Source organism: Sciurus vulgaris, assembly GCF_902686455.1.
Source record: "Sciurus vulgaris genome assembly, chromosome: X".
Classification (NCBI taxonomy): Eukaryota; Metazoa; Chordata; class Mammalia; order Rodentia; family Sciuridae; genus Sciurus; species Sciurus vulgaris.
Window position 1 is genome coordinate 28,660,698 of NC_136471.1, and position 72,089 is coordinate 28,732,786.

A 72,089-nucleotide genomic window follows, 5' to 3' on the forward strand; every position below is an offset into this window, starting at 1 on the left:
TGCCAGTAATCTGGCAGAAGCAGAGCCTAATCTCTGCCAAACAAAATTCCAGTATTTAATGAGAAAATACATTTTTGATGCCTTAGCCAAAAAATGCAAAGCCTTTATATAAGCTAATGGAATTAAAAAGAAATCCCTAGTACCTAGTACCTAGTAACGGAATAAAGATAAACAACACACACAAAGAAAAAATGACTATCAAAATAAAAGTTAACATAACAAATGGATATCTATTATTTTGCATGCAAAGTATTATTTTGGGGTCTGGGGATATAACTCAGTGGTTGAGCACTTGTCTAAAATGTGTGAGTCTCTGGGTTCCATCCCCAGCACTGCCAAAAAGAGTCTATTGAAATAAGAATTTAGATTTTGAAGCAAGGTCAGTTTTAATATATAGTATCTGGATTAATTATATCCTGGTCTTTCTTTGCAAATTTAAATTCTTCTGGGAACTTAAAAGAGAAAAATAACAATCTAAGTTTGATTTCTCTTGGGCTTTTTTTTTGTTTGTTGGCAGTGCTAGGGATTGATCCCAGGGCCTCCTGTATGCTAGATGAGTGTCTACCATTAAGCTACAACCTAGCCCTGATTTCTATTCCAGTCTAGTTTTTAACCAGTATTCTTCCAATATCTATTCATAAGCTTCAAATCAACAAGTACAGGCCCCATGCAAAAGAGTTCTTATGCTGTTGTCATAAATTATGGTACATATAGAATCTTGAAAATTAACTAGAATAAGACTTAAATTTGAAGCAGACGGTATCTATACAAATGCCTGTGTACACAAGTATACAAATGCCTGTGTACACAAGTATTTGTTATAAATAAATCAGTGGTTTGGGGAAAGACAAAAGTAAAGACACTGACTGTCATCTAGCCTCACCTATCAAGATTTTTATTTTGGTCACAGTAGAGACCAATATAGACCTGCAAGTGTGGATTTGTACAATTCTGAAGTTTTAGTGGCCTAAGACCTTCACCCTACCGTCTTTTGTCCTTTTGTGCTACTCATTACTTTAAACTTTTCAGAACTAAAAAGTACAGAACTGTTAATTATTATGAATTAGAGAGGCTGACTCCAATTCTGAAATTGTCTCCTTCCAAATTAAAGGCTCACATTTCACCAAAGCTTTGGCTCTCTCAAGAAGTGCAGATCTGTTCTGTACAATCTCAACTGGTTGCTGTTGCATTAGCACTTATGAGTGAGCCTTCAAATACTTAACTCTTTCACTGAATGACTGGAGGATAGTTTAATGGCAATGAGCAAGATGGGGCTATTCTGAAGTCAGCAGTGAAAAGGTTGAAGAAATATTCATTACAAAGCTCAAAATATATGGTATCCAATAATTTTTTGAAAAGTAGTATCAGAAAGGACTTACATGATTTTTATTTATTTATTTTTAGTGGTGCTGTGATCCAACCCAGGGCCTTGTGTGTGCTAGGCAAGTTGTTGCATTTTTATACCTCCATGTTTTGGTAGCATGAGAAAATACAGGCCTGGGTCAGCAATGAGTTATAGGGAAAAGAAAGAAAGAAGAAGGTAAAATTCATTCCTTGAGAACTTCATCAATTTGATTTGATTTACAAATTGTAGCCATTTAGTTCTTTCTGGATTCAGACCCCATTATCATATTCCAGTGCTTTCGACCATTTTTTTTTTTGGGTCGGGGATCCAACACAGGGACTTTCATAACCTAGGATGGGCAAGTGCTCTACCACTGAGCTACACTCCTACCCAAAATATTTTTATGGTAATATCAGTTTGGGGGATTTCATTTCCCTTAATCTTCAAGTGAGGGGAAGTAAATTTGATTGGGGAGGGGTACTGGAGTTTGAACACAGGGATGCTTTTTATTTATTTTTGTGGCATTGAGGATTAAACCTTGAGCCTCCTGCAGGCTAGGCAAGTGCTCTATTGCTGAGCTACATCTCCAGACCACCCTTTTTATTTTTATTTTATTTTTTTTTATTTTTATGGTCTTGCTAGGTTGCTAAGTGTCTTGCTAAATTGCTGAGGCTGGCCTTGAATTTGTGTTCCTCCTGCCTCAGCCTCCAAGTCACTGGAGTTATAGGCATGCACCACCATGCCCACCTTGAAGTTGATTTTGATGGTTTAAATGTACATTAAAATTCAGCAATAAAAGTGGTGAGTGGTGAGTTAAGTCAGGGTCAATGGTATATACCTGCAATCTCAGCAACTGAGGAGGCTAAGGCAGGAGAATTGTAAGTTCGAGGCCAACCTCAGCACTTAGTGAGGTCCTAAGCAATTTAGCAAGACCCTGTCTCCAAATAAAAAAGAAAAGCTGGGGATGTAGCTCAGTGGTAAAAGTGTCCCTGGGTTCAATGCCCAATATCAAAAAAAAAAAAAAAAAAAACGGGGGGGGTGAGTTAAAATTGACATATTTATGTAAAAAAATTTCCTGTTAGAGATAGGTTAAGAGGTAATTATATGAAAAATGAATGAATACTTTAGCATAATCAGGGGTTGGGGGAGGCCTAGATGAAACAAGGCTAGCAAAATGCTGATAATTGTTGAAGCTGACCAACGAGTACCCTAGGTTCATTATACTTTCTACTTTTGTGTAAGTTTGAACATATCTGTCATAGCTTTAAAAATTCACATCATCTGCTGGGCATGATGGCTTATGCCTGTAATCCCAGTGACTAGGAAGGCTGCAACAGGAGGATCACAAGTTTGAGGTCAGCCTTAGCAATTTAGCAAGACCCTGTCTCAAAAAATAAATGAATAAAAAAGGCTGGGGATGTAGCTCATTGGTAGAACGTCTCTGGGTTCGATCCCCAGTACCCGGAAAAATAAAATTCGCATCTTCAATATTAATTGAAAAATGTGTCCAGCAACAGTGACTGGAGGCTAAGGCAGGAGGATTACAAGTTTGAGATCTGTCTGGGCAACTTAGTGAGACCCTGTCTCAAAAATTAAATGCCTAGGGATGTAATTCAAAGGTAGAGCACTCCTGGGTTCAATACCCAGCATCCCCCCCCCCCCAAAAAAAGAAGAGAATAAAATGTAGTCGATGTGTAAGGAATGATACGGACTGGACTGCACTTGACAAAGTTCTCCTGATTTATCTCAGATACAGTGATAGCACTGTCAAAGATTAGATAACCAGTCCGTACATAGATGAGGCCTGAAATGTAACTTTTTAAAAAAATATTTTTATTAGTTATAAATGGACACAATACCTTTTTTATTTTATTTTTTTTATGTGGTGCTGAGAGTCGAACCCAGTGCCTCACACATGCTAGGCAAGAGCTCTACCACTGAGCCACAATGCCAGCCCAGCAATGTAACTCTTAATTTAGGAACTTTCATGGTGGGCAGGAAGGGGTAGAGGAATAGCCACTTGAAATATGTACTTCTACATTCCTCTCTGCTAAAGAATCCTTTATTCCCTTGCTCTTTATCCTATCAGATTGCTCCCAGTTTCTGAAACTCTCAGGGCAGATGCTTCTTCAAACTCACAAAATTCTTTCTTTGCTCCATGCCTCAAAGGGGTAGTCTTTTGTAGGTTCATTGCTACTCGTGTGTTTGAACTTTGTTTTAGTGACTCTTCTACCTCTTGCAATAACCAGACTAGTCTTTGTAGGGAGAGGGGTGCTAAATATTGCTCTTATTTTTAAAGAGCTTTCTTTTTTGGTGCTGGGTTTGAACCCAGGGCCTCACACATGCCAGGCATACATTCTACCAATAAGCTACACTCCAGCACCCACGTTAGCAATTTTGAGAAGACCATTTTTTTTTTGTACCAGGGATTGAACCCAGTGGCACTTAACCACTGAGCCACATTCCCAGTCCTTTTTATGTTTTATTTTGAGACAGGATCTCACTAAGTTAGTTGCTTAGGCTGGTTTTAAACTCTCGATTCTTCTGCCTCAGAAGTCTACAAAGCTGCTGGGATTATAGGTGTGAGCCACCATGCCTGGCTTATTTTATTTTTTTCTAAGACAGTAAAACAAATGCAAAGTAATATCATTTTAAAGAATAGTACTTTATTGAATAAGTTTTATTCACAGAAAAATAAGCTTTAATCTACAACAAATGCCAGATGATACAGCAAAAAGCAATTTTCTTAGTATTCCATACTGATGGAAAGGTTCCTACTAAGTGAAACAAAAATCCATAAAATTATATTCACAAATATAGTACTCTGTCTCAAAACATTTCACATGATTATTCATAATACTAATACAATGATATAAGAATCAATCATTCTTGAGGTCAAGTATAACAGTAATGAAAAAATGCAGAATCTAACAGAAATTAGATCAAAGCCTTTGTTACATCAAATAAAAAATGCATATGTTACTAAGTATAGACAAAATGGCAAAATATATAGGAATTTTAAATGTTACATTAATGATACATAATAAATGCAGTAAATGCCAAAAATCTGTATGCATACCTGCAAACTTTAGACTTCAAAATACAATCATACCACCCAAACATTAATGTAGTATTGTCTAATTTGAAGACATATATATTTAAGATTGTCCTATGTATCAGTTATAAAGTGTCATTTAATATTTAGTGAAAGTTAGGGCATAGTGGAAAGAATAGTTGAAAAAAATAAACATTTGAGACCTCCTATCCCAGGATAAGTAGCTTACCTTCAAACTACGTCCCAGTCAGGGCTCTGAACTGATTAGCTATGTAACTTTGAACAAATTACCTCTCCTCTGAGCCTCAGTTGCTTCACCTGTGAAAGGAGGGGGACCTCTCTAAAGTAACTTCCAGCTCCAACATTATGACTATTATACTAAGAAAGAAATCCACATTGTATTAAGTACATAATTGTATAAGATTCAAATTGAAACAGATTATTAGGGTGAGAATGAGTCAATTGTTTCTACTAGGAAAACTCAATTGAATTTAATAAGAATATTTTTTTCAAAAAATTTTAAAATAATTTAGATATTTAAAGGGTTTGACCTATTGCATTATTTCAATTTACATCTACATTATGAGGAACAACAAAAAAGGACAAATAACAGTTACTGAGAGAGTTATGTCAGATTTTTTTTTTCTAAGTTTTAGCTCAAATATCTTTTTTTTTTTTTTTTTTTTTTTTTTTTTTGTGGTGCTGGGGATTGAACCCAGGGCCTTGTGCTTATGAGGCAAGCACTCTACCAACTGAGCTATAGCCCCAGCCCCAAGCTCAAATATCTTGTTCAAGGCAAACCTATAGAGGGGTAAAAGGGTGTTAGGACAGGAATTAGTGTAGCATATGCTTTTACAGATATGGTCTTCTTGAACTCTCATGACCTTAGAAGATAGACATTATTCTCATTTCACAGATGAAGAAATGGCTACCTTTAAAAAAAAAGGCCAATTTGACATAAAAGAGCTACATCTGTCAAGAAATTCCTTCTCATTTTCTTATTTCTGTAATGGCAAGGACACAAATTATTCAATTTATCCCACCCTCATTCCACCCCTTTCTCATTTGACATGTGGGTAACCAGAAATAAAACCATAATTTTGGTCTAAAGGGAACAATGCATACACCTAATGCTGGGGTGGTATAGTCTCCATTTGGAGGGTTCAAAATGCACATTTTATCCACTGAAATGAAAACAGAAAAAAACTACTAAAATTTAAATAGCAATGAAAACAACAAAATATCATAATACACATGGCCAAATTGTATTATATACACTCACTGAACTCACCCCACCCAACCTCAGTCCCTACCCAAAGGGAGGGGTAAAAAACAAATCTAGCAGGAAAGGCAATATAAACCATTAAACTGAAATTTATTTTATAAATGTTAAACTGATTTCTAAAAAAAATTAAGCCAAGTTTTTGATCAGCACACTAAATTATCACAAATTAAGATGATTATGTATTACAAAATAACTTCAATTGTCACATGACTAAAATGTAGTAAAATAGGTGGTGATTGCAAAATCCTAGAGTGAATGTTACACAGAAAAGAAACGTCTACATGTAGATACTGAGGAGATGGGGAGGGGGGCGGTGTGGATTTGGATCTGGTTGTATTTTTGACCTTGCAAAGTGACAAATTTTTGTACAATTAGATGGAAAGGATCCAGTGCTTTTTTGTAGTGCAGATACAGACAAACTCTGATAAGTCTCCAAAAATTTGATTAGAAGTTGGAGTGCTGAGTGATTTTAAGAACCTGAAGCAATAGCATTTCTAAACAATTCTTAAAATAAACTTGTTAGCCACCTCAGTTTCATGCATTAAATTTCACAACTCATGGAAATAGAGAGAGGAAAAAAAAAAGAGGTCTTGCTTAACTCTAAACACACAAATTTTAAAAGCAGAGTTTTAATGAACTGAGGCTCCCAGAACAGGAAAAGCCTTATGTTAAAACAATTTAGTCCTTGGCTAACAACTAGATTAAGCTACCTACATGACTTGGAGCTTAAGTGTCCTGGAAAACATGTTTTAAAAACGTTAACACTTTTCTCCCATTGAATGCTTTAAACATACATTTAAATTCAAAGCTTAGACTATACAGATCAAATTCAACTTAATGACTACATCATCAGACCTAAGTAGAAGACAATAGAAAGGAGAATAACTGAAGATTTATATAATAAAACAGAAATAGGGCAATCATTACTTAATTTTTAAAGTTCTTATTTAAAATTGCAATGCTTTAAATGAATATCACTTAACATAGTAGTGAACAGAGGTTTGGAGACTGTACCAATGCTTTCTCTTAGAAAATACAATGAAAAGATAATTTTTAATAGTTTCACTCTCAAACCAATCTCTGCAGTAAATGCCTCACTTGACTCTATAATAGGTCTGTCATGACCATCTTATAACATAATGTTATAAGATGAGTGTTCTATGAAGAATTTTAAAAACTTCCATTTTTTTACCCATACTGACTCTTATTCAAAATATTTAAACAACTATTCTTCTCTTGTCAGTATTTTATAATTTCCAAGAGTTAGGATTTCAAAATAACATTTTTAAAAGAAATATCTACTACTATTACTAGTCAAGAAAACAAAAAATTTAAGTAGAGGAAAGACTTCAACATTTTGTCCTATATACATCTTAATCATCCTAACAGTAAAACTCACATGAAACTTTAAGATACAAGATGATATGGAAACCTCAACATGGAAAGCTGTCACTATAACTACAAGCAGTGTACAAACATGCTTCTACTTTTACCTACATAAGCTGACAGATGTTTAAAATACTGGGTTAACAAAGATCTTTTAGTAAAGTGACTTAGGCAGGCTTAAACTAGCAAGGATTAAGGATGAATCCTTACTAATTAATTGGAAGATCTGAGACATATTTTATATTTCATTTTACAAAATCAGAAATATTTATTTTGAAACAAGATAAGAAGACATGGTCTGCCTGTCAGAAAACTACCACTCAAAATATTTTTCATCCACAAGGCAGGTAAAACATAAAAACATTTAAATTTCACATTGGCACCAAAAAGGTTAACTGTTGTGCCTTCTTGGATTAGAAAAACTAAAGCTGAGTGATAAGTAGTTTTGCAGGCGTTTGAACATGCCTAAGCCTTTAAATCAGTAAAATACTTTCTAAAAATTCTGATTACAAAAGTAATACATACTTATAAAAATTCAAACAGAACAAAATGAAAAAAATAGAAAGTGAAGGGTCCCTAAAAACCCCTTTGGGACCCCACCCCCCCCACCCCTCAAGAAAAAACACATTTAATAGTTTTGGTTCATCTTTCCAAATCTTTTGTTCTATACAGATAGAAAATACGCACACCTTGATTTGGCTCATACTATACATAGTGTTTTGCCATGTGCATTTTATACTTAATATATCTTTGACATCTTTCCATGTCAGTACATGTTGGTTAGATGGTATTCTATCACTAAGTAACCTTTTAGAAATGGCAAAACCACTTTTTAAAAAAATTATTCACACAAATATGTGTTAAAATTTTAAAAGAAAATGGACAGAATCCTAAAACACAAAGACAAACATCTAAAAATAATCTCTATCTTTCCACCAGTGTGGAACAGCTCATTCCTTTTTCACACAAAATAAATTATGTGATTGGGGAGATTAACTCTAATCTCCACATTTATACAGAATGCTCCATTTGTTAAGCCTATCTGAAAAGAATGAAAAATTCAGATGATTAATTCACTTACACTTAGAAACTAAGTCAGTGTACTACAAAAATGCATTGTGATCAGTTTTAATATGATGCTTCTTAGTCTACGGTTTCAATTGAATAACAATAAAAAATTGGATAAATCATACAGCTAATAACCTGAAAGATCCAGAAATTCAAAGTTTAGGTTGCCAACTAAAACACTGCTGTTAACATTTTTTCCTACTTGGTAAGCAAATGCTAATGGAATTCAATGCTGATTACTTAAAGTTCCTTCACATCACACATTCAATCAGGGTAATAAGAAGAACATAACATGCCCACTGCAGAGTTAGATTAAGACATAAAAATCTTTTGCTTGAAAGTAATGACTGTGTAGCACATGGGACATTTGTCAACAGCTTCAGCACATTGTTTACAAGTGACCAGATGTCCACAAGGAATAAAAACTACAGCGATATTTCTATCCATACAGATTTTGCAAAGCTTCTCCTCTTGCAGGCGCCTTAGCTGCTCTTCAGTACTAATCTCTGCACAAAGAGAAAATAAACATACTAGTTTTAGACTTTCTTAGTTGTTTAAATTCAGTGAACATTTATTGAACCCCTACTGTGTTCCAGACACTCAAGTGCTGAGAGATATGAGGCTGACTCACACACGGCATGTGTTCTTAAATAGCTTGCGTGCTAGTGGGAGAGGATGTGAGATGAGGCTATAGAGGTAAGCACAAAGTACAAAGTGATAAGTGCTATAATAAACTTACGTACAAAGTGCTCTGGGACAAGATGAATGAGTTCTGTTCAGGCTAGTTGGGGAAGATTTCATGGGGGGGGGGGAGCAAAGGAATGCCATTTATGCATGGGCAGCAATTTGCCATACACAAAAGAAAGGGTTAGGTAAAAGAAGTAGCATATGAAAAGGTGATAGTAGGGGCTGGGAATATAGCTCAGTTGGTAAAGTGCTTACCTTGTAAGCACAAGACCCTGGATTCCATCCCCACCACCACAAAAAAAAAAAAAAAAAAAAAAAAGGTGATAGCATCCAAGAAATGGACAGATTTGAGGGACACTCTGCAGTGGGAATCTCAGCTACTCCAGAGGTTGAGGCAGGAGGATCTCAAGTTTGAAGCCAGCCTTGGCAGTTTACCAAGACCCTGTCTCAAAATAAAAAGGTGAGGGCATGCATGGCAATCAGTTGTAGAGTATCCCTGGGTTCAACCTCTAGTACGAGAAAAACACAAAAAAAGGCATGAGTTCGGGATTTTCAGGTATTTTTGAGGTATTTACAGTACAAATAGAGAGTCAAAAGATTTTTTTTTTCTGTGATACTGGGGATGGAACCCAGGAGTACTAAACCACTGAGCTGTATTTCCAGCACTTTTTATTTTTTATTTTGAGACAGGGTTTTGCTAAGTTTCTTAAGGCTTTACTAATTTGCTGAGACTAGCATTAAACTTGCAGTCTTCCTGCCTCAGCCTCCAGAGATGCTGGGATTACAGGCATGCACTACCACACCCAGCAGAGAGTCACATCGTGAAATCAGGGCCACAGATAGAGATCTGGGTGCCATCAGCATAACTGAAGTACTTGCTTAATTTAGCTTTTCTCAAAATAGGTTTTGTGAAATGCTAACAAATATGCCACAAAAATGCAATTCGTGGTCATATATAATTATAACAACAGCAGCAGCAGTCAAAAGTAATAAAGCATAAATACTATGTGCTAGGCACTATTCCAAATGGATTACATATTTTAACTATCTTTGTAATCACTGTATACTAATGGTTTCCAAATCTGACCTCAAATGAAAATTACTTGGGATTTTTTTTTTTTTTTTTTTGCAGTGCTAGGGATGCTAGAGAAGCATCCTGCCAGTCCCTGGAGTATTTATAAAAATTTATTTATTTATGGTATTGAGGAATGAACCCAGGGGCACATAACCACTGAACCACACCCATAGCCCATCTTATTTTTTATTATGAGACAGGTACTTACTAAGTTGTTTAGGTTCTTGATAAATTGCTGAGTTGACTTTGAACCCACAATCCTCCTGCCTGAGTCTCCTAAACTACAGGGATTATAGGTGTGCACCACTGCTCCTGGCCCCTAGGGCATTTTTAAATAACAGATTCCTGGGCTCCAATCACTGGGTCTACAATTCTTTGGGTTAGGCAAACTAGCATTTGAGAACCACTGTCATTGAGTACAGTGCAGTACAATATAGTACATTTCCCATCTTGGAAATATACAACACAATTCTCTATTTAAGGGAGCTTCTTTTTCTTGGTATCCCTTCTAACATCCTGGGGAACACTTTTGAAACGTATTTGGAAACCAGTTAGTTTAATTTTATTCGATTAATAATTACTGAACCCTTAATTAGGTTCTAGGCATTAGGGATACAATTAACAAATATACAGACTTCAGATCCCTAAAAGTTCATAGATCAGTCAGGAATACAAGTAAACAGGAAATTACAATTTGCCACGATGACAAAGGTAATTACAGTGTGTTATGAGGAGCACAGGAAGGGTGTGTGTGCATGTGTGTGTGTGCGCATGCGCGCATAAAGGAAAGCCTCCTGGCCAGGAAATTATACTTAAGCTGGGTCCTAAAAGATTAGTAGGAGAAAACTAGCAGAGACAGAAGGTCTTTGAGGTCAGAGGCAGTGGGAGAACAGTGTTCTGGGCAAGGGAAATGGCAGAAGCAAGCTCAAGGGCAGAATGGTACATGGCCTATATGCTCACAGGTAAAGCATAAGCAATGAACTTGAGGAGAAAATAGCATGAGACGAAGCTACAGAATTAGGAATAGCTTCATCATGAAAGCTTTGGCAAACCATGTAAAGGAATTTGAACTTGATCCTGGGAACTGGTGAGGGGTTTTAAACTGGAGAAAGACAGGATCACATTTGAGCTTTAGAGAGATTTCTATCACTAGAGGGTAGAGGAAAGGATTATTTAATATTTTTTTGGTTGGGGGGAGTACTAGGGATTGAACCCAGGATGGATTTACCACTGAGCTACATCCCCAGCCCTTTTTAATTTTATTTTGAGACAGGGTCTTGCTAAGTTACTTAGGGCTTTGCTAAATTGCTGAGGATGGACTTGAATTTGTGATCCTCCTCCTTCAGCCTCCAAAGTCAATGGGATTAAAGGCATGTGCCACCACACCTGGATTAATATCCTTCTTAAAAAGCAACCTTCTGGCCAAGTGTGGTGGCACATGCCTTTAATCCCAGCAGCTCAGGAGGCTGAAGCAGAAGGATAGCAACAACCCCAAACCAGCCTCAGCAACAGCTAGGTACTAAGCAAATCAGTGAGACCCTGTCTCTAAATAAAAAAAAAATAGGGCTGGGGATGTGACTCAGTGGTCAAGTGCCCCTGAGTTCAGTCCCTGGTACCCAGCCAAAAGCAACCTTCTGGGCCTAATCAAAGTTATAGGTTCAGGATGACACAACTCAGTGGTACTGGCATGTGGGAGCCCCCATGTTCAATCCCCAGCACCAAGCCAAAAAGAAAAAATTCTGGGGTTGTGGCTCAGTGGTGGAGTGCTTGCCTCATGCATACTGAAGCACTGGGTTTGATCCTCAACACCACATAAAGATAAATAAAGGTACTGTGTCCATCTACAACTAAAAATATTCAAAAAAAATTTCTGAAGATTGGCTGCACAATGTGAATGTACTTAACACTACAGAACTATACATTTAAAATAGTTAAGATGATAATTTTATAAATAAAAAAATAAATATATTTAAAAATTTAAAAACCTTTAGAAATAAATTTTAAAAGATGACAATTTTTTAAAGTTGCGGTAGAATTCAGGGTATTGTGAACGCTAGGCAAGTGCTCTACACTGCACTACATTCATAGCCCTATGATGGTAAATTTATGTGTATCTTACCACAATTAAAATATAAAAAACCAAAAACCTCTAAAACATCAGACCAGTCTGCATTCCACTCCTGACTATCTGAGTCATCTTTAGCAACAGCTCATCTGGCACTTCAAGTTTCTCACTTAAGTAATGAAAATTGTGACTTCTTTTTCCTTTTTTTCTTTTTGGTATTGGGGTTTGAACCCACAGGTACTCTACCACTGAACTACATCCCCAGCCCTTCTATTTTGATTCAGGGTCTAAGTTTCCCAAGTTGGCTTTGAACAGCTCTCTTCTAGATCAGGAGGTTCCTGGCACATGAGCAAAAAAGTCAGTATCTAGATAACTTCTGATGTTATTTGCTAATATTTTTACTACCTTATTTTATACCTCTTCTAAATGTTATTCATTTTACTATTAGAGTAGATCCATGTGGAAAGATAGCTAAGAAATGAATATGCTTGACTTTGATATTATGTACAGTAATACATGTACAAGGATTTAAACAAGTGGGTTAGCGTACACCCTAAATTAAAGGCATTATCCCACACTATGTAATTTTTTATTTTTATTTATTTATTTATTTTTGGTACTTTTCCACTGAGTCACATCTGCAGCCCTTTTTAATTTTTTTTGTTATTTTGAGACTGGGTCTCATTGAGATACTGAAGCTGGGGGCCTTAAACTTGTGATCCTCCTGCCTAAGCCTCTGAGTTGCTGGAATTACAGGCATATACCACCATGCCTGGCACAATTTTAAAAAAGAGAAAAAAAGAAAGGCACTGACTTGGTACTTGTTTTACATGGTAGTTTACTGGGGTATTATCTGCCACGTAGCCACTGGAAACAAAGTTAGCACTGAATCTCCGATGTCTTAGTAAGAGACAGTAATGTTATACTTTTTATAATAACTTTCATCTGCTTCACTTCAATTAGGCCCACCCCTTTAAAAAACAGAATTAAAAGATTCTTAGTAAAGACTTTCCTCATCAGCCTTTGGGAAGAGAAACAGGTAGCAGCCCCAATATGAGTGGATAGCCTGTATTAATTACCTGCCTCAATTTAATGAGACTAAGGAAAGATGGATCGAGGAATTCCATCTCTGCCCCAAGAGCTGTCATTTGCTTAAGCCCTCATTCCAGCACCATCCTAGATTTTAGACTTATTGATGATAAAAGCTCCACTGACTTCTGCTGGATGGAGAAAATACACTCCCCAATGCATTCTGACCCTCTCTTCCTATTGCAACCCATTAAATGCTTCTGTTGCAGACTATGCCTTCAAATATAAAAACTGATATTTACTTCAGCTTGAGTTGTGTTTAACATGTAGGGGGGGCACTGGGGTTGTGGCTCAGTGGTAGAGTGCTTGCCTCACATATATAAGGCATTGGGTTCAGTCCTCAGTACCACATAAAAATAAATAAAATAAATAAAGGTATTGTGTCCATCTACAACTAAAAATATTTTTAAAGGAAGATGTAGGGGGAAATGACAATCACTTACAGTTCTATTATAGTGGAATGATGACCAAGGAAATAGTTTATTTTATTATCACTGAGATAAGTGCAGCTTGTATAAGTTTGAATATATGCATCTTCAAGGAAAAAGTAGTGGGCTTTCTGTTAAATCTTTTACATCAACTGATATCATTTTATTTACATAATCATCATTAGTAGCAGTATTTGCAGTGCTAAGAGTTGAATGCAGGGGGCACTTTACCACTGAGCGTCATCACTGGTCTTTTTATTGTTTTTCAATAAATTTTATTTTGAGACAAGGCCTTGGACTTTCTGTCTCAGCCTTCCCAATGGCTGGGATTAGCATACCCAACTGTGCCCTGCCATTAATGATATTTAAAACTATATCAGTTAGCTGGGTGTGTTGGTATACACTTGCAAGTTCAAGGTCAGCCTTAGCAATTTAGTAAGACCTTCAGCAATTTAAAGGACTGGGGATGTAGTTCAGTTGTAAAGTGCCCCTGAGGGTTCAATACCCATTACCAAAAATGTGTGTGTGTGTGTGTGTATGTGTATGATAAATGTTCATTTTTTTATTAGTTATTGATGAGCTTTTATTTATTTATTTGTATGCAGTGCTGAGGATTGAACCCAGTGCCTCACACATGCTAGGCAAGTGCTCTACCATGAGCCACAATCCCAGCCCATACTATTTTATAACTCAGCAGTTATCTGAATGTTTCAAGAGCATCTGAAATAACAAAAAGATCAAAAGGTCTTTAATGTGTTAAAAAAAGTCAACTTTCAGGTTTATTAGAACTAAAGGAATTTTAATCTTTTGGAGGAAGATGGTCAAGAACTTCATAAACATGATTATAGGTAAAGTGCCTAAAAGTCCATTCAGTTTGAAACTTTTAATCTTCAGTGTTGCTCGCAAGTACTCTAGTACCCACCACCTTAAGTGAGAACTAATATTTTATCTTTTTCTTAAAAAGTAGGTCGTATGCATTTCTTCTACATTATTTACTATACTTCCTATATATGATTTATAGTATTAGGGTACCATTATAGTATTAGGGTTGCGATGAGTGCGACCAAACTCTCAGTTCTGGCGAGGGGCAAAGGGGGATTGGAAAATAAAGATTCACAGACACAGATCTTAAAGATTAAGCTGGGAACAGATGAAGCTCTGCTCTCTAATGGAGATGCAGATCTAAAGATTTACCCCAGCATTCTTTATGTATATACGTCTCATTATTAGGTTAAAGACTATGCAACCATTATTCTTTGTATTTAAGAAAGTTACAGAAACTAGGACATCCTATGTAGCTTTTCCACAGTTGCAATCCATAGTTGCAAAGTACAATGTTAGGAGCTTTGTGTAGCTCTCAAGAAAGTCCATTGTTTAAAGTTACTGTAAAGTGGGCAGGAACTGGAGAAGCGGAGCTGGTGAAACATTGTGGTTTTCTAGCAGAAGAATCCCTTCCTTCCCGGGTGGACACTATGTGCCTGAGATCAAGATTAGAACTGATAGGGCTCTTGCACAGAGCCTCCTCTTGCAGGGCATTGCTACAGTAGCTAGGCATCCTGTGCCCTTGCACAGAAACATTCCCAGGAACTGGGCATGCCACAGCCATGAGAGCATCAGAGACCCCCGATCTCAGTAACTGCTCTCCCATCCTCAGTTACCACTGTCAACATCGAACCTTATTTAATAACATGACCCCATTCATATTTTCATATCTGAAAAGTTGTAGAAGAGTCTAAAACCAAACTCTTTTAACTACAAAATGTATAGATTCCACACACAATGATGTTAGCCTCTGTTGTTCTTTGTCTAGAATGGAGCATAAATTCAATTTAATGAATAAATCAATGAATCTTATTGAGATTCTGATTAGAACAAATCAATTGTAAAAATATCTTAAGAAAATGGGAATGTTGGGGAGTATGGCTTACTGGTAATAGCACTTTCCTACCATGCCCAAGGTCCTGCGTTCAATCCCCAGCACCATGGAAAAAGGGGTGGGGAAGAGGATAAAACCAACTTGTTTTAGATGATGTAATGAAATTACTGTTAATTTCATTTAAGTGTGATAATAGCATATTATAGTCAGGTGTGGTGGTACACAACTATATTCCCAGAAGCTTGGGAGGCTGAAGCAGGAGGATCCCAAGTTCAAAGCAACTTAGGCCCTAAGAAACTTAGTGAAACCCTATCTCAAAATAAAAAAATAAAAAGGGCTAGGGATGTGCTTCAGTAATTAAGCATCCCTGGGTTCAATCCCTGGTACCAAAAAAAAAAAAAAAAAGTATACTACAAACTGAACATTTGTGTCTTCCAACATGCATATGCTATAGCCCTAAACTTCAATGTAATGGTATCTGAAGATGGGGCTTTTGCAAAGTACAGTCATAAACTGCAGAATGACATATCAGTCAATGAGGGACCACATATCTGGTAGTGTTCCTATAAGATTAAAGTGGAGCTGAAAAAATTCCTATTTTCTAGTGACACCTAAGCCATCCTAATGTGCAAGCACAATATATTACTCATGTGTTTGTGGTAATGTGATATAAACCAACCTCAGTTGCTAGTAATATGAAAGTACAGCACACATAATTAGTCACAATACATAATGCTTGATAACTTTTTTCATTATTTTAGGATGTACTCCTTTTACTTATTAAAAAAATGCTTCATAAAACAATATGCCATGTCAAGCCAGTAGCAGCCTCATATCAAACATCTCATATTTACCAAATCTCTTGATTGCATTAGGAGGCCATGTTGACTGACCTATACCATCCAGGTTTATATAAGTACATGCTTTCATGTTTGCAAAATGAGACTGGCTTTAAATATATTTCTTAGACTATATTCTCATTGTTAAGCAATGCATTACTATAATTAAGTTTAGATGAGTTCATGAAGGTGAGAGCCTCCTGATTGGCTTAGTGTTCTTTTAAGTAGAGGAAGAAAGACTAGAGCATTTATGCACCACTGTGAATCCCTAACTGCCATGTGAGGATACAGAGGGAAGATAGTCATCTTCAGGGCCCTCATGGGGAACTGGTCTCCTTGATTTTGGACTTACTAGCTTCAAGAAATGTGAGAAACAAATGTCTGTTGTTTAAGTCACCCTGTCTGTGATATTCTGTTATAGGAGACTGAGTCAACTAATAGACACAGTACAAGTTATATTTAAAAACCATCCTTATCTGTTGGATATATATTGAAGTATTTATAGATCATGATATATAGGATGTCTGGCATTACTTTGAAGTACTGTGGCAAAAAAGAAAGTCGTGGAAAATATGCAACAAAATCGGCAAAGTGGTGGTAATTATTGAAGCTGACTGTTGGATACAAGAAGGTTCATTACACTGTTATCTTCACTTTTGGTATATTTGAAATTTTTCATAAGAAGAGATTAATTTAGGGAGGCTTTAAGCAACCTAGTGAGACCCTGTCTCAAAATAAAAAAAGGGCTGGGGATATAGCTCAGTGGTAAATTGCCCTTGGGTTAAGTCCACAGTGCCCCGTTCAGTATTTATCCTAAGGGGGATGTGAGAGAAAAAAATGAATGAGCTAGAATCAAATGAGATACTGGTAATAATTTAGTGGTTAGGTTTTTCTTCCTTTTTATACACGGCCATCCATACCTTTCTGCAATGAAGTTTGACTTGATTCATCTTGTGTATTGTCTTTCTGAGCACTCACTAGATCTGCAATCAGAACCTCAAGTGATATATAGTTGCTCCCAGATGTCTGAATTTTTTCCTCCATTATTTTCTTAATGTCCCTGAAACTGAATCCCATTCGTATAGCTTCTTGTACCATAGAATTCTGGAAGATGGTGTCATCTGAAATGAAAATTGGGAGGAAAAATAACATAGAATTAAAATAAATATTATTAAAACAACTCAATAGTAAATTAGTTTAAAAAATTAAACAGCAAGCAAAAACTAAAACAAAACAAACCAATTCCAAACTGGGAAACCAAAGCTGCTTTGGAAGGAAATTTTTTAAAAATATTCAGATACTGAAGGATAACTTTTAGAATCTTAAAATTCATTGTAAGTGCTTTTAGTATGTATTTTGTAGCACTGTGGGTTATTCAAATTTGGGGGCTCTAAAGACAGTGAGGAATCAGGTGCAGTGGCACAAGCCTTTAATCCCAGAGGCTGGGGTGGCTGAGGCAGGAGGACTTTAAGTTCAAAAGCCAGCCTCAGCAATGTAGCAAGGCCCTAAGCAACTCAATAAGACCCTGTCTCTAAATAAAACACAAAAAAGGGCTGGGGAATGTGGCTCAGTGGTTGTGACCCTGGTTTCAATCCCCAGTACCTAAAAACAAAAACAAAAACAAAAAAAAAAACAAACCAAAACAAACAAACAAACAACAACAACAAAAACACCATGATAGGGCTGGGAATACTTGCCTTGCCTAGCATCTGTGAGGCCTTGGGTTCCATCCCCAGCATGACAAAACAAAAATAAAATACTATAATACAACAGTATAAAATAAGGTAAAAATGCTTTTCAAAGCTGAATATTTTTCAAATCAGCTGTACAACTAATGGAAAGTACTTAAAAAGTGGATATTATTGCTGAGTCATAAGGAATTACTTAAAAAACAGTCCTGGGAAATTGGGGGACGTCCCAGTCTGTGACATCAAGTGTCTGTTTCCTAGATGTCAGGGTTAGTTTCTATCTAAGGGGGTTGGATTAGGTAAGACAAGAAAGTAAAAAATTCACTGTTATAATACAGCATATATAGGGAAATGCTTAGGGAGGAAAATTGTACCTGGGCACAGTGGTGCCTGCCTATAATGTCAATCACTGGGGAAACTGAGGCAGAAGGAATTAAAGTTCAAGACCAGCCTTGGCAACTTAGTGAGACACTGCCTCAAAATGCAAAAATAAAAAGAGCTGGGAATGTAGCTCAGTGGAAGAGTGCCCCTGGGTTTGCAATCCCCAGTACTGGGTGGGGGGAGAAGGGGAGAGGGGTAGGAAGGCGGGAGGGAGAGAAAGAGAAAGAGAGAGAAAGAGAGAGAAAGAGAGAGAGAGAGAGAGAGATGAGAGAGAGAGAGAGAGAGAGAGAGAGAGAGAGAGAGAGAGAGAGAGAGGGGGAGAGAGAGAGAGATTAGAAACCAGTGCTTATCTCTGCCAAAGACATGCACACGAATATTCATAACAGCATTATTTATAATAATCCCAAACTGGAAACAATTCAAATGTCCATCATCAGATCATCAGGTGAATAAATTATGGTATATTAAAAAACAATATAGAATAAAAAGGAACAAACTACTGCCAAAAACAACATGGATGAATCTCATAGACAAAGCAAGCGAAATTCATCAAAATGATGAACCAGATAAAAGAGTAAATACTGCATGATTCAATTTATAAGAAGTTCAAAACTAAACTGTGGTAATAGGGAAAATTAATTTATGGTTATGGAAGCCATAATATAACTTGTGGGTGGATACTGAATGGGAAGCAGCCTGAAGGAGCTTTCTGGGGTAGAAGAAAGCTCTAAATCTTGATATACATAATGGTTACATAGTGTATATACGTGTTAAATTTGAGTTGAAAAGAAATGTTTTTGAGGGTACCAGGATTGAACTCAGGGGCACTCAACCACTGAGCCATATTCCCAGCCCTATTTTGCATTTTATTTAGAGACGGGGTCTCACTGAGATGCTTAGTGCCTTTCCTTTGCTGAGGTTGGCTTTGAACTCACAAGCTTCCTGCCTCAGTCTCCTGAGCTGCTGGGATTACAGGCGTGCGCCACTGTGCCTGGCCTGAATTGAAAATTTAAGATTAGTGTACTTTAAAGCACTTTACTGTGTGTATATTATACGTCAATAAATATTTATTTAATTGCCTGTGGTGTTAATAAGGATTGAACCCAGGTCCTTGCACATGCTAGGCAAGTGCTCTACCACAGAGTGACATCCTCAGCCCTTGAATAAAGGTTTTTTATTCATTCAGTGACTCTTTTCATATTTCTGTGAAGCAGAAAACAGGCAATGTTTTTTTTTTAATATATATTTTTTGGTTGTCAATGGACCTTTATTTTATTTATATGCAGTGCTTAGAACTGAACTCAGTGCATCACACATGCTAGGCAAGTGCTTTACAACTGAGCCACAACCCCAGCCCTAGGCAATGGTTTTTTAAATACAACATCCAAAGTATAAGCAACAAGCTGGGCATAGTGGTATATGACTGAATCCTAGACTTTGGAAGCTGAGACAGAAAATTTCAAGTTTGAGGTCAGATTGGCAACTCAAAATATAAAAAAGGGCTGGAGATGGAGCTCAGTGGTATAGTGTCCCTGGGTTCAATATCCAGTATCCCCCCCACTAAATAAGCATAAGCAAGAAAAGAAAAAGTTGGAGTTCATCAAAATTAAACACTTTGTATTTCCAAGAATATCAATAAGAAAGTGAAAAACAACCCACAAGAATGGGAGAAAATTTTCCAAATCATAAATCTGGTAAGGAATATATATATATATATATATATATATATATATATATTATATAAAATATATAATAAGTTCTTACAGTTCAATAATAAAGACAACATAACTAAAAAATGGTTAAAGGAGATTACAAACATTTCTCTAAAGATTTTACAAAGGACTAATAAACACAAGAAAAGAGGTTCAATATCAATGGCAATGGAGGAAGAGCAAAACAAAACCACGGCATACCACATCAACCTGATAGAATGGCTATAAAAAAAGAGGACAGGCAACAACAAGTGTTAGCAAAGATGTGGAGAAACTGCAACTCTTACACACTGCTGGTAGGAATGTTAAACGATGTAGCCACTTTGAAAAACTTTTGGTAGTTCATCATAAGGTTGAACATAGCGCTGGGTGCAGTGGTGCATGTCTGTAATCCCAGCGACTTGGGAGGCTAAGGGAGAAAGATCTCAAGTTCAAAGTCAGCCTCAGCAATTTAGTGAGACCCTTAGCAACTTAGTAAGAACCTTTCTCAAAATAAAAAATTAAGGTATTATCTATACAATGAAATATTGTTCACCATAAAATAGAATGAAGAATGAAGTACTCATATATGTTACAACATGGATGGCACCTGTGGTCATATATTGCATGATCCTATTTATATTAAATTTTCAGAACAAGAAAAATCATGGAGAGACAAGTAGATTAGTGAGTGCCTGTGCCTGGTAGTAGCAGATTGAAGAATGACTGAATCACTGCTGATGGGTGGGTATGGGGTTTCTTCTTTGTGTGATGGTAATGCTGTGCAATTAAATAGAGTGATGGCTGCATAACCTTATGAATATACTAAAAATCACTGAATTACATACTTTCTTTGGTAATACATTACAGCATTTATTTTATTTATTTATTTTTGGTACTGGGGATTGAACCCAGGGATACTTAACCACCAAACACTTTTTTATATTTTATTTACAGACGGTCTCACTGAGATGCTTTAGGGCTTGCTGCTGGGGCTGATTTTTTTTTTTATAAAAATCTTTTTTATTTTTACAGACTGCATTTTGATTCATTGTACACAAATGGGGTACAACTTTTCATTTCTATGGTTGTACACAATGTAGAGTCACACCATTCATGTAATCATAAATATACATAGGGTAATACTGTCTGTTTTGAATTACATACTTTTAATGGTGAAATTTATGATATACATAAATTATATCTCAGCATTAATCCTAACCTAGAACAAAAGGCTTTTTCATCATAAAAGAATAGTAGACACTGTAAGAATGATTAAATGCCAAAAATTCTTAACAAGAAATGTTATTGATTCTTTCTGAATAACAAAAAATGTATGCTATACACTTGGGCTGGGGATATAGCTCAGTGGTAGAGCACTTGCCTAGCATGTGTGAGATCCTGGGTTCCATCTCCAGTATCCCCCAACTTATATACACACATGCTACACTAATTTTTTTGGCAATACTGGGAATTGAACCCAGGACCTCATACATGCTAGGTAATCACTCTACCACTAAGCTACATCTCCAGTACTTATAATTTTTTTATTTTTAAGATAGGGTCTTTCTCAATTGTTCAGGCTGGCCACAAACTTGAAATCCATCTGCCTCAGTCTCCAAGCAGTCACGATTATAGGCATGTATCATTCCCAGCTCATTTCTTAAATTGTATTGTTTATGCCCATTACAAAAACCATACCAAATAATATCAAAGCAGCTCTTCTTCCCAAGTATATTTACAAACATACATAGTGTTCTTCTGTCTTCTAATACTTAAAATACTAAACAGATGATGCTATAAGCATAGAGTGGGGAATTACCAGACATATTCTAAATTGAACTTTCTATTTTTGACACATGCTGCCTAAATTGAAAGTGAGATCTTCAGTGTGATAAAGGATTCAGAAGACCTTGTTTACAGTTCTAGTTCCACAAATAATTTATAATATGCCTGTGGGTAGGTCACTTACCTCTCTATTTCATTTGGTAAGATGGGATAACAATATCTTGTTTGCTTAACATAATACCTTTCTCTACCTACTTTCTATTTGTTTTTCATGGTACTGTGTATCAAACCTAGGGCCTTCTGAAAGCTAGGTGTGCACTCTAACACTGAGCTATATCTCCATTAGTTTCTAGTTGTTAAAGATGTCTACAATGTGTGTGATACAAATTTGTATCACAGGTAATATAAGTAAAACAAACCAAATCTTATCCCTCTGTAAAAAGTTGGGTAAGGTACAATGACAGCATGGGTTAAAAAAGCAGATGGGTTAGGGCTGATGGTGGTGATGGCACACTAGAAAGATACTGGATTCATGATCCTTGCTTTTATACTTCACCCTATGTTTTGTGGTCATAGCAAGAATAGTGATAGGACAACCTATTACTGCTCTTCCTGACCATGGAAAAACTGTCCAATGATTATGATAAATCCACTCTTCTTTTTGTACCAGGGATTGAATCCAGGGGCATTCAACCACTGACCTACATCCCCAGCCCTTTTTATTTTTTATTTTGAGACAGGGTCTCACTAAGTAGCTTAGGAACTTGCTAAGTTGCTGAGGTTGGCTTTGAACTTGTGATTCCCCTGTGTCAACCTCCTGAGCTGCTGAGATTACAGGCATGCACCACCATGCCCAGCTCAAAATCCTTTTTTTAGAAAATTAATTTTTTTAGCAATAACTCTGTTGCCCAGGCTGACCTTGAACCCAGAGTCAAGAAACCCTCTCACTTCATCTCCCAAATAAGTGAGACTATAGGTATGTGCCAAGGTGCCCAGTTTGTACTAATATTCTTAATATAGAAAGATCTGCTTAAATTTATATGCATTTCATTAAATTCTTAAATTTATAGCAATTGCATTTCTAACAAATATATTATGGTATTATGAAAGACTATGCTTAGTTTTTTACCCCATAAATAACAACTATAATAAATTGGCAGTGAAATTAGAAGTATATTCATTTTAGTAAGCATATTTACCAATTCTTTTTGTCAGTGATGGCATTTTTTCTGCAGTTCTTACCTAAAATAGAAATATGAATTGTAAGTAAGAATTATTTATAGTAGTAGGCAATTATCTCAATTTGAAAAGTTATATTAATCAAAAATTTGAAATAAATTGGCTTTATTCCAATTAAAAATATGAATATTCACAAGAGGTACAACTTGATGGAATAGAAGGAATTTAAAACATATCTAATCCAATTCTTTCACTTCACAAACAAGAAACTGAGGCCCAAGGAGATTAAATAACTTCATGGAGATAATATAATTAAGGCTGGAGTCATCCTAACAACTCCAGTCTCTCATTCTAGACCAGGATTTTTTCCATGTATTATAATACATTGGTCGCCCAATTTATTCTATCAATTTAGATACCCTATCTTTTTCTTTTTGATTTGTAGTACTGTGGAATGAGGGCCTCACACATGCAAGACATGTGCTCCGCCACTGAGCTATACCCCAAGTTTTTTGTTTGTTTGTTCTGAGACTGTTGTCACTAAGTAAGCCAGGCTGCTCTTGGACTTATTCTCCTGCCTCAACCTTCTTAGCAACTGGGACAACAGGCATGCACAACCTCACCCAGCCTAGATATACGTTTGAGATTTTAAATACTGTCTGTGAGATGGTTGAAACTACTTATGAATGCAAAGCATATCATACAAAGATAATTTCAGAAGAGTAAGGGACTTCAGGAACTTTAGTATTTTGGTTCTTCCATCCCGTTTTTGTCTACAGTGATACTGAAATCATTTCATCCTAATTCCCTTCTCACAAATTTGCTTCAGGTTAAGAATATGAAGCTCTCCTTGAGTTCTCCCCTTTAAATTTCACTACACATTATTAACTTATGGTACTATACTGTGAATTTTACACAAGGAACAACTGTAAAACAAATTATACACAATTCAAAAATAGATATTATACAACATGGGACTTACCAGAGACTCTTCAAGTGAATGTGTTAAATGGATATTGTTTATGTATTCTTGTCCCTTTTCTTCCAACAGGTATTTACACCTAAACAATATAATGACATTAAACTTTAGTAGCTGATAAATAAGTAAATATAGATTCTCTATCATATTAATTCCATTACCTTGCTTTTTGTTATTTCTAAGGAGCCACAAAATAAAATGTTACCCAATTCCCTAACCCACTGTCATTTTAAGGTTAAAAAATGTTCCTTTTCTTATGTTACTTATGCTAATAGATAAGACTTGGTAGAGTAAAAAGTATCAACCTGAGAACTTCCAACTTTTAAGCATGAATTATTGAATTAGCACCTTGACTTATTTTTTAAAGTTAAAGGTTGTCAATCCTTTTAACAGGCCTTTATTTAGAGGATTAACCAAATGTACATTTAAAATTTTTCATATTCAAGTTTTCCTTTTAAGGTTGTTTAAGGGTAAGTAAGGTGTCTTTTCAAATGATCACCCTGAAGTTTTACGCTGTCACTTTGTAGGCCAGAAACTCACATCACTTATTATACCTGAGTAAACTATTTTAAGGAGGCAAGATGGCAGAGACATTTAGGGGTATGTCATCATCCTAAGATGCCACTTACAGTAAGAAGCATAATTATTTAATGTATCACCTAAAACTGCTAATTAAATTATGACCCCACCAGATGTGTCCTGATTTCAGAGATCTTAAAATGTGAAAAACCATAAGTCTTAGAATTAGTGAAATCCATTAGTATTTCCTAGGGTATATGATGGCTTCTTCAGGACTCTCCTTGGCAACACAAGCTCTCTTGTGGATGTCATGAAAGAGCCTACTATAAAAAAGTATATATTTTCTTTTTTCTTTTGTTTTTTGCAGGGCTGGGGATTGAACCCAGGGCCTCGTGCCTGCGAGGCAAGCACTCTACTAACTGAGCTACATCCCCAGCCCCTATATTTTCTAATTTGGTTTAGAAATGGGACCATCTGAAAGTCACAGATATGATATATATGCAGTGAATGTTTTGGCCACCAAAGGAGGCTTAGGTAATGTTTTTTTTAATCACATGGGTGATCCCATTTTAACAAACATGGTATGGATTTAAAGGCATACACGGCAAAAGCAAAAATAGTTGAGGTAAAAAGTAATTCAAGTCTTCCCATTGCACACTGTCCAATTTGCCTGTTGTTGAATGAACAATTAAACATCTTACCCTGAGGCTGGGGATGTAGCTCAATGGTAGTGCACCTGCCTAGCATACATGAGGCCCTGGATTCCATCCCTGGCATCACATAAAAAAATCATTAAATATCTCACCCTGGATACCACTTAGCATGCTGTTCCCAAGGGTCTTCACTGGGCTTCCAATCAGTTAGCCCTCCTCCACAATGGAAGCACTTTACTTTATCACCTTCACCTAAGAAAACATACAAGTAAAAATACATTTATTTGTGCAATTAGAAGCTTACACACAAATATCTATTCTAACACTCAAAACTTAAGTGTGTCTAATTTACATAAAAATCTCATTACATAAAAATCTCAGCACTTTCATATTTGCATCTAAGTACAGGGAATTGAAAACCCAGAGGTGATTTACCACTGCACTATATACCTAGCCCTTTTTATTTTGAAACAGGGTCCCATTCAGTTGCTGAGGCTGGCCTCAAACTTGCCATCCTCCTGCCTCAGATTCATGAGCCACTGGGATTACAGGCATGCAACTCCATGCCAGGCTGATCTTTATCATTTTAGGAGGAAACACACATGGAACTCAATGAGTTGATCCTCTGAGAGATTTTACAAAAGACAACTAAAAATCAAATTGACCAACTTTTTTTTTTTTTTGGTACCAGGATTGAACCCAGGGGAGTTTCACCACTGAGCCACATCACCAGTCCTTTTTATTATTTTTTATTTTGAGACAGGATCTCGCTAAAGTTGCTTAGGGCCTTCCTAAGTTGCTGAGGCTAGCCTCAAACTTGTGATCCTCTTGCCTCAGGCTCTCATATTCACTGTAATTACAGGTGTGTGCCATATATCCCAGCTAATACTGACCATTTTTTATGTTAAAACTGTAATTGTTAGATTCTTTTTAATGTATGTTACTTAAGTTATTAATATTGTACTTACTTTATCAAATTATAAAACTTTAAAATAAATTATGTTCCCAGTATTAATAACAACAAAGTTCAGCATAATGAAATTACAAGATAAGTTTCTCTAAGGTGGTAGCTGCATGACACTAAATAAACCTTCGGGATTACTATATAAATGAAAAATTTTGAAATAACTTGTATTTTGCATTTTGGCATTATTTAATCCCAAAATGAATGGGTCAGAAATATAATAATCATAAAAAATATTTCTGGAAGCCACTGCACTAATGACACCTCCTGACAAGTCCACATCTAGCTGAAAAATACTCATTTGAAGCAAAATTATAACACAGGGAAGCTTTCAAATATACAGTTGATGTATGGGCCAAACCAAACTCTTGAATGTTAACTCTTTCTACAGGGTTGTCATGAGGCTTAGAGAAAATTCATGTAATATGTATTGAGCACATATAGTAGATGTGCAATAAATGATAGCTAGTGTTACTATTAGACCCATTTTTATATCAGGGATATATATCATTTGCATATTATCACTATCTTAAAAACATTTACATGAACATAAACATGATTCATAACATGGTAGTCTCTCTCTCTCTCTCTCTCTATTTTATTTTTTTGGCAGTACTGGGAATTGAACCCAGGGCCTTATGCATGTTAGGCAAGCACTCTATCACATCCCCAGCCCTCATGTAGACATTTTTTTACATAAATTTAATAGTGACATTACAGATTCAACATACGAGATCAGAGTATAATACTGATATAATCAATCATGCCAGCTTACACCAAAATATTTACCAGTTCAGGGGGTTATAGACATCTCTTAACTTTTAGGAGCCCTGGAACAGTTGGAAAATTATTTATTGGTTATGTTTACCTAAAGCATAAAATCCAGCTCTTGCAAGCTGCTCCTTGTTAACTGAGTATATCCATGTCCCAAAAGTAATGATCCGTGCTTCATACTCTGCCATGGCTGGATTTCTTGGTGAATTTGTTGGATTTGGGAAATTCCTATCAGAACTTACAACATCAGATTCACTTCGAACATTAATGTTCCGGCCCAAAACAAAGAAGCAGTTAGGAAAGTGTCGCCTGTGTTCTGACCAGGCGCGATCACAAGGTTCCCAATTTTTCAGTTTTCCACCACAACAAAAGCACTGCACTTGATCGTCAATACCTGTGTAGTAGAGTCCAGCACTAGCTAACTCTCTAGGGGTTAAGTGGGCATAGTCTGGCCAGTTCTGAAATGACTTTAATCTAGCTTCTTCACTACACATGGCAGGGTTCCTTGGGTATATGGTGTCTGATATATCTACAACCTGTCCAGTTCTCAAAAGATAGTCTGCATGAGTCTCAGGTGGCCTGTCTAAACCAAAATGATTTCTGCTTCTCAAATAGTTTTCAACTCTGTACCGACCATTTTGGACACCAGGATTTGTAGGTTGTGCAGCACTATTTTCAAAATAAAAGCCGTTGATAAATCTGCAATTTGGGGATACTTTCCTGTGTCTTCCAACTGCTGAGTCTCCATATTGCCATCTATCTATTGCCGCATGACAACTAAAGCACCGCACAGTATCTCCTTCACCAGTATAAAGAAAACCTGCTCGTGCCAGTGTTGATGCTGAAACAGGACTACTACTTGGAAAATTAGCAAAAGTTTTTAATCTATTATACTCTTCTACAAATTCTTCATCTTTATTGATGTCTGCAGGTACACAAGTTTTAGATCCTTCAAAACTGTTAAAAGTCATCTTCTCTTGAAAATAGGACTTGTCCACCTTTTCTAAAAAGAGAACATTACATTAGGAAATCCAAAATGTGAAACATAAGCAATATACTTTTGATATTAGGAGCTAACAAATTATTGACTAAAAATAACTACACAATCACTAAGACACTTTCTAATTCTAAATACTAGAATTCTACATTACTACATCATTCAAATAATAAAATCTGGTATTTTTGTTTTCTCTCTCCCTCTCTTTTCTGGTAGTGCTGGAGATTGAACCCAGAGTCTCATACATGCAAATAAGTACTCCACCACTGAGCTACCTCTTTTTTTCCTTTCTCTTCTCTTTCCAGTGTTAGCTATGAAACCCAGGGCCTCACACATGCTATGCAAGTGCTCTATCACGAGCCACATCCCCAGTCCTTTTATTTTTTATTTGAAACACAGTCTTGCTAGATTGCCCAGGTTGGCCTAAAACTTGTGATCCTCCTGCCTCAGTCTCCCAAGTAGCTGAGATTACGGGCATGGGTCACTGCACTCAGCCTGTTTATTCTTTTTGAGGAAAGTAATATTTAAGTAAGAACAAACTATTAAGTGCTTATTTTATATAAATATGGAAACTGTGATACAGAATATAATTATTAAACATCTAAAATTGTTAATTAGGAAAAACATGAAAGAAGCACAAAATATGCAGATTCTTAAAGTCTAGATATAATTGTTCTAATGGATCACTGTATATTCAAGGCATCAATGTTCAGTTTTTACAACTGAAAAGGAAATGAAGGTTCAGAATGTTAATGAATTTATTTCTAATATTTCTATCATTTTTTGCTTAGCAAAAAATAAGTTTTATTCACAACATTGGTTCCATTAATTAAGAGTATCAAATGCTTCTTATTTTTCTGCATAAATAAGCAAGGGTCCATTTTTTTTGAAATTGGATCACTCCATAAAGTTAAAGATATAGATATATGAAATACTGCCCTCTAGAGGGCTCCTCAAGAAAAATCCTAAGAATCCGCAGACCTAATTGCAGGCAGTTTTGCTACCAACTTCCCAGGGCCAATGAACAATCTGTTCAAATAGGGGAGAATTTGGCAGCCTCATTAGAGCTGCTAAATTACAGCTGTGTAATATTTAACCCAGATAAAATACTAAAAAGAGCCAGTTAGGTTATGAGACAGTAGCAAGATAATTTATCCTCCAAACCTGGACACTTTGAAAGTGAAAAATGATGTTACTAATAATTATATAGGAACAAAAGGCATAAATCAGGTTTCCCCTAGGCAAACCAGAGCAAGTAGTCACCCCAGCTATGAGGTAAACCTGGTTCTCCAGAATCTCCCACATGGCCTGATACAGTGCTCAGTTTATGCCTGTCATATGCAAAAGGGTCACAAACAACTTGACAGCACAAAAACAAAACAAAACAAGACAAAACAAAAAACCAACCCAAATAGATATTTATCAAAACAGGATATACAAATAGTCAACAAGCATATGAAAACATGCTTAACATCACTAATCTTCAAAAGAAAAGCGAATCAAAATCACATGAAATATCACCTCATACCTTAAGTTAGGACGACTATTAACTAAAAGAAAAATAAATAAATGCTGGTGAGGATATAGAGAAAGGGGAACTCTGAAACACTGTTGGTGGGACTGTAAACCAGGATAGCCATTATTGAAAACAATATGAAGGTTCCTAAAAAAAAAAAAAAAAAAAAAAAAACAGAAATAGACCTATCATACGGTCTAGCAATCCCACTACTGGTGAAATAAGTATGTTAAAGAGACTTGTAGGTTTATTATAGCAGTGTTCACAGCAGCTACAATATGGAACCAACATAGCTGCCCATTGCTGGATGAATGGATAAAGAAAATGTGATGTGATACAAACACACACATTTCTCACAGGGTACATTTTGAAAGGAGAAATAACTAAATAATTTCTAATGTTTTATAGGGTTAACTATGGTTGATAAAAATTAGTCAAATACTTCGAAATAGCTAGTAGACAGGATTTCCAATGTTTCCTATGCAAAGAAAAATAAATGTCTGACAGGCTAGTTTTCCGGATCTTATCATTACACATTTTATACATGTAGTGAAATACTGCACCATACCCCATAACAATGTCAATTAAAAAATTTAAAATATATTAAAAAGAATGGTTATGACTGTCTGTACTTCATATGTGCATTGATTCTTAGAAATAATTTTCCTTATCTCTTCAATGAACTTCAGATTTTCTTGGCCTTGTCAATTTACAATGGTATTAATCCATATACTCCTCAAGAGCTAGGTTCTATCTGCATATGGTAGATAATGACTTTTCATTAACATTTTCCAGATGTCTGAAAACATTCTAACATTGCTGAATCAGCAATAATAAACTAGATGATAAAAACCAAGATTCAAAGGGACAAAGACTGGTGGGCTGGCTAGTGAGATAAAATTTAATAGGGATAAAGGTAAAATCTTATATTTTACTTTTTATTTTTGAAGAGTGAACCATACATTGTCAATTTATGAATAATATGGGTATTTTATTTGCATGTCATCTTCGCACAGGGGCCACGCAAATTTTCTCTGTATCATTCCAATGTTAATACATGTGCTGCTGAAGTGAGTACTATATTCTGCTTTAATAAAAATCTGTAGCATAACTAAGGAAGATGGAGATTTGATTTGGAACAAAGTCATGTGAAGGCAAACCTCCAGACTAAAAACCTTGGGATTTTAGTTAATTACAAATTCATTATAAGCCAACATTACATGGCTGCTAAAAAAACTTACAACTACTTCAGGCTGCATTAGTGTCCAGATGTGCAACATCCAGGTCCAATTCAGCTACACTGGAATATTATTTCCTGTTCCAAACACATTTTAATGTCCTTAGAGAGCAATCAGTATGATGAAAACGATATCATATGAGGAATAGTTGGAAGAGCTGAGAATGTTTATCCCAAAGGGGGAAAAATTGGTGAGAGAAAGAGTAGAGAGGATAGAATAACTACCTTAAGAGATCTAAAAGGCTGTCATGTGGAAAGGGGATCTGAATTCTGTGTAGCTTGAGGGCAAAATTAAGGTCAATAATTATAACCAGTATGTTTTAACCCAATACAAGGATGAACCTTAAAACAATCAATAACAATATGGACTGGGTTGCCTTGCAGATGATTTCCACCTGAAACTGACAGGGGATTCAGACTAGGAGACTAAACATTTTCAAGTCTGTAATTATCCTGAAGAATAAATGCTCTATATAATCCAAAATATGTGAAAATTACCTTTCCTGAAGGCATAAGTTTTTTTCTCAGGTCAATAAAAATAGAAGTATAAAACCAAAAATATCTCATTGCATAATGGTGGATATTTTGTGAGGTTCAAGTAGTCACCCCATATCAGATAAAGTAGATAAAATTCTATCATTGAATAGGAGCAGAAGAATCTCAAAGCTTTCAAGAGTATATGTCATCTTCTCAGGGGTTATTTCCATGATATTAGTTTAGATTCCACTGTTATGAAAAGCATGTATTTACTCAGAAGCACTCAAATGAACATTCATAAAACCTCCAAAAGCTCATGCTCTGATAATGTACATGTAGTATTTGTTTGAGGGCTTCTAAATAAAGTTCAAAGTGAATGGGAGAAATATAACTGACAAAAGATAGAAACCTGGGGTTGGAGGAAAGCACCAAAAGAAAGGGGGGAGAAAGAGTAAAAAAAAAAAAAGGATCCAAGTGACAAGAAGGTAGGGAAATGATATTGTAGAGAATGAGTATAAAGAGGGGATAGAACTGTGAAAATAGAAGAAAATGGGGTGTGACTATTGGAAGAGGGTGATACTTTGGAGTATAACTAATTAGAACAAATTAAAAAGTAAAATTTAGAAAAAGAAGAAATGGGGAAAAAGACTGGAAGTGAAAAAGTCTGAGTGCAATAAAGTATGCTGAGATAATTTAAGGCTTCTCTGTGAAAGCATATTCAGAGATTTGTACTAGGTAAATGGAAAGGTCGGCAGTCAGGGAGAAAGATGTCAAAGATAGCTTTGCCATGAAGGGGGTAGGCAGCCAGGAATTTTGAGAGAACAGTGGTTGGGAAAAATTGCATTATGGAAGCCAGCAATGGTACAAAAAGGACCGCAAGCAATGGTGCAAGTTATACAAGGGGTTTAGAAGATTTTAAGATGGTGGTATGTTGTGAGGTCTAAAAATATACATGTACATACACACATTTAGCCTAGTCAGCTGTGTGAAGAAAGCTATGGGCAGGTGCCAAGGAGAGAAGGTTGATTACTAATCTAGAAAGAAAGTTGAAAGGTTGTAGGAAGGACAGGCAAAGACAAACACAGAAAACTCACTTACCTGGTACCTGCAGACAATACAAAGTTTCTGTTTCTCCCAACTTTTTTATTATTAAACTTTTCAAACATGTAAAATAAAAATTATTTCAATGGTCAGGTCAATAAAGTATAAATTAGGATATACACCAGACTGCCACTGCATTAAAAAATGTACTTATGGGGCTGGGGCTGGTGTTCAGTGGCAGAGCACTTGCCTAGCGTGTGTGAGGCACTGGGTTTGATCCTCAGCACCACATAGAAATTAATAAATAAAATAAAGGTGTTGGGTCCATCTACAACTAAAAATTGTTTTAATGAGATGCACTTACAGACAAGACCCAGAGGGTGGTATTTAATAAAGTGAAATATGTCAAAATGTCCAGGTAACACCTGGCATGGTGGTGCATGCCTGTAATCTGAGACTTGGGACTAAGGCAGGAGAACTACAATCTTGAGGCCAGCCTCGGCAACTCAGTGAGACTGTGTCTCATAAGAAAAAAGGGCTAGAGGTACAGCTCAGTGGTAGAGCCCTCCTGGTACAAAAATAAAATAAAATTTAAAAAGATGGCAAGATCACAGGTAATCTTTATCTCCAAAATGCCTTTATTAGCATTGTTATTTAAAACCTCTCAAGTTGGCCCACTTGCCTGGGTCAGGTGTTCACCAAATTGTATGGGAGGTGGCAGAGAGCAAAGAAGTAGATGGGACTGCCACCTCCCTAGCTTCTCATCCAAGACCACGCAGTAGGGCATGCACTGGAGAGCTCTAGGACCAGACCCAAGCTGCCTCTGCTGGAGTTCAATCTCATGGGTTGTAGGTGCCTGGGCCGTAACACACATGCAAACTAGCTCACTGTGCCCACACCCCAAGAGGCAGTCCAGAACTTAGCATGAACTGTGGCCACTGTGGTCAGTGGTACCTGGCTTCCTAAAGATAAAGAGCAGGTTTGGTGCTGAATTTTGCTGACTTTCACTGAAAAACAGCAAAATTTGGAGGTTTTGAGTTTTATGGATTACTGTAATATATTCATAAGGTATCTAATGTTGACATTTTTATTTTTGGTAGCAGGGATTGGTTGCAGGGGTACTTTGCCACTGAGCTACATTCACAGCCCTTTTTTATTTTTATTTTGAAACAGTATCTCACTAAGTTACTTAGGGCCTTGATAAGTTGCTGGGACTGTTTGAACTTGCAATTCTCCTGCCTCAGCCTTCCGAGATGCTGGGATTACAGGAGTGCACCATTGCACCTAGCTTAATGTTGAAATTTCAGTAGGCTATGTAGACATCCAGTGAGACTTAAAAACAACCTATAAACAATGAAAAGCTGTGACTGTGGCTCAGTGGTAGAATGCTTGCCTAGAATGGCAAGGGTCTGAATTCAATCCAGAGTATTGGGCAGGGGTAGGGAACACTATAATAATTACCACAAAGTTGTTTCAACAGCCAACCCACTGTTTGAGATATTTATTTAAAAAAAAAAAGGAAAAAGCAGGCAACAGTGCCTTTGATACTGGAATATTAATAGAGAAGAAAAATGGTTTAACTGATGCATTTTTATTTGTCAATCACAAAACAAGATCATATTCAATCACTGGTATGCCTCAAGACTTTGGATCTACATCTTCTATTAGAGATGTGAATGTTTTTCTTTTTTGGTACTGAGAATTGAACCCAGGGGCACTTTACCACTGAGTTATATCCACAGCCCTTTTTATTTTTTTATCATTTTGAGACATGGTCCCACTGAGTTGCTTAAAGACACTCTAAATTGCTGAGACTGGCCTCAAACTTGCAATCCTCCTGTCTCAGCCCCCTAAGTTGCTGGAAATACAGGCATGCACCACTGCAGATGTAGATGCTCTCCCAGAAACTTATGGCAGGGTTCATCTTTACAAACACAATGGTAAATATCCATAGAACTCTATGTCTGGGATGGTTTCAGTCTAAAGGAGACAAAAATGGCTTAAATAAAGTCTCAGGGATCTTCATCTTGGATTGTTACAGGAGGTCTGGCTCATTAAACAGGACTATTAACTGTTAATGATGACATTTTAGAAGTTAATAGTATAAAATCTTAAGGGAAGAATCTTGACCAAGGAATAGCCATGATGACTGCAACCAACAGAAACTTCATCTTAACAGTGAGACCAGTAAACCAGAATAACGTTGCTGAGAACAGTCAGTCTTCTGGTGGCTCTAGCCAATCTACTACTGGTAATAGCCTTTCTGGCTAGCCAGAGCAGACTGAACCAAACTTTGAGCCACAGGATGAAGACAGTGATGAAGATGACATTATTATTGAAGGTAATGGTATGCCACTGCTAAATCTGTTCCAGCTGAAAGCAGCCTGGAGTCCTTAACACAAATAGAACAAATTGTTTTGAGTCTGGAAAGAATATTTCTATTCCGTCTAATTAAGTAAGTTTAGAAAGTGGTGCAAACATAAAATTTGAAACACATGCTCCAGATCACAAACTCCCAGAAGATGAACAATCATAACATGAAACCATCTTTTGAAAGTTTTCTAAGAAAGAATTCATAGCACCTGTAAGTTATGTTAGTATAAGAGCTTTTAAAACTCTGAGCCAATGACCTAGAATAGGCATGAGAACAAAAATATTGCAACCTTCACAGGGATTGAACCCAGGGGCACTTAACCACTGAGCCACATTCCCAGCCCTTTTTTAAATATATTTTATTTTGAGACAAGGTCTCACTATGTTACTTAGGGCCTCACTAAATTGCTGAGGCTACCTCTGAACTTCCAATCCTCCTGCCTCAGCCTCCCAAATTGCTGGGATTACAAGCATGTACTACTGCATCCAGCTAGTATAACAAGTTTAAAACAAAGAGGCCTTTACTACTGAAATTATGTGCTTTTTGATTGGAAAATGTGAGAGTACAACACATTTTCATAATTATGTGAGAAGACTAAGTCTTTTCTGTTTGAAGCAGTTACATATTGTTTTTTTCCCCCAGGTACTGAGGAATGAACCCAGGGATATTCTTCAACTGAAACATATCCCCAGCCCTTTTCATTGTTTTTTGAAATTCTGAGAAAGGATCTCACTATGTTGCCCAGACTGGCCTTGAACTTGTGGTCCTCTAGCCTGTGTCTCAAGAGTAACTGGGATTAACACCCAGTTTGAAGTGGTTACATTTTTAACCTGTTTCACATAGCCCAGTTTATTTTTCCTGTAACTACATTCTCTAAATTCTAATGTGAAAAAGTATGATTATATCTCTTTTGGTACTGATAACATCGATTCTTCTGTTCACAATCTTTTTATTTATAAACGTAGTTCTTCCATTGCTAATAGTACAAATCACTCTTAAGTGCATTTATTCTAACTTCTAAGAAATAGAAACAATTGGCTGCTTTTAAGCAGTGGCTTTTAATGTTATTAAGCACTGAAGCTATGTTCCTGAATTATGAAATCCTGTCATAGTTGTTCACATTGGTGTTTGTCTACCCTAAAGCTTATATGTTTATAAACTATTTCCAAACAGGTAAAATTTGTTTTAAAAAGCAGTTAACGGGGCTCGGGTTGTGTCTCAGTGGTAGTGTGTTGCCTAGCATGTGTGAGGCACTGGGTTTGGTCCTCAGCACCACAGAAAAAATAAATAAAATAAGGGTCCATTGACAATTAAGAAAATTTTTTTTTTTTTTTTAAAAAAAGCTGTTAAGAGCCAGTTGTGGTGGCACATGCCTGTAACCCAGCTACTTGAGAGGCTGAAGCAAGAGGCTCCCAAGTTTGAGGTCATCCTGGGAAATGGTGAGACCCTACCTCAAAATAAAATACAAAGGGCAAAAGGGCTGGGAATGTAGTTTAGTTGGTAGAGTGTTCCTGGGTTCAATTCCTAGTACCAAACAAACAAATCATTAATTTCACTGCTTCTGGTAATGTAAGAGGCTCTCTCCTTTAATTTTTGTCCTTATTCCCAATCTTACTAGAAAGCATTCCCTTTGTTTTGTGTGTCTATATGTATGCTGGTGTGCTATATTAATCTTTTAACCTACAGTATTCCGGTAGTGTGAATACTTTGGACACAAGGTCAAGGCTAATGTTGCCAACTTATGGAGATCCTGTCTCAAAACAAAATAAAAAGTACAGAGATATAACTCAGTGGTAAATTGCCCCCCGGTTAAATCCTCATTAAAAAAAAAGCAAAAAAACGAAACAACAATAATGAAGAAACATGGTATGGTGGCTCACACCTGTAATTTCAGCAACTCAGAAGGCTGAGGCAGGAAGATCTCAATTCAAGGCCAGCCTCAGCAACATAGCCAGACCCTATCTCAAAATTAAAAAAGAAAAAAAAAAAAAAAAAAAAGGTTGGAGATGTAACTCAGCTGTAAAGTATACGTGGGTTCTATCCTCAGGAAGAAAACAAACAAACAAAAAACTCTCTATTTTGAAGGACATTTTCTCTATATGGTAAAAATATATTAAGAAATAGTCTTACATGTAAAAAATGAAACAGATTTGATTAAATGAATTTTAAAAATCCCGCTAATTTTAAAGCAAGACAAAAACAAACTCCCATGCAGAGAAAGATTTAATATTAGAACACTACTCAGAAATGTATTTAAGCATTAAGCTTCCTAATAAAAATCTTCATTACTTGAAATGAAGATGAAAATAGGAAGATGGGCAAGATGGTGTGCACTTATAGTACCAGCTACTCTGGAGGCTGAGGCAGGAGCATCACTTAAGCCCAGAAATTTGAGACCAGTCTGGGCGACACAGTAAGACCCTGTCTCAAAAAATAAAATGGTTTAAGAGGGTTGGGGTGGGGGTATGGCTCAGTGATAGAGCACTTGCATATGTGAGGCTGAGTTTGATAATCAGCACTGAAAAAAATTTAAGTAAAAGATATTTGTGAGTCAATTGCTACTGTCTTAAGCAACTTTTTAAAAAGCAATCTAGGGCAGGGGTATATAGCTCAGAGGTAGAATGCTTGTCTTGCATGCAGGAGCCCTGGATTCAATCCCCAGTACCACACAAAAGAAGTCTATTCTACACTATCATGAATTTCAGTTATCTTACCCTCTTATAAAAAAATTAAGAACTAGTAGTTTTCAGAAATATACCAGATACTGAAGATGGCAATTTTTCCCCCAGCGGTAGGGATCAAAATCCAGGGCCTAGTCAGGTGTGGTGGCACTTTCCTGTAATCCCAAATTCAAGGACAGCCTCAGCAACTTAGTAAGACCCTGTCTCAAAATAAAAAAAAATAAAGGTTGTGAACACAGCTCAGTGGAACAGCACCCCTGGGTTCAATCTCCAGTACAGGAAAAAAAAAATGACAGGAGTTATGTAAGAAACATAATCTTACTAGTTTCCATTCCATTACTATTATGCTGACTGAAATACATTATGTAATTAAAGGCATCTGTTTAAAACTCAGAAAACATGTATTTAAAAAATCTCATCTATGACATCTTTGCTGATTCTTCCTCTCGAAACTCCAGTAGAATGACTACTCTTTGTACCCTTATATAACCTCTACATAGTTTTCTGATTACCCAAGTTATATGAGAACAAGATTTTATCATTTCTGCATATCCATATGTTTGCATATATGTAAATATGTATGTGTGTATCTTCATTACACTGAAGATTCCCTATGGCAAGGGCTATATCTTATTACATTTGTATTCCCAATGCCTATAGCAATGTATGAAACACAACAGCACTTAATAAATAACAAATATTGAGTCACTTCTATGAGGTCACTGTTAATCCCACATCCCACCTACCACCTCCCCTGGACTCTTGAGACTCCTGTGGATACTAAACGTTGTATGCTACTGTTCCTAGGAGATGTTATCAAGTTAGTCTTTTTTTTGTTTTGTTTTGGTACCAGGACTGAACCCAAGGCCACTCCACCACTGAGCCACATCCCCGGACCTTTTTTGTATTTTACTTAGAGACACGGTCTCACTAAGTTGCTTAGGGCCTCACTAGGTTGCTGAGGCTGGCTTTGAAGTTGCAATCCTCCTGCCTCAGTCTCCCAAGCTGTGCCATCCCACCCAGCAGGAAATGTGATCAAAAAATAAGAAATATGTGTAGACAATAATTCTTTTAGCGATAAAAACCTATAATAAAGTCATATTTCAAAAATATTACAGTAGTCAACCATGTATGTTAGTGTGCAACTGTAGTCCTAGCTACTTGGGAGACTTTGGCAGGAGGATCACTTGAGCCCAGGAGTTCATGGCCCACCTGAGAAACCTGTCTCAAAAAAAACAACAAAAAAAACCCAAAATACAGTATGCATAAAATTTTTCATAGTAACATAAAAAATTTGTATATCTTAATCAAAAATCATCATAACTTAAATTTATCTTGACATTCTTTTTGCTCATTAATGCAGAAAAAAATGCAAATTTTTGTCCTCAGTCTCATTTCTTCCCTGTGGAAGATCCAGGGTAGAGACACTTGAGAAATAAGCAGTATTCTCCCTGACCCAATGAAGGTTAATCCCTTTTATAATGATCTTAAAGTATTAGTCATGGACAGTTCCCTGTTAGAAATAGCATTTTGATCTACAAAGTACACACTGTTTCCCAGTACCACCACCAAAAAAAGTACTTTGTTTCAGTATCTGGGAAATCTGTCTATGGAAATAAATCATAATATAAAAGTTGGATTTTAAAAAAAGATATGCCCTGTTTCTCAGGGCATACATATCATTTTAAAAATTCAGCTTTGGGGGCTGGGGGTGTAGCTCAGTGTTAGAGCATTTGCTTAGTAAGTGTGAGATTCTAGGTTCAATCCCCAGGAAAGTCAAGATAAAGGGGGGGGTGCTTTTAGATGATACATTTACATGAAAGAAACCTTTTAGGCAAATTATTAACTAATACAAAGGATATTTCCTTTTAACTTTGGTCAACAAAATATTTTTAAGGTTAATTACATTTAGTCAAATAAAAAGCTATTTCCCACTCTCACCACAAAAAAGGTAACAATTTGAGATAGTGGACATATTAATTTGCTCTGCAGTAATCATTTCATTATGTATATGGAAACATTAAGTTGCATACATCAAACACACACACACAATACATAAATTAAAAATAGCTGGGGGTACAGCTCAGTGGTAGAGAGCCCTTGCCTACCATGAGTTCAGTTCCATTACTTGGTGGGGTAGGACTGTAAGCTTGAGGCCCACCTTGGCAATTTAGTGACTCTGTCTCAAAAAGTAAAAAAATACATAAAAAGGGGATGTACCTCCGTTGTACAGTGCCCCAGGTTCAATCCCCAGCACCACATATATGCATACACACAAAAGTAAATGAATACATGCGTGTAAAAACAAAAGCATTCTTTCTTTAAAATTAAGCACTAAACACTGGTGGCACATGCCTGGAATCCCAGTCACTCTGGAGGCTGAGGCAGGAGGATCACAAGTTCAAGGCCAGCTCTGGCAACTTGGTGAGACCCTGTCTTAAAATTTAAAAAAAAAAAATTGTAAAGAAGGACTGGGGGTATAGCTCAATGGTAGGGTTCCCCTGGGTTCAATCCCCAGTACCACAAATAAATAAATAAGCACTAGATCCATTAATATAACTGAATGGCATTAACCAGCACTTAGCCCACAAGCTCAGTAACATAAAGGGATCAATACTGCAGCATACAATATATGCTTGATCATTAAACATACTTCTGCAAGCACCTGAAAGGGCACACTGAGAACCAACAAAGGGAATATTAATTACATAGCTCACACTTAATTTACAAAATCATAACTCTTCAAATTTGTTCTGATTTCCTTCGATCTTTGCCAACTTATATATAATTACCTCCACAGAAGCAGTTTCCTCAGGACGGACACAAAGTAAGTTATTCCCTTATCTTCAAAAATTCTGGGATCATGTTCCCCAAAAGAATGTTTTCATGAATAATACACAGGTTTCTGGCTCAAGAATTCACTACTGATTACTATTATACCCTATTCCATTTAATTGAAAACTGTTCAGAACTTAAGACAATTTACAAAGAACATTAATCAATAGTCCTTGATTCAAAAACAAACCATCTAACAGTGAAAACGGTGGAACCACACAACTTATGCTCATTCAGAGCCCAGTTCAAAACCATCGTTAAAATCAGAGCAAGTAGAAAAAAAATCTCAAGGTTATTAACCCAATCTTTAATACAATCAACGGTTGTACATTTTAAGAAGGAGGGGAGAGTCTACAGCCATACCACCCTGAACGCGCCCAATCTCGTCTGATCTTGGAAGGGGGGGGGGGAGAATCCTACAACCCAGACTTTCAATACTTTAGAATATATCCTTCAAGAAACTTTGCTTCGGGGCTGGGGAGATAGCTCAGTTGGTATAGTGCTTGCCTCACAAGCACAAGGCCCTGGGTTCGATCCCCAGTACTCAAAAAAAAAAAAAAAAAAAAAAAAAAAAAAGAAACTTGGCTTCGGAGGCTGAGGCAGGAAGCAGGAAGATCACAAGTTCAATGCCAGTCTCAGCAATTTAGTGAGGCCTTAAGCAACTAAGTGAGGCTCTTTCTCAAAGTAAAAAAAATAAAAAGGGGCTGGGGATGTGGCTCAATAATTAAGTGCCACTGGGTTCAATCCCTGGTACCAAAAAAAAAAAAAAAAAAGAAACAAACAAAAACTTCTTTATATGTTCCTGCACATGCCTTTTTAAATTATTTATTTATTTAGGTACTGGGGACTGAACCCAGGGGTACTTTACCAATACAGCCCTTTTTAATTTTTTTGAGACAGGCTCTCACTAAGTTGCTGAAACTGGCCTCAAGCTTGCATTCCTCCTGTCTTAGCCTCCCTAGTCACTGGGATTATATGCAGGCGCCATGGAACCCATCTGATGCTAGTAATAGTCTTAAACAGAAGCATGCAGCAAGGCCCTAAGAAACTTAGTGAGACACTGTCTCATAATAGTAAATAAGAAGGGCTGGGGGCTGTGATTGTAGCTCAGTGGCAGAGCATTTGCCTAGCATGTGTGAGGCACAGGGTTTGATTCTGAGCACTGCATATAAATAAAATAAAGGTCCATTTACAACTAAGAAAAATATTTTTAAAAAAAGGGGCTGGGGTTGTATCTCAGGGGTTAAGTGCCTCTGGAATCAATCTCAGGTACTAAAAGAAGCACCAGAATGAATGCATTTACAAATCTACAAAAAAAGATAAAAACCTTGATAGAAAATAGGAAGATTTATAAATGTGAAATATTTATAGTCAGCAAACATACATAAAAATATTAAATCTCATTAGTGATCAAAGAAATGAATATTTTAAAAGATACCATTTTTATTCTATTTGACTATTCACTACCAACAACAAATATCACAAAGGAAGGTAAGTGACAACAGGCACTTTTCCCTGATGGATGGGATGTAACTCAGTGGTAGAGTGCTAGTCTAGCATGCATGAGGCCCTGCATGTTTGGTCCCCAACACCCAACAATCACTGGAAAAAAAAAAAAAAAAAAAAAAAAAAAGAAAGCAGTATATCTTTTCTAGAGGTAATCTGGCAATATATTCTTTTTTTTTTTTTTGGATTTTTTTATGGATTGAACCTAGGGCCTTGTGTGTACTAGGCAAGGGCTCTACCACATCCCAGCCCTAATTTTCTAAATTTTAACCAGAATATACATTAGATTTTAATCAAAGGAAATAAGCAGCACAGTGGCACATGCCTTGGGAGGCTGAGGCAGGAGGATTGTGAGTTTAAAGCCAGTCTCAACAACTTAGCAAGGCCCTAAGGAACTCGGTGATGCCCTAAGCAACTCAGTGAGACCCTGTCTCTAAATAAAAATATATAAAAGATCTGGGGATGTAGCTAAATAGTTAAGAGCCCCTGGGCTCATCCCTGGTCCAAAAAGAAAAAGAAAGAAAGCAGCAAGCTGGGCATAATGATGCACGCTTGTAATTTCAATGACTCAGGAGGTTCAAGCAGAAGGATCACAAGTTTGAGGCCAGCCTCAGCAGTTCTGCAAGATCCTGTTTCAAAAAAATAAAAAGGTTGGGGATATGGCTCAGTGGTAAATGCCCCTGGTTTCAAGCCTCAATACAAAAAAAAAAAAAAAGGAATAAAGAAAAAGCAGCAGCAGCTGGACTCTTCATTAGTAAGGGGCACCTTGCACACAACCATGCCTATCAGACTGGGGGTGTCATTTGGCTATTTGCCATGTTACAATGCTTCCTTTGTCTATGAATACATTAACCTAGTAAACTGCATATTAGGGCCTGGTACTGCAAGGTTTTGGCTTTCAATTGACAAAAGATAATTTTCATAAATTATAGTAAGGAGAAGGAAGGATATGTTCTTTGGTTCTTATCTTTTTGTCTATCATGAGAATTTCTCCCAGCTTGCTTCTTAGATAACTACCTCTGAGCAACTCAAATGAGAGGAGAAACTGTAAATTGAGTAGGACACTGTTGATCATCAAGTTTTAAAATAGGAGGGATTAGGTGAAGTTCCAGATTTCTGTTGAAAAAATGTTTCTGAGTGATGGCTACCTCAGGAGTTCTGAACTGTTCATTTAATGCCTTGTAAATATAACAAATGTGGGGCCTTCAAGAACAAGAGAGTCTCCCCCACCTTTGGCCAAAAACTTCCCTAAAACAATTCTTAGAAAAGGGGCAGGTTTTCATACTGAAAAGTAAAACCATTATATTTCATAGACACAAGCAAAATTTTTTCACAATAATGGACTATGTGCTGAACAGGACAGCAGAAATCACTCTTTTTATAGATTTAAAGAAACTAAGGCATAAGGAAGTTTAAGATTTGACTAAGGCAATAGAGCTGATTACTGGCACAGAACTGGAACTTACTCTGGTCTTTGATACATGACTAGATAACTTATTCTGACAGACTGATTAGGATACAGTACATATAAGAGATGGTTCCACAAATGCAATGCTGAGGTTCTTTTAATGGATGACTTGGTAACTGGGTAATATCTACCCTACATAACTCTCAGAATGAAAGAATTTTTTTTTTCTTTTCAGTACTGGGAATTGAACGCAGGGCTTTGCTCATGCTGGGCAAGCATGCTACCACTGAGCTATACCTCTAGCCCTTTTTATTTTGAGACAGGGTCTAAGTTGCCAAGGCTGGCTTCAAACTTGAGATCCTCCTGCCTCTGTCTCCCAAATAGCTGAAATTTTCCAAAGACTGTGCCCAGTTGAAACAATTCTTTTTTTTTTAAATTGATGAATAGTAATTATACAGAAGAGTAGGTTTCACTGTGGCATATATATACATGTACAAAACATCAGTTGATCAATTTCATTCCTAGTACCTCTGCTTGTCCTCCCTCTCTTTCCTCTGACCCTCTTCCCCTATCCTACCAGTTTCACTTATATTAAAACAAGTTATTGATAAGAGCCTACATCTTTTCTTTTTCCATATTAAAAATATTTAGCTCTATCTGAATGCCATTCTGCTGTCTATACTTGAACAGTCAGATTTGTTTTCTGCCTGGGCGGAATTTTAAAATGAACAAAGTAAACTGTACCACAAATAAGAGACTACAAACCAAATTAAAACAGAACATATTTAATGTTCATGAGTACTAAACACTATGCACAAACTAATTTTCATTTTCCTTGATCCCACATTATAGCTAAATATCCTGCTACATGCAAATATTTTTTTCTAATCCACTAATCATGCTAAAAATTTCCAAAATTTTAAGTATGGGTTTGGATGATTATACAGCCCCTCTGCATTTTTACCATGTTACCTTTGATAATAACTAAAATTTGTAATATGCTTTACTTTTGTTTTGTGATAGTGGGGATTAAACCCAGGGCCTCACCCACGTGAAGTAAGTGCCACTGAGCTACATTCCCAGCCCTTTTTATTTTATTTTGAGACAGGGTCTCACCAAATTGCCTAGGCAGGCCCCAAACTTCTAACTCTTCTGCCTCAGCCTCCAGAGTTGCTGAGATTATAGACACCCAGCTCAACAGGCCAGCTTTTAACATAGTACTTCTGTATCTATGTATCACCTGTATCTTTAACAAATTAAAATTTAACTACGTAGCATATGAATTCTAGTTATTTTTATTTTTTGGTTGTCCTCGGGACTGAACTTAGGGCCTCATCTATGCTAGGCAAGCACTCTACCACTGAGTCACATCCCCTACTACATGAAATTCATAAACAAACCACAAATTACTGAGTTTTGTATCTCCACCTTTTTTGAGCATGTGACACTGGGGACTGAATCCAGGGTGCCACACTCCTGAGCTACATTCTCACACCTTTCTTATTTTTTATTATGAAACAGGGTCTTACTATATTGCCAAGGCTGGGCTCCAACTTGCAGTCCTCCTGCCTCAGCCTTCCAAGTAGCTGGGATTACAGGCATCAGCCCCCATGCGAGGCCTCCACCTTGTTCTTAATTTTTTGACCCTTTAAGATATTTACTGCAAATAGATTTGATATTGTTAAGAGACTTTTTGTGGGGGAGACAGGGTCTTATTTTGTTGCCCAGGCTGATCTCAAACTTCTGGGCTCAAGTGATCCTCTTGCATTAGCCTCCTGAGTAGTAGCTGTGACTGATATAGGCATGTGCCATCATACTTGGTTCATATAAAAATTTTTATTTCAGAAAAATAAAACCTGAGATAATAAGTTTAAAAATAGATTTTGAATCTTTGAAATTGAGTACATTAAATGTTATTTTACAGGTGGGACAGAGAATAACATGTAGGATAAATAAAAACTATTTTGAAAGTTTTTTTGGACAGGAAATGTTCACTACAGAATGGTGAATGGGAGAAAAAGAATCAAAACAGTCTTTATACAGTATGATCCTAATTATTTATCCTATTCCAAAGTTCATAAAGTTTCTATAACAATGCATTTCTTTTATTACTTAAAATATTCAAATACCCTTTATATGTTTTGAATTCAGTAGAATAAACATATCAAACAAGGTGTGAAATAAAAAAAAGAAACATGAAAGTGCTAAGAAGCAATTCTATGGCTAACTGAAAACAGTCAAGAAAAAAACCCAGGTCCTGTGGCATTTAATTCAAGGTACTTTCTACTATATATTTGTTCAATATAATATAAATTTATTTTTATTTTACCAATTCTGTTTCTGTCCCCTCAAATCTACTCACACAATGACCTTAAAAAGTGCTAACAGATTACATTTTATAATACCATTACCAGATTACCCCACAGAGATAAAATTTAAGAATCGACAGCTGATGATAATCTCCCAGCCTCACGATAACAAGGACATCTATTTTACCATATTCCTCTTGGAAACTTTACCAGAAAGCACAATGGCCAAAACATAATAGGTGCTTTGTAAATTTTATTTTATAAATGATAGCTTCCCTGCCCCCATCCCTAGCTACCAGAGTTAAATATTAGACTAAACAAAAACAGCAAAATCTCATTATTTTACATTTGGGGTATCCAAGCATTTAATATAGAGTATTTTAGTTTTACAACGAAATGTCAGGGAAACATTTACATTAATAAAAATATTTCAGGCTCTATACAAATGAACTGGTACATTAATTACAATAATTCTTGCCCATTGAAATTGGCCTAACCTTTAGTCCCCATTACTTTGTTAGCCTAGTTGGAATCATTGAATGAAGCAATAAAATTACAGGTGTAATAGAAGGGGCACTAGACTAGAACCGAGACCATAATCTAAGCTTCACTAATAATCAGATATTATTAATTATTCATTATTAACTTTGGGCAATTCACTTTTTTGTCTTTGAATCTTAATTAATACATTTGTAAAAGCAAGAAAACTGAACTCCTAATCACTGGGCATCTTTCCAGTGTTAACTTTTTTTTTTTTTTTTTTGGTGGTACTGGGGATCAAACCCAGGGCCTTTCACATACTAGGCAAGTGCTCTACCACTGAGCCACATCACAAGCCGCTAAATCATTTTAAAAATTAATTCTTATCCACAAAGATTCTATAATTCAGACTTCTTTCATTGTGTCAAATTTGACATACTGAATGTTAGTTTGCTACATTATGTAAAAAATTGGAAATTTAGCACATTTTTAAAAATACATAGACCATTAACATTATTTTTACCATGTTATATTAATAAGGAGCAATAAGAGAAAACCAAAGAAGAAACATGAGAATCCCATAATTGAGCCTGCTTTGTCAGCTGAGCTGACATAAACCATACTGGATTTTAGAGTACAAACCATTAATGTACTAATACATATAAATATATGTAAACATACACATACATACCAACCGCATATACTATGTTGATATGCACAGATGTGTGTTAACTTTAAAACGTTTTAAAGATATTTAAACATACATTAGGCCACATGTGAAGTGCAAAGTCTACCATTCTGTCTCTCTTCCATAAGTAGCCACTGTTAACATTTTTCCTGTTATCTTTGAAGCCATTATCTGAACAAGTAAAAGTACTTGTATGTGCCTATGTCTGTGTGTATAAATCATCTTAAATTTTCGGCTTCAAAAAAAATCTCCAGCATCAGCTTTACATGCATGTTAAATACATCGAAGGCAAAGAAGTCACTGTACAAAGTAGTATACTTTTCAGAACTGTTGACTTGAATACATTTTAATTTTTGTGCTTGGAGGCTATGTGAAGCAATTGCGCAGGAGTGGTGGCCAAGGAGCCAGACTACCCGGGTTCTAATTTAACTAGTCGGTTAGCCTAAGGCAAGTCATGAAATCCTGAGCCTTATTTTCTGTTTTGTAAAACAAAAGGGTTGGGCTAAGATCCTTTTCAACTCCAAAATGTTATAATCCTAAAATGGCCGTCTCTGACAGTGTTCTCTTGAACCGGCTGTAACAAATGTTATTAAGGGGGAAAAAAGGGAAGAAGAAATAAAGGAATACGATCGCAACCTCCAGTTTTACCAGAGTAAATTTCTGAGTTATTAACTATCAAGGTATAGTGGAGACAGAACTAGTGCCATAATTATATTTGACGGCAAATTAATAGATTATTAAAATCGAATAGGTTTTTAGAAAGCTTTGATGGACGTTTTCTTTTTTGGGAGGTGGAGAGGGTTATTGCTTAGTTTTGGCAATAACTACTCCCCTCCCTCAAAAAAAAAAAAAATTTAAGCGAATTGTGGAATTAAAATACTGAAAATGAAAGTCAAACTGACATTTTGTTTTACAGAATATGCAGGGAAGGCGACGAGGGCAGTAAAGGTTGGGAAGGATTAGGGGCTAATTTCCTCTTCCGGAAGCTCTTTGGCCTCTATTCTTTCTGTTTCGCAAGCCCTTGCCAGACACGCTCCACCCTGCTCCATACGTGCCAGACATCGGACGGGGAAGGGGGGGTCCCTTTGAGCAGGTTTTTAAAAAAGTTCTCAGACTCAATTTACCTCACAGGTCTAGGGTTCAAGGAGGCCGACTCCAGGGCCTGAAGTTACCCACCCACCTACCTAATGCCTTCCCTCAGCGGCCCTGGGAACCTGGACCAGAAGCCCAGTCGGGTTTCCCCCGCGGGCGGGCGGGCGCGGCCTTCCCGCCCTCCCTAGCAGCGCCGGGCCCGAAGGGAGGGGAAGGGTGGGGAAAGGGAGGGGAGGGGAGAAAAGGCAAAGGGGGGGAGGAGGAAGGGAAAGCCCGCACAAGCAGTACCCACCGCGCCAAGAGAGCCGGCCCCAACCGCCGGCGGCGATCAGCTCGGTCCCGGGGGGAGGGTCCCGGAGGAGGGGCGGCCCGAGCCCCAATCTGGAAATGCCAACTCCGCTCTGCAGCCGGGCCCCTGCCTAGAAGGAAACGGAAGTTCCTTCGTCTCTCTCACTGGCCTTCACCAGCTAGCCCGTCCCTCCGAGGAACCCCGAGTCGGGAAACCCGAAGTGTGTTCACATCAGGGCCTCAAAGAGGCCTCGGGCGCAGTCCGTCCTCTTTGGCCAGGCTCAGGCCACTGGGCCCTGACCGTCTCCTTCCCACCTTCCGGTGGGGAGGTCAGCCTTGCAAAGCTCCTCCTTCTTCCCCCCTCCGCCATTTTCGAACTTACCCTTCGGGCCCGGGCGTCCCTCGACTAGCTCCGCGCCCGCTCGGGGCGCCGCCAAGGTCCCTCCACTTCCCGGAGCCGGAAGGGGGCAGCCAGAAAAAACCAAGTCCTCTTCACCCCCCACTCCACCCCCCCCCCCCCCAAGCTGGAAGCCAGAACCTGACCAAGCGTGCGCACATGCGCAGTGAGCACCTCGCAGTCCCCGCCCCCAGCTCTCCCGTTTCCTCTTTTAGCCTCGAGGATTTTTTTTCACATGCCTTATTACCTGCTGGACCCTGGGGTTGAAGAATAAAGAAAGAAAAGGGTGGAAAAGAAGATGAAGAGATCGAACACATTCAGTTCTTACTGTAGACCAGGCACTGTGCTAGGCATATAGCATGTTATTGTAATTTTAACAACCCCTGTAAGGTAAGCATCTCTTATTAAACCCACTTTACAGAGGAAACTGAGGCCCAGAGAGGATAACTATCCCAATATCACCTGGCAAATAAATAAAGGAAGTGAGATTAGAATACCACGGGGACAAAAATGAAAGGAATGGCAAGAAAGGGATAGGAGTTGGGATTTGTGGTAGTAAAACTAGTAGAGGAGAAAAAAGAAAGGAAACAAAGTCTTTGTACATATAATGCTGAACATACCCCAAGTTTATTTCAAATATGCAGGAGTTGGGATTTGTGGTAGTAAAACTAGTGGAGGAGAAAAAAGAAAGGAAACAAAGTCTTTGTACATATAACGCTGAACATACCCCAAGTTTATTTCAAATATGCTGTAGGATTGTCACGTTGACCTATGAATTTTTGTTTGAGAAACTTGAACTCTTACAGGTGAGTGTAGCAAGATGATGGGTTGTGAATATTTTCAGGGAAAGATCACAAGTATCACCTGCAGGTTAAATGAAGTCCCCTTCATGAAAAGAGGACATGGAGGGAAGAAAGAATTTCTTTTTTGGTCCATGGGTTTTTGCTAGATTATTATCCCTTTTGATCTTTTCTTACTGTCAAAGTGCTGGGAATCCCACATCTGATTTATTGTAATAATAGTAATTGCAAGCAAATAATCAACACATTTAAATCCCACAGCAATCTTATTTAGTATGTAACTCATTATCCCCCTTCCTTTTTTTGAGATAGGGTCTCACTGTGCTGCCCAGGCTGCCCTCAAAATTCTGGGCTCCAGCAGTTCTGCCTCAGTCTCCTAAACACCTGTGACTATCATTATCCCCCTTTTATAGTCAAGAAAACTAACTGAAGTTTAGGGAAGTTAGGTGACTTGTGGAAGCTGGAATAGTGATTCAGCTGTAGTTCTGTCTGATCACAGATCTGCCTGACCTTTATTCACCGGTTCATTGACTTCTCTGTTTCTAGACTTGTTCCTCCAATTCAGCCTGCACAGACTATGTAAGTTAAATACTCAATACTGTCTCCAGGATAATATTAAAACTCCTGCTGGCCCAGTGGCACTCCCCTGTAATGCCATTTACTGGAGAGGCTGAGGCAGGGGGATTACAAGTTTGAGGCTAACCTCAGCAACTTAGCAAGGCCCAAAGCAACTTTGTGAGACCCTGTCTCAAAATAAGATCTAAAAAGTGCTGGGGTTGAATTTTTTCTCTGATAGTGGAAACTAACCCACAATAAGGTGGGGATTAAAAAAAGAATAGAAGTTCAGTGGAGTAGACAAAGGGGAATGAAGAGAAGGGCGCAGGGATGGAAAAAGGAAAGACAATGCAATTATCTGACATACCTTTCCTATGTACATATATGAATATACCACAGTAAATCTTCACCATTGATACATTCCCAAGAAATTAATTTTACAAAATAACTGTGGGTAAATGGCAGAGCAATAGAAGGAAGAGAGTAGGGGGTAGGAGGAATGGAGGGAAAGGAGAGGTACTGGGAACTGAATTAGAACAAGATATATTCCATATTTCATGTTTTTATAAGTATGTCATAATGGATTCTACTGTCAGTTATAACTAAAAAGAACCAATAATATTAAAAAAAATTTTTAAAAATTGGGGATGTGGCTCAGCAGTTAAGCCCCTCTGAGTTCAATCCCTGGTACCAAAAAAAAAAAAAAAATTAAAACTCTTTAAAGCCCAGTGTGGCAGCACACACCTATAGTCCCAGCAACTTGGGAGGCTGACACAGAATTGCAAGTTTGAGGTCAGACTCTGCAACTTAGTGAGGCTGTTAAGTGAAATAAAATATAAATAAATTAACTAACTAAAAGGGCTTGGGATGTAGGTCAGTAGTAGAGCACCCCAGGTTCATTTCCTAGTACCACAAAAAAACAAAAACGAAACAAAAAACCCTCAACTCTTTAGCTTTATGTTTACTCTCACCTACCTTGTTCTTAGGGTTCCTGCTTTCAATTAGTTTGTTCAAACTGGTCCCTTTGCCTAGGTCTATTCTAGTCTATTCAGATTGTCCCTACACAAAGCCTTCTCTAATTCCCCTGGCTAAAGATTATCTCTTCATCCTCTGAACTCTTTTGGCACTTGGGTTTTTTATAGCATCATTTTTATTATAGTAAAATGTACATGAAATTTACCATTGTAACCATTTTTAAGTGTATACTTTAGTGACATTAAGCACATTTACATTGTTGTGCAACCATCACCACCAGTTGTCTTCAGAAATTTTTCATCTTACTTGGCATGTAAGTTTGGTCCTTTGTTATAGAATATAATGCTTTTTGCTGTGTGGTATATAGTTCCTTGTGTATGTGCTATCTCTGTTCTTTGGTGCAAACTCATTTATAGCAAGGTCTGTGTCAAATTCATTTTTTGTAATTCTTCCAAAATCTTTGGAGCCATCCTTAATTCTTTTCTCTCATATCACACATTCAATCAAATCTTGTCATTGCTATATTCAAAATATCTCCTGAATATCACTAATTCTTATCAACTCCACTATTTTTCCATCAAGTCCATCTCTTGTGCTATAATAATAGCCTTTCCATTGGTCTCCCAGCTTATTTCCTTGCCCTTCTCCTGCTCCTGTCCGTTCACACAGCAGGCAGAGTTATACTCCTAAAACATAAATCAGATAATTTCTCTGCTCAGATCCCTTCATTGGCTTCCCATTTCACTTTAGTAAAAGCTATAGATTTATAATTACCTACAAAGGATATGGTTCTGGCCACTGAGACGACTCCTAATGTTCTTCCTCTCTTGCTAGTCAGGCTCTTGTATATTTCTCTTCTGCATTGAACTAGAGCTGACCTGTGTTAAGTTACAGAATATAGTACAAATGAGTGCAAGGTAGCTGGGTGTGGTGATACACACTTGTAATCCCAGGTACTCTGTAGGCTAAGGTGGGAGGATCTCTTGAGTCCAGAAGTTCAAGGCCAACTTGGGCAACAGGCTCTAAAAATACAAACACAGTTTTAGTTTCTCAAGTGTTATTTATTTATTTATTTTTCAGTACTAGGGATGGATCCCAGGGGCATTGTAGTACTGAGCTATACCCCTAGCCCTTTTTATTTTTTTTATTTTAAGACAGGGCCTCCCTAAGTTGCTGAGGCTGTCCTCAAACTTGCCATCCTACTACCTCAGCCTCTTGAGTTGCTGAAATTATAGGTACACATCACCAGATCTGGCTTTAAAATAGTGTTTAGAAGGATGTTACTACAGCTATTGGACAACAAGTTTTTTTTGGGGGGGGAGTAGGTGGAGGAATTGAATCTAGGGGTGTTTTACCACTGAGCTACATTCCCAGTTCTTTTTATTTTGAGACAGGGTCTTGGTAAATTTCTGAGTTGGCCTTGAATTTATGATCCTCCTGCCTCAGTCTCCTGAGTTGCTGGGATTACAGGTGTGTTTTACCATTCCTGGCTAGATAGTAATTTTTCTACATTCAGAAGTAGCAATATCTTGTCCCATCATCATTTATGTTAAAATCACAAAAGGAAAAGTAAAGCATATTTTTGTCCATGGGATTCCTTAAGTAAGCCAGGATATGGACTCAGGATTCAGCTTAGTGGTACAGTGCTTGCCCAGTGTGTGAGAGGCCCTAGGTTCCATCCCTGGCACAACATAAAACAAGAACAAAATAATGAAACTAGCCTGGGCAACATGGTGAGACACAGTCTCAAACAAGAAAAAATTACTGGTGGAAGTGATGATGAGTGACTTACAAGGCTAGGTCATAGAAGGCATTGTGGTTTTCTGCCTTGCTGTCTGTTAGGTTGGTTGCTCTGGGAGAAGCCAGACATCATGTCATGAGGATACCAAATAGGATGTAAAAAGGCCCACATAGGGAGAAACTGAGTCTCTCCCTCTCCTCTTCTCCCCCTCCCCTAACAGCTACCACCAACTTGCCAGCCCTGTGAGTAATCCACCTTGGAAGGGGATCTTCAGGTCCAGACCTCAGATAACTGCAAATTCTGGAGATCCAGAACCAGAACTATATAGCCAAGTCACTTGAATTCCTGTGTATTTTTTCCAATGGCTAAATTTTAGTGTGGTTTGTTATACAGCAAAAGATAACTAATATAAAAATTAATTATTAAAAAATTAATTATTATTATTATTATTATTGGCACTGGGGATTGAACCCAGATGCACTTTACCACTGAGCTACATCCCCAGCACTTTAATTTTTTTTAAATTTTGAGATAGGGCCTTGCTCAATTGCTCAAGCTGGTCTCAAACTTGTAATCCTCCTGCCTCAGCCTCTTGGTGCTGGGATTAGAGGCCTGCACCACTGAGCCTGGCTGCTACACAGTCTTGTTCTTTGTTTCCTTTACATCCTCATCCCCTTCTACTATCCCCCTTGTTCCTTCAGCTTTCCTGCCTTAGTGCCTTTGCACTCATTGTTCACTCTTCCCAAAACACTGCCCCCAATATTTCCATAGCATGTCCTTTACCTCCTTCAAGTTTTTGCTTAATTGTCACCTCTGAAAGGTCTACAGTGACCATCATATTTAAAATTACAGTTCCTAGGACTGGGATGTAGCTTAGGGGTAGAGCACTTACCTATCACGTATGAGGTCCTGGCTTCAATCCTCAGTACTGCTAAACCAACCAACAAATGAATAAAATTACAATTCCTCCTCCCATCAAACCTAGTCTCTTTTTCCCTGTTCAATATTCTTCATTTTCCATGGCATCTTCCACTTTCTAACATGCCATATGATTCTCTTATTTCTTCATCATTTATCTCTCCTAACTCCTGCTAGAATATAAGCTCCAAGAGCACATGAGTCTTTGCTTTGTTCACTGTTATATTCCAAGTGCTCAGAATAGTGTCTGACACAGTGTATGGGCTCAGAAGATATTTGTTGAATGAATGAATAAACATTTCATGAACATGCCAGATCCTTGGTAAATACTTGTTGGGTGAATTATCAATAGAGAGATATAAACATACCTGGGGGATAGTATCTAGGTTTATATGCAGGGAGATGTATAGGTGTGAAATTAGGAAAAAAAACTATAATATACAGAGAGCTTACTCTTAACTTGCACAAGGATGTTTGGTTGTAATTATTTTTGTTTGTTTGTTTTTCTTTTGTACACTTTACCACTGATCTATATCCCCAGTCCTTTTTATTTTTTATTTTGAGATAGGGTCTCACTATTGCTGAGGCTGGCCTCAAACTTGCAAACATCTTGCCTCAGGCTTTCCAGTCACTGGAATTACAGGTGTTCTGTACTAAACTAGCTGTGATTGGTTTTTATTGAGGAGAAAAAACAGTTCAAGAAGAAAAGACTAGTCGGATGCATGCCTATAATTCCAGCTACTTGAGAAGCTGAGATAGGAAGATCGCAAATTTGAGGCCAGCCTGGGCAATTTAGCAAGACCCTATCTCAAAAATAAAAAGAGCTGGGGATGTAACACAGTGGTGAAGTACCCCTGGACTCAGTCCCCAATATCAGAGGGGGGGGTATGGACGGGGGAGAGGGGGGACAGAGAGAGAGAAAGAAGAAGAAGGAGGAGGAGGAGGAGGGACAAAGACAAAGACTGAGGTATTAGATTAAACCATATGAAATTGCCAATGTTCCAATACCAAATGTTGCAAACAACAATTTAATATACTTCCACATAGTAGGAGAATATTTTATTTTGAGACAGGGTCTTGGTAAATTGCTTAGGTTGGCCTGGAACTTGCATCAGCCTCCTTAGTCCCTGGGATTACAAGTATATACCACCATGCCCAGCTTTCGCCTCAGCATTCTATATACTAATCTATTCCTATGGTTATAGTCTATCTATTCAGTGTGCAGAAAGTCAACAATCCAACAACAATGTCAGGGTAAGGGAATTGTCATTGTATGTCTGGAGTTGGCAGGGGTAAAAGTTAGATCCAGTGGAGAGGTTGGCATGTTGAAGGAATGCTCTCTTAGGATGATAGTGGGAGGAGTGTTTAGAGGGGTACACTGTGAGCCAGAAGCCAGAGACCTGAAAGGATTCAAGGGAGTATCCTGAATATAGATAATATCTGCTGAGTGTTTACCATATGTCAGGAACTGTTTTAAGTGCTTGGCACACCTTATCTCTCATAATCTTCTCAGTAACCCTATGACCTGTGTTCTTCTTACTCTTGTTCTTTTTCTTTTTTTACTACACATTGAACCTAGGGGCACTCATTCTGCCACTGAGCTACATCCCCAGCCTTTTTGTTTTTGTTTTGCTATACTGGGGATTGAACCCAGTGTATGATAGGCAAGAGCTCAACCACTGAACAATATGCCCATCCCCAACCCTTTTTATTTTTCATTTTTCATTTAGTTCTCATACATTTGCCCAGGCTGGCCTTGAATTTGATATTCCCCTGCCTCAGCCTCCTGGAGTGCTTCAACCACAGTGCCTGACTTTTATTCTTGTTTTGATTCAGAACCTAGAAGGGTGCCTGGTATATAGTTGGCACTCAAGGCAAGTCAGGTTGCTCCTCCATCTAAATCCTGCAGTGGTGGGGTGCATACATACGAAGGAGGCAAGTACAGGGTACTGTGGGAACCCTGGGCAAGGGCCCAGGTCCCAGATCAGAACTGGCTCCCCCAAGGGTTCCATCTTTTTCTTTTTGATTTTTCTTTCTTTTTTGTGGTAGAGGGTATGGAATTCACGACTTCAAGCATGCCAGACAAGTGCTTTACTACTGAGGAACACCCCTACCTCCTCAAGAATTCGAACTTGAAGGGCAATCAAGAGTTAGTTAGATGAAGTAGTGGGAGTAAAGCATTCTAAAATAAGTCAGCATGTGCTAATACAGAGATGGGACAAAATAGCATGCAGTGGGGAATGGCAGTTAATACCTTATGGAGCTGGGTGAGGTGGCACATGCCTGTAATCCCAGTGCTCAGGAGACTGAGGCAGGAGGATACCAAATTTGAGTTCGACACTGTCACAAAATAAAACTAAGAAAACTAAAAGGGCTGAGGGTATAACTTAGAGATAGAACTCTCCTGGGTTCAATCCCTAGTACTACCAAAAAAAACTCAGTAACAGCAACAACAACAACAAAAAGCTTACAGCTGGAGTGCAGCTGCTAACACTTACTGAATATTTACTATGTTCCCAGTATATTAATTGTGTTACATAGTCTGAGGAAACCTGAGTCAGACTCCTCTTTCTTTCTGACTGGGCTCTGACATGGGACTTTTTCCTAGGCCCAATTAGTCCAGTTTTCTACTCAGTTTTCTGCTGAGTCTGTTTAGTAAAAATACCACACCCTTGGTAGCTGACCACCCTTGATATCTCATCAAATTCCTCATCCCCTGTGGAGAGCAGTGATTTGAATCATGTCCTGTTTCATTCTGGTGGCTCCATTTGTGCTGGGAGCTGCCTGTGTGAAGATGCCAGTCAAGATGCCCCAGTTGCTATGGTAACACTGTCCAGGGGTGGCTACATGCAAAGGCTCTATCAGTCAAAGCCTTGATTTCAGCACTTTCTCCCAGGGATAGGGGATTCTGAGCAAAACAAGATGACCCTAATGTCTTGCCAGTCTTTCATCCTTCAGATTGCCTGCTTCGCTGAAACTTTCCCACAATTAACTTTTTTTTTTTTTTTTTGGTGATATTGATTAGGATTTTATTGAATCTGTAGACATATTTAAGGAGAAATGACATATAATCACTCAAATATTCTTTAATGTTTCTCAAAAACATTTTTTATTAGCTGATGGTTTTTATGGAATGATTTTTTAAATTAGTTTTTAAAGCAATTATAGATTTATATTTTTCTTGATTATGTATTTTTATAGAAATAGGTTGTGTTAAACTTTTTTAAAGTTTTGGTATAAAATTACATTTTCTAATCTATTGTTTAATGACTACTATATTTAGAGATGTGTCTACTTTATCATCCTTCATTCTTCTTTATTAGTAAAGAATAATTTACTCATCACTTCTTTCACTATAACTATTCACCTTCTCTCTTTTAATTGTGTTGTCCTATAACATCTATTAGATGACTTAGAGCCTTAATTTTTATTCTTTCTTCTGTTCTGCCAAAAGATATTCTGTCTCTCTATTTTCTCCCAAATGCTATTTAGCTAAATCCCCCAATTTTGAAAATAAAAATTTTGTTATTGTTAGGTCTATATTTGTTTTCAACTTTTCAAATAATATTTTTAACCCATAATTCTTTTGTAGTATCTATTTCTTTTTTTGCATACAGAAATTTTATTAAAACAAAAAGGCAAAGGGAAAATATTATACATAGGACACTAAGAAATGCAGTTGAATCAGAGTATTCTACAAGGGAGGTCACAGACTCTATTGGATTTGATAGACAAAATGCACAGTAAATGATAACCATAAGTGAAACTAGAAAAACATTTCTTCCCTGGCTTATGTGGGTAAGTTGAAGGAGTATGACCTCCTCTGTGGCATGGTCCTGGAAGGTGAGGCAGACGACTGCAGTGAGGAGCACAGGAGGGACTGATCAGAAGACCCTTTGCCCACATTCTGCCCCTCAAACTAAACCCAAGGTGATAAAGTGTCCAATGGAGAACTTCAAAGTCTATGTTAAGGGGATCTACCTGCAGATCCATGATCAACAAGGGCAGCAGCTGCCACGGTAACTTCAGCAGAAATCATCAGAGTCCAGTCCATGATGGTGGATGAGCTGCCTGTTGTAGAAGCAGACATCCTTGGAGGATTCCAGTGGAAGGTCCAATAGCCATGCCTTGAGGGCAGCCAGGGAGGGATTCAGCTCCTCACTGCTGGCAGCCAGAGGGCAGAGACCAGGGCCAGATGTGAACAAGGGTGGCAGGATAGTGGTCAGTTTTTCCTGGTACATCTCGCCTCTCTGTAGTGGTCTGCAGGACACAGCAGAGGCTGCCTCAGGCTGCAGCAACTTCCTTGAGGTTGTGAGGGATCCAGGCTTGTCTTGGGCCAGGGCCAATGGCCCCCACAGTCCTAGGGTGGTGTCTGGGAACTGTGCAGGCTCAGTTTTCTCTCATCCTGCTGCTGTATCTTGCTGGATTTGGTGGTCATGGCTAATTCAAAGCCCTACAGCTTCTGGCCACCTCTCTGGAATAGTGCTGGCTCTTGAGTCATTTGGGGAAGATGAAGTGGTGGGGTGGGATCCCTTTAAGGGACTGGGGGTCCAGACACGGGACTGAAAACTTGGCAGGCCCAGAGACAGTCCCTGGGGGTCCTGCCAGATATACACTTGCTCTTTACAGATCCCTCTGACGGCTGGATGGACTTAGCAAGGCCCTAAGCAACTTAGTGAGTCCCTGGGTGCTGTCTGTAACCATCCACCTGGGGTCTGAGCTTCTCTTCTGTCCCCTACACTTCTCCACAGGTCCACTGGATTGTCCATCTTCTTTCTCCTCACCCCTTCTCCAAGGGCTGAACCTTTCCTCTCACTCCTGGTGTGGCTTCTGGTTCATCAGAGGCCCTGGGCTGCCAGATGGGCAGCAAGGGTCCACCTGACTTCACATGTATATACCCTATTCACAGCAGAGACACAGCTGCTGCCAGCAACAGTCCCACTAGTATGATAAGCACGTTTCCTAGATCAAACTCTCTTACTGCAGATCACCCCACCAAGGGAGGAGAGTTCCACCTAAGGGGTGGGGGAGCTTACTGGTGATGGATTTTTTTTTATTTTAGTTTATTTTTATTGTAAAAAATGGTATACATGTTGTTTCTGTTTGTACATGGAGTAACAGCATACCATTTGCATAATCATACATTTACATAGGGTAATGATGTTTGATTCATTCTGTTATTTTTTCCCTTCCCCCCACCCCTCCCACCCCTCTTTTCCCTCTATATAGTTCCTCCTTCTTCTATTCTTGCCCCCCTCCCACCCCCCATTATGTGTCATCATCCGCTTATCAGTGAGATCATTCACCTTTTGGATTTTTGAGATTGGCTTATCTCAGCATGATATTCTCCAATTTCATCCATTTGCCTGCAAATGCCATAATTTTATTCTTCTTTTTGGCTGAGTAATATTCCATTGTATATATATACTACAGTTTCTTTATTCATCAATTGAAGGACATCTAGGTTGGTTCCACAGTCTGGCTATTGTGAATTGAGCAGCTATTAACATTGATGTGGCTGCATCTCTGTAGTGTGCTGATTTTAAGTCCTTTGGGTATAGGCCGAGGAGTGGGATAGCTGAGTCAAATGGTAGGTCCATTCCAAGTTTTCTAAGGAATCTCCACACTGCTTTCCAGAGTGGCTGCACTAATTTGCAGCCCCACCAGCAATGTATGAGTGTACCTTTCTCCCCACATCCTCTCCAACACCTATTGTTGCTTGTATTCTTGATAATCGCCATTCTAATTGGAGTGAGATGGAATCTTAGTGTAGTTTTGATTTGCATTTCTCTTATTACTAAAGATGGTGAACATTTTTTCATATTTTTTTTTAATTTATTTTTATTGTCAACAAATGGGATACATGTTGTTTCAGTTTGTACATGGAGTAACAGCATACCATTTGCATATTCATAAATTTACATACAGTAATGATGTTTGATTCATTCCATTATTTTTTCCTCCCCCCCACCCCTCCCACCTCTCTTTTCCCTCTATACAGTCCCTCCTTCCTCCATTCTTGTCCCACTCCCACCCCCCATTAAGAGTCATCATCCGCTTATCAGTGAGATCATTCCTCTTTTGAATTTTTGAGATTGGCTTATCTTACTTAACATGATATTCTCCAATTTCATCCATTTGCCTGCAAATGCCATAATTTTATTATTCTTTATAGCTGAGTAATATTCCACTGTATATATATTTTTATTATTCTTTATAGCTGAGTAATATTCCACTGTATATATATATATATATATATATATATATATCACAATTTCTTTATCCATTCATCAATTGAAGGGCATCTAGGTTGGTTCCATAGTCTGGCTATTGTGAATTGAGCCGCTATGAACATTGATGTGGCTGTATCTCTGTAGTGTGCTGATTTTAAGTCCTTTGGGTATAGGCCAAGGAGTGGGATAGCTGGGTCAAATGGTAGGTCCATTCCAAGTTTTCTAAGGAATCTCCACACTGCTTTCCAGAGTGGCTGCACTAATTTGCAGTCCCACCAGCAATGTATGAGTGTACCTTTCTCCCCACATCCTCTCCAACACCTATTATTGCTTGTATTCTTGATAATCGCCATTTTAATTGGGGTGAGATGGAATCTTAGTGTAGTTTTGATTTGCATTTCTCTTATTACTAAAGATGTTGAACATTTTTTCATATGTCTGTTGATTGCTTGTACATCTTCTTCTGTGAAGTGTCTGTTCATTTCCTTAACCCATTTGTTGATTGGGTTATTTGTATTCTTGGTGTAGAGTTTTTTGAGTTCTTTATATATTCTGGAAATTAGTGCTCTATCTGAAGTATGAGTGGCAAAGATATTCTCCCACTCTGTAGGCTCTCTCTTCGCATTGCTGATAGTTTCCTTTGCTGAGAGAAAGCTTTTTAGTTTGAATCTATCCCAGTTATTGATTCTTGCTTTTATTTCTTGTGCTATGGGAGTTCTGTTAAGGAAGTCTGATCCTAAGCCAACAAGGTGAAGATTTGTACCTACTTTTTCTTCTATAAGATGCAAGGTTTCTGGTCTGATTTTGAGGTCCTTGATCCATTGTGAGTTGATTTTTGTGCAGGGTGAGAGATAGGGGTTTAGTTTCATTCTGTTGCATATGGTTTTCCACTTTTCCCAGCACCATTTGTTGAAGAGGCTATCTTTTCTCCATTGCATATTTTTGGCCCCTTTGTCTAGTATGAGAAAATTGTATTTATTTGGGTTTGTGTCCATGTCCTCTATTTTGTACCACTGATCTACCTGTCTATTTTGGTGCCCACAATTAACTTTTATTGATGAAAATATGTAATAAACTTGCTGAGCTAGCTCTGAGTCAGTCAAGCCTCACCAGGACTTGGCTAACCACCTGGACCCAGCATTTTTTCCCTATTGTGTCTGTTTGTCTTTTCTCTATCCCCCATCTCCTTAATTAACAGCTGCAACTGAGAGAAATGAGAGGGTCATGGCAATCCCCTACTTGTCACTCTAGTCTACCTCCAGCAGGAATCCTGTTGCATCTACCTAGCAAAATTTTCCTAGTTTTGGTATGTCCTCTTAGCAACTAACTTTCCACTGACTCCCCTACCCTCTTTCTTATTTTTCCAGTTTTCCTTGTTGTATTTGTAATTGAACCCAATTTCTCTCCCCTGTACTGAAAATCCCATTGTTGTTGTCCCTATACCTATTGTGATAGTCCTGAATAAAGTATATTCTTTAAGAAATATTATGAAAAAATTTTAACAATAGAGAGTAACATTTAATCATCATGCAACCTTATGAGGGAAGTAATTTGTTATCCCCATTTTGCAGTTAAAAATCCTGGGAATAGAGAGGTTAGGTTGCCCAAGGTCTCAATACAAGTAATTGGTAGTGGTATTAGTGACTGATGCAGGGATAAAAAATGTCTGACAGGGAACTGAACCTCTAGAGAGGTAGTTAGGACCAGGATAAAATTCTTTTTTCTTAGTCTATTTGAGCTACCATAACAATAGACCAGGAATATTGTAGCTTAAACAGCAGAAATTTATTTTGTCTTAGTTCTGGAGTATAGAAATATGAGATCAAAGTGATAAGATGACTTAGGAGACCATTGCAGTGACCCTGAAAATGAGGAAGTTCCCAGTAGAGACAGTGACATTCTGAATGAGCTGTAAAGGCACAGAGCTGTGGGAGGAAGTGAGGAAGGTATAAATGAAAGGGCAGATTTACAATATAAGGCATGATCCTTTAAAGATGCTTCTCAAAAGCCTATGGTATTTGCACTTATACCTAATTGGTTATTCCTAGTTACAATGAAGAATAGAATGGAAAGTGTATTCTTTTTGTTTTTGTTTTCTTTGTTTGCAATGCTAGGGATCAAATTCAGGGATTCATGCATGCTAGGCAGGTGCTGTACCACTGAGCTACATCTCTAACCCCACAAGTGTCTTATGTGGCACATTATCAACCAGAATAAATCAATACTTCTTTTGTATGGGGAATTGAACCCATGGAGCACTGAACCACTGACCCACATCACCAGCCCTTTTTTAAATCTTATTTAGAGACAGGGTCTCACTGAGTTGCTTAGTACCTCCCTAATTTGCTGATGCTGGCTTTGAACTCATAATCCTCCTGCCTCAGCCTCCCAAGCTGCTGGGTTTACAGTCGTGTGCCACCATGTCTGGCCAGAATAAATCAATATTCTGTTAAGAAGAAAGAAAATGTCAGGCACAGTGGCATACACCTGTAATCCCAGTGGCTGGGGAGGCTGAGGCAGGAGGATCACAAGTTCAAAGTCAGCCTTAGCAAAAGTGGTACCCTGTACTCCCCCCACAAAAAAAAAAAAAAATAAGGAGGAAAGTATGAATTTTGGGTAGGTAGCAAGCTGTCTTTGTCACAACAATATTCCTGGATTGTCAAACTCAATATCACACAGATATTTTCCTTAAATGAATCTAAATATAGATCCCACATAATAGTAATAAAAACTTCAGAGACTTTGATGAAATTTGACTAAGTAGTTCTAAAATTCAAATGGGAGAACAAACAAACAAGACTAGCCAAAATAATTTTGAGGAAGAAGGAAAAAGTGGGGAAGAATTGCTAGGTAGCAAGGTTATTATAAAAGCTACAGTGATTTAGACAACATGGTATAGCTCAAACATAGGCAAACAGGTCAAACAAACCAATGAAGCAGAAAGGAATGTCTGAAACAGACCCACATACTTCTGTATGGAAACTTGATATATGACCAAGGTTCATCACAAATTACTGATGAAAGAATGGGTGGAAATGTTCCTATCTCACCAGCACACGGAACATGTTGTTGAATAGGTCACAAAACAAGTCTCAACAAATTTTTAAAATGTTTTTTAGTTGTAGATGGATACATTGTCTTTATTTATTTATCTATTTATTTATTTTTATGTGGTGCTGAAGCTCAAACCCAGTGCTTCACATGGGCGAAGCAAGTGCTCTACCACTGAGCCACAACCCCAGCCCTCAACAAATTTTTAAGAACTAAAATCACATCAAGAATCTTTTTCAGAGCCAGGTGTGGTGGCACATGCCTGGAATCCCAGTGACTCAAGAGGCTGAGACGGGAGGATTGCAAGTTTGAGACCAGGCGCATCTACTGAGTGAGGCCCTAAACAACTTATCAAGACCCTATCTCAAAGTATAAAAATAAAAAGACTAGACATGTGGCTTAGTGGTTAAGCACATCTATGTTCAGTCCCCAGTATTGAAAGTGAGAGAGAGAGAGATCTGGGGATATAGCTCAGTTGGTAGAGTGCTTGCCTCACAAGCACAAGGCCCTGGGTTCAAATCCCCAGCACTGAAAAAAAAAAAAAAAGAAAGTGAGAGAGAGTTCATATAAATGAAATCAAGGGATGAGAAAGGAAAAATTTTAAATGACATCGCAGAAACACAAAGGATCCTCACAGATTATTATGAACAACTACACATCAAAAAATATGATATCCTTTAAGAAATAGACAAATTTCTAGACATACATATCTTACCAAGATTGAATCTTGAAGAAAAACAAACCTGAACAGATCAAAAACAAGTAATGAGATTGAATTAGTAATAAACATTCTTCCATCAAAAGAAAGCTCAGGACCAGACAGCTTCATACTGAGTTTTACCAAACATTTAAAGAAGGATTGATACCAGTTTACCTTAAATTATTCCAAAAATAGAAGAGGAGGAAGGATTTCTTCCAAAACATTCTATGAGTTCAGCATTACCCTGACACCAAAACTGATAAGGACATAACAAAAACAACAAAAGAAAATGACAGTCCAATGTCCTTAATGATCATGGGTGCAAAAATCCTCAAAAAAATACTAACAAACATAATCCAACAGCACATTAAAAAGATTATTCACCACAATCAGTTGGGATTTATACCATCCAACAGAGGATATTTCAAAATAGGCAAGTAAATGAACATGATACATCATATAAGTAGAATGAAGGACAAAAACCACATGATCATCTCAGTAGATGAAGAAAAGGCATTTGATAAAATTCAACATCCATCATGATAAAACCTGAATAAATTAGGTAAAGAAAGAATGTACCTCAGTATGATAAAGACCATATGTAATACAATTTCAAGAAGCAAATAGATCACAACACAATAATACTGGGTGACTTTAACACATCTCTTTCACCACTGGATAGTTCCTCCAAACAAAAACTAAATAAGCTGTATAACTAAAAAATACAACTAGTAATTTAGACTTAACAGACAAATATACAATAATTCATCCATCAACGATTGAATACACTTTCTTCTCAGCAGCACATGGATCCTTCTTTAAAATAGACCATATCTTAGGCCACAAAGCAACTCTTGGCAAATACAAAAAAATAGAGATAATAACTTGCATCCTATCAGATCATAATGTAATAGAATTAGAAATCAATGATAAAATAAAAATAGAACTACCATAACACCTGGAGACTAAATGATACACTATTTAATGACAAATGGATAGCAGAAGAAATCAGGGATGAAATTAAAAATATACATAGAGGTAAATGAGAATAGTGATACACCATATCAAAATCTCTGGGACACTGTGAAGGTCATGCTAAGAGGAAAGTTCATTGCATTGAGCTAATTTGTTAAAAGAATAGAAAGTTAACAAATAACATTACATCTTGAAATCCTAGAAAAAGAACAAATCACCAAAAACTGTAGAAGACAGGAATAATTAAAAATCAGAGTTGCAATCAATGAAATTGAAATAAGAATGGAAACCCCAGCTTTTTTACTGAGTCTGGTGCATGGTAGGTTTTTTCCCATCCTTTCACCTTTAGTCTGTGGATTTCTTTTTCTATGAAATGAGTCTCTTGAAGGCAGCTTATTGTTGGGTCCTTCTTTTTAATCCAATCTGCCATTCTATGTCCTTTGATTGATGAGTTTAGACCATTGACGTTCAGCGTTATTATTGAGATATTATTTATATTCCCAGTCATTTGGGTTTATTTTTGGTTTTTAACTTGACTTGGTTTCTCCTTTGAATGGATTTTCCTTTAAGGTAGTTCCTCCCTTTGCTGACCTACATTGTTGTTTTTCATTTCCTCCTCATGGAATATTTTGTTGAGAATATTCTGTAGTGCAGGCTTTCTATTTGTAAATTCTTTTAACTTTTGTTTATCATGGAAGGATTTTATTTTGTCTTCAAATCTGAAGGTTAGTTTTGCCAGGTGTGGTATTTTTGGTTGGCAACCTGTTCTTTAAGAGCTTGAAATATGTTGTTCCATGTCCTTCTAGCTTTTAGAGTTTGAGCTGAGAAATCTGCTGATATCCGTGTTGGTTTCCCCCTATATGTAATCTGATGCTTTTCTCTCTCAGCCTTCAAAATCCTGTCTTTATTTTGAATGTTAGGCATTTTCATTATAATGTGCCTTGGTGTGGAACTGTTGTGATTTTGTGCATTTGATGTTTTGTAAGCCTCTTGTATGTGATTTTCCATTTCATTCTTCAGGTTTGGGAAATTTTCTGATATTATTTCATTGAATAGGTTGTTCATTCCTTTGGTTTGTATCTCTGTGCCTTCTTCAATCCCAATAATTCTTAAATTTGGTCTTTTCATGATATCCCATAGTTCTTGGAGATTTTGTTCATAATTTCTTACCATCTTCTCTGTTTGGGCAACTTTATTTTCAAGATTAAATATTTTGTCTTTATTGTCTGAGGTTCTGTCTTCCAAGTGGTCTAGTCTTTTGGTGATGCTTTCCATTGAGTTTTTTTTTTTTTTTTTTTTTTTGGGTTTATTGTTTCCTTCATTTCAAGAATTTCTGGGTTTATTTTTTTTTGAGAATCTCTATCTCTTTATTGAAATAATCTTTCACTTCTTGCAGTTGCTCTTTCAACTGCTTATTGGTATTATCATTCATTGCCTGCATTTGCTCTCTTATCTCACCCTTTGCTTCACAAATCATTTTAATCATGTATAATCTGAAGTCTTTTTCTGACATTTCTTCTATCATACTGTCACTGGATTCTATTAATATAGAATCTAGATTTGTTTGGATCATTTTCTTCCCTTGTTGTTCATGTATCTTCCCCTCTAGCAGTGCAGATCTGGGGTATTGCAGTTTCCCCCCTATAGGCTTATAGTGACCCTATAGGTTTCCAAAACCTTTTCTTTAAGGGGGAGATCAATATTAGCAGTGCCCAGTTCAGATAGTATGCAACCTGACAACAAATAGTTGCTATGAGGATGTTAACAATATTGTCATAAAAAACAGAATGAGTTCAATTATTATCTTCAGTATAACAAATAGATTTGCAATAAGGTGTACAGTTTCTAATGGAGGACAAAGAAGATGTGAAGGGGTGTAGGATGTAGCTGTTAATGGGATAAGAAAAGAATATATAGAAGTTCTAGATCATACAAAGAGTGAGAGTGTAATCAAGTGAAGTTGGTTGTTAGCATGGGAAAAGGGAGAAAGAGACTCTGAGGGAACAGGTAAACAAAAGGAAGAGAGTGAGAAAAGTAAAGAAATAAAAACTTAAAATTTTTCAATAAGGAGAAAAAAGAAAATCTACACTCTAACAGTCATATAGTATTCAAACCTCTCAGTCTTCAGTAACCTGATGCATGAGAGGTACCTGACAATGAGCTTCTGGTCTTCAGCAGGCGTCTCAGGATGGGATTTGCCCCACCTAAAGATGGGAGATACAGCTTCCTGGATTATCCAAGATGGCCACTCTGGCTTCCAAATGTGTTGGCAAATGGGGAGCTGCAGCTCGGGGTGTGGGCATGGTTGGCTGGAGGATCTGGAGGCAGGGTGTTGTTGGTCTGGTCACGGGATCCTGGAGGCAGGGTGCAATCAGTTGGTCTGGGGGTCCTGGTGGTAGGGCGCAGTCAGTCTGGGGGTCCTGGTGGCAGGGAGCAGTCAGTCAGTGTGAGGGCCCCTGAGGCAGGGAGAGATTGATTGGGCTGAGGGATCCTGGAGATGGGGCTCAGTTAGTCTGGCCAGGGGTCCTACAAGTCCTTGCTGTTGTCTCAAAATGGCAGCAGCCACATGTAACCAAACCTGCAGGTACTGTGACAGTGAACTTCCAGGCAACAGCAGGCAGCCGGTCCTCCACTGGTGGTCTGCAGTCAGTCTACTGACTGCTGTCAGACAATCGCGAGGTGAACCTCAGGTGGTGGGTGATGGGTAGGTAAAAGGAAGGCAGTGGACAGGCAAAAGGCAGGCAAATGGCAGATGGTAGGCACCAGACAGGGAGCAATCTGCACTCAAAAAGTAGTTGATATGCTGGCAGACTACAGGTGATCTCAGTAGACAAATGGGATAAACAGCAGGGGATCAATAAGCAGGAAAAACTGCCTCACCAAGAAATAGATATCCTCTGCTTGAAACCCGAGTTATGGAGCGACAAGGAACGCAGCCTCTCTCTAGTCCACCATCTTGGATCTCTCCAAATCAATGAAATTGAAACAAAAGAAACAATTCCAAAAATCCACAAAGCAAAAAGTTTTTTTTTTTAAAAAAGGCAATAAAATTGATAAACTCTTAGCCAAGTGAATGAAGAGAGAGAAAACTCAAATTACTCAAATTTGTGATGAAAAAGGGAATATTACAACAGATACTACTGAAATACAGATGATAATCAGAAACTATTTTGAAAATTTATACCCTAATAAAATAGAAAATAATGAAGACTTTGACAAATATATAGAGACATATGACCTACCCAAATTGAATCAAGAGAACATCAAAAATTTAAACAGATTAGTTTCAAGCAATTAAATTGAAGACTATCAAAACCTACCAACAAAGAAAAGCCCAGGACCAGACGGATTCTCAGCCAAGTTCTACCAGACCTTCAAAGAAGAACTAACACCAATCTTCCTCAAATTATTTCATGAGATAGAAAAGGAGGAAACCCTTCCAAGCTAATTCTATGAAGCTAGTATCACCCTGATTCCAAAACCAGACAAAGACAAATCAAGGAAAGAAAATTTTAGATTAATTTCCCTATAAACATAGATGCAAAAATTCTTAATAAAGTACTGGCAAATCACATACAAAAACATATTAAAAAGAATGCAAAAGTTCAAGTGGGGTTAATCCCAGGCATGCAAGTTTGGTTCAACATATGGAAATCAATAAATGTAACTCATCACATCAATAGACTTAAAAACAAGAATCACATGATTATCTCCATAGATGCAGAAAAAGCATTTGACGAAATACAGCATTTATTCATGTTCAAAACACTGGCAAAACTAGGGATAATAGGAACATACCTCAACATTGTAAAAGCTGTCTATGCTAAAACCAATGCCATCATCATTCACAATGGAGAAAAATTGAAAGAATTCCCTTTAAAAACTGGAACAAGACAGGGATGCACTCTTTCACCACTTCTATTCAACATCACCCTTGAAACTCTAGCCAGAGCAATTAGACAGACCAAAGAAATTAAAGGGATACAAATAGGAAAAGAACTCATACTATCTCTATTTGCTGATGACATGACTCTACATTTAGGAGACCCAAAAAACTCCAACAGAAAATTTGTAGAATTCATAAATAAATTCAGCAAAGTAGCAGGATATGAAATTAACACCCATAAATCAATTACATTGCTAACAATCAGAAATGAATCAACTGAAAGAGAAATCCCATTCACAATAGCCTCAAAGAAAATAATATATTTGGGACTCAATCCAACAAAAGAGGTGAAAACCTCTACAATGAAAAGTGCAGAACACTAAAGAGAGAAATTGAAGAAGACCTTAGAAGATGGAAAGATCTCCCTCTTTCTTGGATAGGCAGAATTAATATTGTCAAAATGACCATGCTTCCAAAAGTGCTATACAGATTTAATGCAATTCCTATTAAGGTTCCAATGATGTCCTTCATAGAAATAAAAAAAAAAAAGCAGTCATGGTATTTATTTGGAAAAACAGGAGGTCCAGAATAGACAAAGCAATCCTCAACAAGAAAAGTGAAGCAGGAAGCATCACAATATCAGACCTTAAATTATACTACAGAACTATAGTGACAAAAATGGCATGGTATTAGCACCAAAACAGACATGAAGACCAATGGAACAGAATAGAAGACACAAAGACAAACCCCCATAGACACAGTTATCTCATACTAGACAAAGGCACAATAAACATACATTGGAAAAAGATAGCCTCTTCAACAAATGGTGCTGGGAAAACTAGAAATCCATGTATGTAGCAGAATGCAATTTAACCCCTATCTCTCACCCTGCATAAAATTCAACTCAAAATGGATCAAGGACCTAGGCATTATACCAGAGACCTGGCATCTACTAGAAAAAAAAGTAGGCCCAAATCTCCATCATGTTGGCTTAGGAACTGACTTCTTCAACAAGATTCCTAAAGCACAAGAAATAAAATGAAGAATCAACAAATGGGATGATATCAAACTAAAAACTTCTTCACAGAAAAGGAAATAATCAAGAATGTGAACAGAAAGCCTACAGAAAGGGAGAAAATCCATACCACCAGTGCCTCAGATATAGCATTAATTTCTAGGATACATAAAGAACTCAAAAAACTAACACCAAAAAACCAAATAACCCAATCAATAAATGGGCTAAGGAACTGAACAGGCACTTCATGGTAGAAGAAGTACAGTTGTTAAACAAATGTATGAAAAAATGTTCAACATCTCTAATAATTACAGAAATGCAAATTAAAACACTCTGAGATTTCATCTCACTCCAGTCAGAATGGCAATTAACAAGAATATGAGTAACAATAGGTGTTGGCGAGGATGTGGGGAGAAAGGTACACTCATACATTGCTGGTGGGGCTGCAAATTAGTGCAGCCACTCTGGAAAGCAGTGTGGAGATTCCTCAGAAAACTTGGAATGGAACCACCATTTGACCCAACTATCTCACTCCTCAGTTTGTATCCCAAAGAGTTAAAAATCAGCCTACTACTTGAGTCTGGGCTTGTGGCTCAGTGGCAGAGCACTTGCTTTGCATGTGTGAGGGACTGGGTTCAATCATTAGCACCACTAAAAAAATAAATAAAATAAAGGCATTGTGTCCTTCTACAACTCAAAATATTTTTTAAAAAAATCAGCATATTACAGAGATACAGCCACATCAGTGTTTATAGCAGCTCAATTCACAATAGCTAAGATATGGAACCAACCTAACCGCCCTTCAACAGATGAATGGATAAAGAAAATGTGGTACATATAAGCAATGGAATATTACTCAGCCATAAAGAAGAATGAAATTATGGCATTTGATGGTAAATGGATGGAATTGGAGACTATTATGATACATGCAATAAGCCAATCCTCAAAATCCAAAAGCCAAATATCCTCTCTGATATGTGGATGCTGACTCACAATAGGTGGGCGTTGGTGGTGGGGTGGAGGTTCACCCAACTGGACAGAGGGGAGTGGGGGGGAAATGAGGGGGGAAGGGAATGGGAAAGCATGTAGAATGAATTAGACATAACTTTCCCATGTTCATATATGAATACATGACCAGTGTAACTAGACATCAACCAAAAGAATGGGAAGTTAAACTCCATGTATGTATGATATGTCAAAATATACTCTACTGTCATGTATAACTAAAAAAGAACAAATTTTTAAAAATACCTTTTATAACAAACCAATAGCTAACATTAGACTGAATGAGGAAAAACTGGAAGTTTTCTCATGAACAATTGGAATAAGACAAGTATGTCCATTTTCAGTTTTATTCAACGCAGTGCTGGAGTTCAAGCTAGAGCAATCTTGCAAGAGCAAGAAATAAAGAGGATCCAAATTAGAAAAGAGGAAGTCAAATTGTTACTTTGCAGATGATATGATCTAATATATACAAACCCTCAAAGACTCCATCAAATAACTATTAGAACTAATAAACAAATGCACCAAATTTGCAGGATATCAAATCAACATAAAATTCAGTAGTGTTGCTATATGCCAATATGAAATTATCTCAACTAGAAATCAAGTAAGCAATTCCATTTTCAATAGGTATAAAAAAATAAAATATCTAGAAATAAATTCAACCAAAGAGGAGAAAGATCTTTTCAATAAAAATTTTAAAACATCGATGAAACAAATTCATCAGGACACAAGAAAGGCTGGAAAGACATCCTGTATTCATGGATTGGAAGAAATAATATTGTTAAAATGTCTCTACTACATAAAGTGATCTATAAATTCAATGTAATCTCTATCAATAGACACTCTTCACAGAACCACAAAACCTAACCCTACTATTTATATGGAACCACAAAAGCCCAATAGATATGATTTTTTTTTTGCTTAAGATAGCCAAAGCCATCTTAAGCACAATGAACAAAGCAGGAGGCATTACAATAGCTGACTTCAAAATATACCACAAAGTTACTGCAATCATTTGCAGATAAATGGATGGGATTGGAGAATAACATGCTACGTGAAATAAGTCAATTCCAAAAAACCAATGGCCGAATGTTTTCCCTGATAAGTGGATGATGATATATAATGGGGATGGGGGGTGAGGGTGAGAGAAGAATGGAGGAACTTTATATTATGTAGAGGGAGATGAGGGGGGGGAATGAAAGATGGTGGAATGAGACAGAAATCATTACCCTACATACATGTATGATTAAACGAATGGTATGAATCTACATTGTGTATAACCATAGAAATGAAATGATGTACCCAATTTGTGTACAATGAATCAAAATGCAGTCTGTAAAGCAAAAAAAAATTTTTAAAAACCAGCATAGTGGTTGTATACATAAAGACACAGAAGCCAATGTATCAGAATAGAGAGACTAGAAGTAAACATACACATCCATAGCCAACTGATTTTTGGACAAAAGTGCTAAGAACATGCATTACAGAAACGACAGTGTTTTCAAAAATATTGCTGGGAAAAATTGGATGACCACATGCAGAAGAATGAAACATGATCCCCCCCTCTCTCTCACCAATTAAAATAAATCAACTCAAACTGGGTGTGGTGGTGCACACCTTTAATTCAAGTGACTTGGGAGGCTGAGGCAGGAGGATTATGAGTTTAAACCCAACCTCAGCAACTTTATTATTTTTTTGGAATTTCATATCAGATTTTATTTCATCAATAGGTTAATTTAGAGAAAATATTTTTTTCTGATGTAAATTTCCCTACCTATTAATATGCTCTATCAAACCATTTGTGAAAGTGGCAATAAGTTTATTTATTTTTATTATCATTTTTATTTGTTTTAATTAGTTATACATAATAGTAATAATGCATTTCAACTCACTGTACACAAATGTAGCACAAATTTTCACTTCTCTGGTTGGATATGATGAAATGTCACCACTTATACAATCATACACATACATAGGGTAATAATGCATGTCTTATTCCACCACCTTTCCAACCCCCATACTCCCTCCCCTCCCTTCCCTTTGCCCTATCCACAGTTCCTCCATTCTTCCCTTGCCCCTCCCCCAATTCCCATTA

The 72,089-nt window shown here is 37.4% G+C and overlaps 1 protein-coding gene across 3 annotated transcripts; it reads right to left on the reverse strand.

The window, feature by feature from the left end:
• Window positions 1–3,991: 3,991 nt before the first annotated feature.
• XIAP (X-linked inhibitor of apoptosis) lies at window positions 3,992–48,264 on the reverse strand. Of its 3 annotated transcripts, XM_079123397.1 has the most exons (8): window positions 48,126–48,264; window positions 47,748–47,874; window positions 26,909–27,817; window positions 25,229–25,328; window positions 23,908–23,986; window positions 22,946–22,988; window positions 17,119–17,319; window positions 3,992–8,645 (listed from the first exon to the last, which is right to left on the reverse strand). In XM_079123397.1, exons 3-8 carry the CDS (start codon window positions 27,783–27,785, stop codon window positions 8,452–8,454), a joined length of 1,494 nt encoding a protein of 497 aa, XP_078979523.1. In that variant the 5' UTR covers window positions 27,786–27,817; window positions 47,748–47,874; window positions 48,126–48,264; the 3' UTR covers window positions 3,992–8,451. The 3 variants fall into 3 exon arrangements, with proteins under 3 accessions (XP_078979523.1, XP_078979525.1, XP_078979524.1); XM_079123399.1 differs by lacking the exon at window positions 47,748–47,874 and having other exon boundaries at window positions 48,126–48,245; XM_079123398.1 differs by lacking the exon at window positions 48,126–48,264 and having other exon boundaries at window positions 26,909–27,812; window positions 47,748–48,096.
• Between the last annotated feature and the right edge of the window lie 23,825 nt (window positions 48,265–72,089).

Coding starts and splice junctions, on each gene's coding strand:
- XIAP (XM_079123397.1), bottom strand. CDS start 27,785: ATGACTTTTAACAGTTTTGAAGGATCTAAAACTTGTGTACCTGCAGAC. Junction 22,989..23,907: donor ATTCACTTGAAGAGTCTCTG/GTAAGTCCCATG, acceptor TTTCTATTTTAG/GTAAGAACTGCAGAAAAAAT. Junction 17,320..22,945: donor ATCACTGACAAAAAGAATTG/GTAAATATGCTT, acceptor TTTTCATTTCAG/ATGACACCATCTTCCAGAAT.